General features: G+C 40.2%; 2 protein-coding genes and 1 non-coding gene across 4 annotated transcripts; all 3 read right to left on the bottom strand.

Annotated features, from left to right (window-relative positions):
• Window positions 1-436: 436 nt before the first annotated feature.
• On the bottom strand, window positions 437-31,161 carry Patl1 (PAT1 homolog 1, processing body mRNA decay factor). Of its 2 annotated transcripts, XM_059260362.1 has the most exons (19): window positions 31,113-31,161; window positions 28,733-28,844; window positions 22,067-22,284; window positions 21,563-21,643; window positions 20,790-20,984; window positions 19,793-19,894; window positions 18,964-19,053; window positions 18,403-18,620; window positions 17,004-17,093; window positions 13,769-13,949; window positions 11,579-11,702; window positions 10,815-10,912; window positions 10,059-10,118; window positions 7,253-7,401; window positions 5,849-6,008; window positions 3,828-3,983; window positions 2,595-2,686; window positions 2,340-2,489; window positions 437-2,046 (listed from the first exon to the last, which is right to left on the bottom strand). In XM_059260362.1, the coding sequence occupies exons 1-19, from the start codon at window positions 31,125-31,127 to the stop codon at window positions 2,025-2,027; spliced, it is 2,313 nt and encodes a 770-aa protein (XP_059116345.1). In that variant the 5' UTR covers window positions 31,128-31,161; the 3' UTR covers window positions 437-2,024. The 2 variants fall into 2 exon arrangements, with proteins under 2 accessions (XP_059116345.1, XP_059116354.1); XM_059260371.1 differs by lacking the exons at window positions 22,067-22,284; window positions 31,113-31,161 and having other exon boundaries at window positions 28,733-28,845.
• Window positions 15,591-15,698, bottom strand: LOC131902833 (U6 spliceosomal RNA). The gene has a single exon (XR_009377119.1). It is a non-coding gene; the product is annotated as a U6 spliceosomal RNA (small nuclear RNA).
• A 17,972-nt stretch (window positions 31,162-49,133) lies between the features above and the next one.
• LOC131897341 (olfactory receptor 10V1) lies at window positions 49,134-50,063 on the bottom strand. Its single transcript, XM_059248205.1, has one exon. It carries the CDS (start codon window positions 50,061-50,063, stop codon window positions 49,134-49,136), a length of 930 nt encoding a protein of 309 aa, XP_059104188.1.
• Window positions 50,064-72,089: the final 22,026 nt, after the last annotated feature.

A 72,089-nucleotide genomic window follows, 5' to 3' on the forward strand; every position in this document is an offset into this window, starting at 1 on the left:
ATAACTTCAGTTCTACAGGATCTGATACCCTCTTCTGGTTTCTGTGGACACAAAGGCATGGTGCCAAGGTATGCATACAGGCAAAAACACAAACCATGAGGGCAGCTAAATGCTTAAGGGAGCTACCTAATTCTCTTAAAAGGAGAGAGAGATGGGCATCTTTCTAGAAATACGTGAATTTGTTTAGGGCAAAGTGGTATTTCTCCAACATCAAGAGTTTTGCTGGGGTTGGGGATTTAGCTCAGTTTTAGAGTGCTTGCCTAGCAAGCACAAGGCCCTGGGTTTGGTCCTCAGCTCTGGAAAAACAAAACGAAACAAAACAAAAAAAAACCAACAACAACAACAAAAAAAGAGTTTTGCTAGTGAATCCAAGTATGATGAAAAACCCATTAAAAACAAATTCAGAAACAAAAAAGGTATAAAATACAAGTACACGTTTTCAAGTATACAATTTGTTTTTATTTACAATACCCTATAAAAATGTAAATTTAGAAACCTTTATTTATTAATTAGAACTGAACAAAAAGCACAATAAGGAAGAAAAAATAATCAAGTGTTTACTTGCTCAGGTGTGAAGGGAAGGTAAGAAAGGCTCAGTGGAGACAGTCAGCAGATGGTAGAGTGAAGCTAGAGACTGTCACTGGGGAGCAGCTGGTGGAGCCTGAGGCCACAGAATGAGAAGAAATGGAGATGAGAACAAGGACAGCTGGTTGTAACGGAGGGCTTTACTGTTATACAATACATGGATGTGCAAAACGTTTATTCTCTTTAAATATCATAGCCTGTCCCCTGACTACATTCAAAAAGGTGAGAAGAGCAGAAAGCAGGATCAGGACAGGAATATAAAATAAATCCAATTTAGTTTTTCAGAATTGCAACTACTAGGGAGCAAGGTCCCTCATCCTGGCTGACTGCTGAAGGTAAGAGAGGTGAAAGGACAGTGTCCCTAAGATTCCAACCCAGGCCCCGGCTGCCAGTGGATGGGGGCTCAGGCAAGACTAAGCAGCCAGGACAGCAGTTCTGCTGCAGGGCAGAGGAGACCGAAGAGCTGAGCAGCCCAAGTTTAGCAGCCATGGCTACATTTGGAGGCTTCTACCCAAGACACTAAATGAAAATGGGGAAGAGAAGCAGAAGCATGGCTTACAGAAGTCACATCAGGAAGACAGTGCAGGTGCACAGAAGCCACACTGCAGAAGCAGGCTCTAGGTGAGGCTCATCTTGGGTACTCTTGAATGCACTTGAGGGACAGGCTCAAGCACGCTGTAGTCATCACAGGAAAAGGCTTAACTGTGTGTGTGCTGTTTCCATTATGGTGGTCAGGAACAAAGGAAATACCGGTAGGGAGAAAGAAGACTTCTCAGCCTAGAGCTGGGCATCAGCCATTTAACAAGTTTGATTTAATGTAATGTGCTGTGTACCCTGTATTATATATTAAAAAAGTAGAATCCACCAAATTACAAGATAGAACAGAAACAGACTAAAAATTTATCAGCTGGTTTATTTTTAGAGGTATATGTCAACTAAATATTTTTCAAACTAAAACTCATCCTTTAAGGACCCTCTGGAGACCACATGAATGTGTGTGTAGGGGTGTGTGTACATTTACCTATATTTTGACTTCTACTTAGTTTTGGCTCTCCTATAGTCATATTAATAAAGGTGGAGGGAACCTTTGGCAGACTACAACCTACTTTGAACCATAATAGTGGTGATGAAATAAAGGGGTATTATATTTGTGTCTCTAGGGCAAAGAAAATGCAAAGTTGAGAAGAATTGAGTAAAAGTAGGACATGCAGAGTGTAACACAGAAGGTAAAAGAAACCAGCAGAAGTATCACCCAGCAGAAGTATCAGAGCAGTGGGGAAATACCTGGCATTCAGAGCTAACCTCTGCAAACAGGTTGATCCCACAGACTTTCCTTTGGGTCATAAGCTACCTCCCTCCCCTCATTAAAAACACTCCGTTGGTGATGGCAGCAGTGCAGGCGGCAGCCAGAAAAGGAGGCACAGGGCACACCGGGAGCTTTATCGTATCCCCTGGACCAGCCTGAGGACATGAAGAGAGAGAAAGACAACTTCTTGTATGAATAAGTTAGAATAGGATGAATCTTTTGCATTCAAGTTACATCTTTAAAAGAACTCTCATAATAAAAGACCCTAGATATATCTGTTCTCTCAGCTTTTGTCATTTTCTGAGGTACTGTTGCATACAAATACAGTGATTTGTTTCAGCACACACACGTTTAATGGATGTCTCAATCTCTCACTCCCATTTAGCTTCATCCTCCCCACAGTATGATGTCTAAAGTACCAAGGTAATGAAATGTATTTGGAACTTACTGTAGTTTTGTCTCCAGCAAGTTCAGTTTCTGCCGGTCAACATAGCGAGAAAAAAGGGACACTAGATTTGTGGGTATAGAGATTGGCTTGGCCAGGGCTGCTTGGGGGATCTGTAGAAGTTCTCGGGTTGCCATCAACATCACCTCTGTCCTGATAGAGAAAACCCAAAACAATATGAGAAGCAGAAGGGGAAGAGACAGGAGAGCAAAGGTTACTTACAAGAATTTGAAAGAAAAGATAAACAATTATACTGACCACTGGTTATTTTGTGTTGATTCTATAGCAGGGCCTGAACTCTGTAGGTCTTCCCCACGGCTTAGGAGGATTAGGAGCAGTGACAAGCCAAACTGGAAGAAAAGCCAGATAGAATCAAACTTAACAAGCATCTAGGAGGCTGGAGAGATGTCTCAGTGGTTAAGAGGACTTGTTGCTCTTGTGGAGGACCAGGTTTCTGTTCCCAGAAACTACATGACGGCCCACAACCATTCACTGACATCTACAAGGTACACATGGAGATAAAACATGTGCACATAAAATAAATCTAAAAGCAACAACAGCAAAACCTAAAACAGTGCATCTAAGCCTCTTACATCTCAGTTGATGGGACCCTGGCACTGATGGGAATGGCTGTACATCAAAGTTTTTGTGTAGCCTGGTTGAGAGGGTCTGGCAAGCCTGGAATTAGAGGTGTGTCTTTCCTCTAGATTCTAAACACTAGGATGACTGTGCAAAGCCTGCATCAACACTTGCACATCACAGATCAGGAAACTGGCTGAGCAACACTCAGGATCATAAGGCTGGAAAAGGGCAGGCAAGGACCGACACTGCCTGTTTATAAACTCACAATCCTCTTTTCTTATTAGGTTTCCTCTAAGAGGCTTTGAACTAAAGAAGAAAAAAAGGTTTTGTTTTTGGTGTAGGATTTATGTCTTGGAACTTGATATGTAAACTAGGCTGGCCTCGAACTCACAGAGATCAGAGCCTGAATGCTGGGATTAAACACAAGTGCACCAAGCTTTGCCTTAACCTTTGCATCTTTAACAGGACATAACTGAAAGCTGTACGTAGCTTTCCTGCAGCTAGGTATGCCATGTGACTAAATCCTGGCCACTGCTACTCAGCAGAAGCTTGTTAGAATTTCTGGGGAAAGTCCTAACAAAGAGGACAGGCAGTTAGTCTATACTTTAATCATCCACATCCAGTTCTGTTCCTCATGCCACAACAGCTTTAACTTTCAGAACTGTCTTGAAGCAGGAATCTCATGAGTATGGGAATCTACTGTTAAAGAGGGCAGGAATAATTGTAAAAAAGACTGGATGCTTGATGCCTCAAATTTCATAAAATACTCTTTTCTCCAAAGCACTGTTTGTTTTCTAGCCTTTGCTAGTGTAATGTCATTCCTGAGTGGAAGGAAGCTACAGCAGTCATAATTTTCCTATGTCAACTTTAGATGCCACGTAAGTTAGGGACACTAAAGGACAAGACCACCTTGTTCTGGAGCACAGCAGTGAGGTGAGGGTTGGAGGGTGCTGGTGCAGTTGCACTTTGAGGTAGGTTCATTAGCTGTTGCAGAAGGCTGGTGACAGTCACTGAAGGAAGATGATAGAGGAGAAGAGAGAAGGGACTCAGTAAGCATGGCAGCACCTACAAAACAAACAAGAGCGTTACATTCTGCCAACTGGTCCTTCACTACCTCCCACCAGTGGTTGTGGCCAGCAGGATGCTCACTATATACAAAATCATTATGATATTACTGTGTGCCAGGACATTTGGTTGTAATGGAAAGGCAGGATAAATACTTGACTTTTCCTTTTTCAGTTTTCGAGATGAGTTACTGGCCCAGCACTCACTACAAATGATGTATTTTTGGTATCATTTATGAATGCATTAAGTGAAATCTAATGCAGTCTACTGCTGTAATTTTTCTTTCTGACATTAAGTATATCACTTCTGGCAAACAGGAGTCCCCTCAAGTTGGTTTGTGTATCCCTAGTAATCTATTAGTCCCTTGTCTCTGGTGTAAGACCAGGGTTATCTGTACTCCCATGCTTTACACCTGGAACCAGTTCTTACTGGAAGAAAATGGATTCTTGAGACATGGTTGATTACTTTTTAATTCACATAGGTTAAAAACACAGCACATGCATGTACACATACACATGTATACATACACACAAACAGAGACAAATAGAGAGAGGAGAATGAACTACATTCTACAAACACATATTTTTAGGTTGGCCTCGAATATACAGCAACTCTCCTGCCTTGCCTCCCTAATGTGGGAAAATCAGGCAAGAGTTACCACATGCAATTTTTCTATATAGTTAACTAAGTGTTCTTTACTAGCAAGTAAGCTCTATGAAGGTATTGTTTTATTCCTAGCTTTCTTTCTATAATATAAAATGGTGCCTGGCATGTAGAGGTATTCAGAGAGTATTTGCCAAATGGATAAGATTCTTCCAAACTTGCTTCCATTGATGAGTTTCTGTGAGATCATGATTGACAGAGTGAGTGCCTACTGCTCCATTCTTTTCCTTTGGCATTTATGCTTTAAAATAGGCATACCTTTTTATTCTGGCCTTTTATTCTCTAGGATAAATCTAAAATCTTTAAAATTTCCTCCATCCTATTTTTCATTCTTGGGAGTCTCTTAAAAATGTACTGGTTTTGGGGCTAGAGAGACAGCTGGAGCACTTGTTGCTTTTACGGAGGACTCAGATTCAATTCCTAGCATCCATATGGTGGTTTACAGACTGTAACTACAGTTGTAGGGGATCCAATGCCCTGTTCTGACCTCCATGGATACCAATCATGCACATACACACATGCACATAAATTAGTCATTCATAAGTAAAATTTGCATTTTTCTCATAAGATTTAAACTTTTCATTCCTTTCTGTAAATTCTAAAATCTCAAAAGCTACAGTAGCCATTTCCAGCTTTTTTTTCTTTTGTGTTTCATGGTATATAGGCATGTCTTCTGCAGATAACTCAGGTAGTTACTGCTCAATTTGTAGTCAACTATAATGTTTCCTCACAAGTATCTTGCTACTCTGAATCCCATGCTCAATAGTACTATTTCTTTCTTAATTTCTTGTCTTGCACTTGAAAACGTACAAGAAAATTTGCTAATCTTTGAAAAGCTTCTACAATGATAAGCAGAAATCTTTTTGTTTGTTTGTTTGTTTTTCAAGACAGGGTTTCTCTGTGTAGTTTTGGTGCCTGTCCTGGATCTCGCCCTGTAGACCAGGCTGGCCTCAAACTCACAGAGATCCGCCTGGCTCTGCCTCCCGAGTGCTGGGATTAAAGGCGTGCGTGCGCCACCACTGCCCGGCAGAGATCTTTTAATCAAAAATTTACCTGTGGGACACCACTGAACTAAACCTCCAGACTAACATGAAGCTACTGACAACAGAGCAGGGAGGATGTTTTACATCCATAAAAGTAACCAAAAGTCCATGTTTTCCAACTTGAGAAACATAAGGAAAGTTGCCCTGCGTGGTGAGTACCTCATCTTGTGCGTCCTTCTTGATAAGGAAAGGGAGGTTCCTGGCAGTTGCCATGAGAATGTCAGCTGCTTGCTCTGTGGAGAGGAAAGGGAGAATGCGGGCAACCATTCTCTTCCCTTTTCGGATACACATGATCTGTACAAAGTGGTCATCGCTTGGCCTGCAAGAAGAATGCCATCTAATGTCAACAAGGGCAATACAGAAAACCCGCATTTTTTTTTTTAAATATGCAACCCTATCTTCACAATCATCTGTACTACCCAAACTGAGGATTACTCTCCAATTCCAACCAGATAATAAATAGTAAAATTAAGTTGTACAAATATGAAAAACTATTTCCCATATTATACGTAAAAATGTGATCAAATTTGATTTAAGTAAAAATTAAATGTTAATTTATAAGTGTTAACAGAGCACATAGAATTTATATGGTTTTGTAATTTGACTTTTTTCACTTTTCCTCCCCAGAATGGGAAACTAAGTCCAGAGCCTCCCGTATGCTAGGCAAGTGCTCTACCACTGATCTACAGTTACATCCAACTTCAGTTAACCTTTTAAACACTTTTCTCTATCAATAAATATGCTTCTGTTAAAAGCATTTAATGATTACATAACATGCCTATCTATGGATAAACCACATTTATCAGACCAACAGCACGTAAGTGTGCTGAAAAGAAGTCTATTCTTATGTGCGTGTGAGTTCTGGCTCAGGAGAATCTGAGCGAAGGGAAAGGAGCTGTCAGCAGGTGTAGTCACCTTACATTAAATATTTGGGATTTATAGGACATTATCACAACTAGGTTTGCTTCAGACAATGAGCAGGAGAAAGATGACACAGAAAGAGTGTGGTAACATTCTTCACTGGAAGATGGACTGGCTTCCACATACACACTCTATGGAAATCTCAAGAAAGTACAAATGTTGGTAAGTGCCACGTTAGCAGAAAAGTCAATACATAAAAATTACAAAGTAGAACACACTATTAATCATATTCCAGATATAATCTGTTACCTCAAAACCAAAATCGAGTAGCGTCCCCTCTGTATCTGCACCACTAGCACAATAGTAGAAGATACTGACTATACATTGTTGAATATATGAATCCAAGAAAGAACTCAAAAGGATTATGGAATGTTTTACATGAAGTAGCACCCAAGTCTGGACAAAAAGATAGATACTAGTGTGGTGTGGTGGCCTATACCTTTAATAGAAACATTTGGAAAGCAATTCAAGGTCAGCCAGGGCTACACAGTGTGCCTTTGTCTCAAAACAAAAACAACAAAACCCAAGAATAGATGCTAAGCTTATAGAAATGGTAGGACAAGGAACACCACAATCCCAAGTATGTGGAGTTTAGTGGCAATGGAAGGAATCTCCCATTTCCTTCAAGTGTACAATGCTTACCTCTCTTGTCCAGGCAATTTGCCCCTCAGGTTGTCATACATGCTACAGATTTTGTGCTTTCTTTCATCCACCAGGGCAGGCCGCTCTTCTTCTAGACTTAGGAGATATCGCCTTTCATAATCCTCAACATCAAGGAGTAAACTATAGGTCTAGGGGAGAGACAGAACAAGCCATAACATGCTAGGTCAGGACCAGAGTATTAGATAAACATCTTCACAGTTTAGGGCTAACAAGTAAAAATACAAGAGTACAATTAAAAAAAAAAATGATTTTTTTTTAAGTGCTTGATTAAACGTGGGGAAACATGGTGAAATAATAATCCTTCAAGCATCAGTCTTTCTCTCTCTTGGACTGATAGGTAGTAAAAATAGTGAAGTAATTATGTTTTCCAAATTTCCCAGCAGCAATATTAGGCTGAAACACCCAACTTTCCTAACAATGCCACTAGGGTCACCTTCCAGTAATAAGTGAGTGAGTGAGGAAGAATGTGTGTGCGTAAAGAGGTCAGATCTTGACTGTCAAGTGTTTTCCTTCATCTTTCAGTACTTTCTGTATTGATACATCATCTCCCACCTGAACCCAGAGGTTGCCAATTAGGCTCAATTTATCCAAGGATTCTGTCTCTGCCCCTGAGCACTGGGAGGGTTGCCATACCGGACTGGCATTTATGTGGATGCTGAAGATGCAAACTCTGTTCCTCAAACTTACACAGCAAACATTTTACCATATTCTCCAGCCCTGCTAATCTTTGAGATATGGTCTCACTGTGTAGCTCTTCTGGAATTTACTATGTAGTCCTCACATTCAGAAACTGCCTCTGTGATTAAAATCACCATACTGGATTCCTTTTTTTCTTTCTATTTTTTTTTTTAAATGGTGTTTTGCCTATATTTATGTCTGTGTGAGGGTGTCAGATCCTCTGGAATTGGAGTTACAAACAGTTGTGAGCTGCCATGTGGGTCCTCTGGAAGAGCAGCCAGTGTTCTTAACCTCTGAGCCATCTCTCCAGTCCTCAGCATACTGGATTCCTGATAAAGACTGCTAACCAGGCAATTTTTTTTTTCTTTTCATTTTTTTTTTTTTTTTTTTTTTAGTTTCTTGAGACAGAGTTTCTCTGTGTAGCCTTGGCTGTCCTGGAACTAGCTTTGTAGACCAGGCAGGCCTTGAACTCACAGAGATTCACCTGTCTCTGCCTCCCAAGTGCTGGGATTAAAGGCATGTATAACAAAAGACGAGGCAAGATTTTTTTTTTAAAGACTTAATTTTTATATACATTGGGGTTTTGCTTGCATGTATGTCTATGTGAGGATGCCAGATCCCCTGGAAATAGAGTTACAGATTGTGAACAGCCACATGGATGCTGTGAACTGAACCCAGGGTCCTTTGGAAGAACAGCCAGTGCTCTTTACCACTGAGCCATCTCTCCAGTCTGACCATGCTGTGGGATGTCTTTCTGTATGCTGTGAATATGTGTTGCTCTGATTGGTTGATAAATAAAACTGCACTGGCCTATGGCAGGGCAGGATGGAGCTAGGCAGGAACATCCAAGACAGACAGTGGGAGGAGAAAGAACAGTGAAGCAGACACTGCTAGTCACCACCAGGAGAAGATGTAAAGCACCAATAAGCCACAAGTCATGTGGCAAGGTATAGATTTATAGAAATGGGTTTATTTAAGATACAAGAGCTAGCTAGCAAGAAGCCTGCCATGGCCATAGTTTGAAAATAATATAAGCCTCTGTATGTTTATTTGGGTCTGAGCAGCTTTGGGACCAGGCAGGACATAGAAAAACTTCCAACTACACAACCAGGCACTATTTTAAAGTTAACTTTACTACTGGTGTCAGACAGTGGTCTAGCACTTTGCATGAATTCAATTCATTTGCAAACTCAACCCCAAAACAAAACTACTACAATCATCTCCATGAAGAAACTGAGGACAGCATAAAAGGTTAAATAACTCAGCCTCACGTTAGACTCAGGAAAGGGATGGTTTGAGCTTGTGTTCTAAACTACTGTGCTCTAAGTAGTGTAGTATGGTATTATGTATGTAATATTGCACTGTGGTATGTGTGCTTTACAGACTGTCTATATGTATCATCTTGTTTTCCTTAGTACATAAGGAATGCCTAATAAATGCTGTAAAACTAAATTAGTTCATGTAACAACGAAACTTTTATTCCAATTTTTATTTATTTATTTATTTATTTTTGGTTTTTCGAGACAGGGTTTCTCTGTGTAGCTTTGCGCTTTTCCTGGGACTCACTTGGTAGCCCAGGCTGGCCTCGAACTCACAGAGATCCGCCTGGCTCTGCCTCCCGAGTGCTGGGATAAAAGGCATGCGCCACCACCGCCCGGCTTCCAATTTTTATTAGAGTGAAGATGAGTTGGGCTGATGAGATGGCTATGAACAAAACCCCAGTGCAGTGTTCTTTCCAGGATTCCATAGGCAAGGTATAGCACAATCATTTCTAGAATACTCTGGTAAACAACAAGCACTTAACACAAATCAATTCTTAGGTAATATAAAAGAAACTGGGCCAGTGAGATAACTCAGCAGGTAAAGGTACCTCCCCTCAAGCCTGACAATCTAAGTTAAGAGCCTCAGAAACCACAAGGTGGAAGGTCAAGAACCCACCCCTACCAGTTGTCCTCTGACATGCATGCACAATGCCATCACCAATCATAAAATGTAATTACAAAAAAAATTAATTAACACTGATTTCCTGCTCACTCTTCTACTTCTTGGATACACACATTTTTGATAGTTCTTTAAATTGAAACTAAATACAGAAATAAATCCTTACTTTCTCAATTATGACAAGGGTTTTTCTTCTCTTGTCCCGAACTTGTTTTTCTTTTGTTTCCTTAAAAAAAGAAAAAAAAAAAAAAAAAAAAAAGGTTATTCAGTATGAATTCTTTACCTTTACTGAGACCATTTTACCAAGAATGCACTTTTAGGTTCACTGGTGAAAATACTTGAGAATCCAGACTCCTTAAAAGTTAACAATCCAAAATGACAACAGTATGAAACAAAGGTCATTGACTGAGTCAGCTCATAAATTATTAAACTAAATTAATCAATCTAAAAAACATAGAAATATTGTTTTAAGTAGTAAACTGGAGTAAATAGGCACTACTTGCAGCCAGAGGTATCAGATCCAAAGACTCCTGCTATTGCATGCTCTGGCTGGCCGTTGCATAAATAAAGGCATTAGGGCCAGCAAGATGGCTCAACTGGTAAACAGTGTTTGCTGCATGGACATAACTGACCATTTGAATTTGATTCCTGGAGTCCCTGTTGCAAGGAGAATCTGTTTCTAGAAAGTTGTCCTCTGACTTCCACAAGTGCACCATGGCATGTGACACACACACACACACACACACACACACACACACACACACACACACTTTTTTTTAAATGAAGGTACTATATTTCAGCTTATGTGTGAAAAACTAAAAAATTAGGACATACCAGGTCAGCTTAGATTACAGACAATTCCACCACGCCTCATCTCATTCCAATGACTGCCAAAATGAACACCCTATTAGCTTGCACTTACATCATCCTCACTCCGAGATGTCACGACAGCATCGATCATCTTTCGAGGATTATTCACACTAGAGACAGTAAGCTTACCCAAAGAGCCCTCAAACTGCACTGCAAGTACAAAAAAGACTCTGTTAATAAAGACTTGGAATATAGCAGACAGCGTTCAGTAAGCTTTCCTTTGTGCTGCACCCATAGTTTAATAATTCACCGCAAGAATGTATGTAGTGAGGCAACCCCTTTCCTTTTCTTTTTTGGTTTTGTTTGAACTCATGATCCTTCTGTCTCTGCCTCAATACTGAGATTACAGATGAGAGCCACCACAGCCATCTAAAGCAACTCCTTTGCATAATCGATTCTCCATCCCTTCATTAAAATCATCATCAAAAAAAAAATTATTTCCTCTTCATTTTAGGAGTACTAAAAAAAAAATCATAGTAAGTTCTGAAAGATTATAGACTCTCAAAGAGCAAAGGACCTGTGAGCTCATCTGTCAGGCTACTCATACTCTCCACATATAAATATCTCAAATTTATCAAAACAGTAGTGTCTCAAATTTCTCTTAATAATGAACTAGAAGCCGGGCGGTGGTGGCGCACGCCTTTAATCCCAGCCCTCGGGAGGCAGAGCCAGGAGGATCTCTGTGAATTCAAGGCCAGCCTGATCTACAGAGTGAGTTCCAGGACAGGCTCCAAAGCTACAGAGAAACCCTGTCTCAAAAACAAAAACAAAAACAAAAACAAAAAAAAAGAAAGAAAAAAAGAACTAGAACCTTACCAGGCTTATATGCATGCTCCAGTTTGGCCACCTGGGGGGTGATGAGCTTGGTTCGCTCCTTCTTAGGACCATCACCTTGTATTTCTTCAGCAGCTGACAATTTCTCCAGTTTTTCAAAGTAATTCTATCACAAGAGAAGATAGTTTTCATTGCAAAACAAATACAGACCACCACTGTTCTTCACACTAATTACACCATTGGTAATAATACAACTAGAACTCTAGAAATACACTGAAGCCTAGTTTTTGTTGTATTTTATTTATTTATGTTGTAGGATAGTCCTTTTGTACACTGTGAAGATGTGTCTTTGCCAAGGTGCCTTCTGATTGGTTTAGTAAAAAGCTGACTGGCCAATAGCTAGGCAGGAGAGGATAGATAGGTGGGATTTTCAGGTAGAGAGAGGAAGAGGAGATGAATCTAGGTGCCAGGAGATGCAAAGCAAGTCCGACATACAGAATAGAAGAGAGGCCACATGGCAGAACATAGATTAACAGAAGCAGGTTAATTTGAGCTGTAAGAGCTAGTTGGGAAAAAGCCTAAGCTAAAGGCCAAGCTTTCATAATTAGTAAGTCTCTGTGTCATTATTTGCAGGCTGGTAGTCTAATAAAGTCCAACAAGAAAGCTTACTACATATTTATTTGTTTATTTTTGTTATTTTGAGACTGGGTTTCTCTGTTTAACAGCTGTGGTTGTTCTGGAATTCACTCTGTAGACCATGCTGGCCTCAAATTCAGAGATCTACCTGCCTCTGCCTTCCAAGTGCTGGGATTAAAGGCATGTGCCACCACTGGGAAGCTATTTTATTTATTTATTTTTTAAATTTTTTTCAATGTCCACTGCTAGGCTACTTTATTATTATTATTATTATTATTATTATTATTATTATTATTATTATATTTTTCAATATGCCCTGGCTGTCCTAGAACTATGTAGACCAGGCTAGCCTCGAACTCAAGACATCTTCCTGTCTCTACCTCCAGAGTGCTGGGATTAAAGGCATGCACACACATCCTTGGCTTCATTAAAAACCAATCTATGGATTATGGGTAAACCTCAACAACAGAGTAGGTTTATGGCATGTTCAAGGCCCAACTTTCAATGCGCAGCACCACAAACCAGACACTCACACACCCACAAACCCCTTAAGTCTTCAAAAACATTAACTGGCTTGATAAGATGGCTCAGTGGGCAAAGGCACTTGTCACTAAGCATGGTGACTGCTAAATAGGTACCTCAGCCACTGCTCCTAGGTATGGTGGAGGAGAAGGTTTATTGTAGATAAACGGGAGAGCATAGGCAGAGACAGGGACATCTGGCAGAGTCCAGAGGGGACATGACTGAGCCATGTGAGACGAGGAGGGGAAGGGAGAGAAGAGAGAGGAGAGAGGAAGACCAGGTACAGCAGGCAAGAGGACAAAAATAAAAAAAAGGCAGGTAACCAAAATGGCTGGATTATATAGGGAAGAGCTGCCCAGGCCCTGGGCTAGAGAGTTCTGGGGGGTAGGGGGTGGGGTGGGAGGGATAAAGGGTGGAATATGCCAGTCATACCCTGTAACAAGTAGGTAGGAAAGGATTCTGGGAGAAACTGGTGGCCAGGTCCATTTGGATGTTAAACAGGCACGTTAGTCATTTGTCCTGGAGTTTGAGACTTAATGACCTAAATTCAATCTCTGGGATCCCCCTGGTGAAAGGAAAAAACTAGTTCTCCCTCACATCCACACGGGACCTTGACAGCTGTGCCGCACTGCCCACAAAACAAATGTTTTTAAAAGAGTATTTTACAAGTGTGAATTAATGAAGATGTCTTTAAAGTTAGACTGCCAATATTCTTTTCTGTTCATCTGTCTTTGAATGTTTTTTCTTTTTCTTTTTGGTGTGTAATGAGGAGTACTAGGGATGGAAGCCTGGGACATGCACATGCTAAGCCAAGTGCTCTCCCACTGAGCTACATTCCCCAGCCCCACACCACCAATATTCTTAATTGGAAGAACCAGATTATTAATGCCAAAATGAAAATATCAATCTGAGCACATATAGCTTGACACTGAATATTAAAAAATGGATGGAATCTGCTTAGTCAATTTGCATTCAGGGGACAATATCTCCATAGAAAATTCTAAAAAAAAAAAGAAAATTCTATTACTAACATAATCAGACAAACTGTTCTAAAAACAAGTACTGGCTATTTACCTGGTAATAGAAATCATCCAGGTAGGGATCAGTGCTCTGCAGCTGCATCATCTGGATTTTAGAGACCCAATCCTTTTCCCGCTGCAGCATGAGATTAGCATATGGATCCTTCCGGAGATGATCTTGATGACTGGCCCGGTGACCTCCTCTGTCTCCGGCACCATTGAGATTCCGATGCTGACTGAAAGGCAAATAGATGCTGCATTCAGGCCAAGTCAGCACATAGGCCATGCTTTTCGAAATACAGGTATACAGTACTGCTGGTTCAAAAACACCCCTCTTTGCCTTTGTGAAGAAAAACAGAACTGCACCCTAACAGAATCAAAGGGGAAAAAGCTACGTGATACATAATCACAGAAATCAAACGAAGATCTGAGTACCTTCCCTTTGTTAAGCACATCTGGACTTTTGTGTAAATTATAACCACACACACGAGGTAGATTTCTTTTCTTCACTTAAGACAATACACTGAGGTCAGGAGAAATCAAAGCTGGTTAACAGGTGGTAGAGTAAGATTGAATACTGGCTAATCTGATCCTGAAGTCTGTATACTTTTTCTTTAACTCACTGAAAATCATAAAACATTTTAACGTATCTAGCTCAAGCAAATACTATAATAAATATCTACCTATCGTTCAGATTTAAAAATGTATTTAGGCCAATTTGGTTCACTTTGAAGTCACACAGTCAACCATGGTGATACAACCCTATATTCCCAACACTCAAGGCTTACTAAGAACTGTGGGTTTGAGGCCAGCCTGGGATAGAGTCTGAGGCTAGTCTTGACTTCACAGTAAGAACCTGTCTCAAAAAACCAAGTAATACAGGTGAGAGTTGAAGGCCTTCAAGATTATTTTTAAAAATTTGATGTGTACTTGTGCATGTACAGGACAGAAGAGGGTGTCAGATCTCCTGGAGCTGGAGTGATAGGTGGTTATGCGCTGAATGATGCAGCTGCTAGGAACTGACCTCTGGTCTTCTTTTCAAAGAACCACCAAGCTGTCTTTATATGGATTCTCTTCCGCATGTCCATACCTTTCTGCTGCTTGTTCATCTGTCTTTGAATGTTCTTTCTTTCCTTTTCTTTGATTCAGGATCTCACTATGCAGACCCGGTTAGCCTGATCTTACTATGTACATCAGAGTAGGCTGTCCTGGAACTCAGAGACCCACAATGCCTTTACCTCCTCAGTGGTGGGATTAAATGCATGAGCCACCACACTTGTTTTGTCTTTCGGTCTTTTTTTGGTTTTGTTTTTTGAAACAAGGTTTCTCTATAGCTTAGGAGCCTCTCCTGGAACTCACTTTGTAGACTAGGCTGGCTTCCAACTCACAAAGATCTGCCTCCCTCTGCCTTCCAAGTGCTGGGATTAAAGGTGTGTGCCACCACTGCCGGGCTTTGAGTCTTACCCAACATTATTCTGTATGCTTTTGATTACATAAATGGTAACGGGCATAATTTTACTCCTTGTTTCTTTACATCAAAAAAGTATCCTGGGAATACTATAAAGTGAAATTGTGAGGTGTGGTCTAGTCATGTTTTTAACTTTATTTTCTACTGCCTAAATCCTCTCCTGAGGAGCTACATACTCAATTCTCACCCCAAATGAAGTAGTGAGACACTTCAAGTTTTGCATGTCTGATGATGGTAACTATTTAATTTTTATCGTTACTCTGAAATAAGTGTGCTTGAACATCTCTTCAGTTTTAGGAACCACTCAATAAATTTTCTTCTATTGAGAACTGAATATTTGGGCAAGTGTTTTGTTAGTGTTTTCATTTCTTCCTCAAAATACTGTTTTTTTAAATTTTTTAAGTTTTTTTAAAATATGGAATGCATCACGAATTTGTGTGTCATCCTTGCGCATGAGGCCATGCTAATCTTCTCTGTATCGTTCCAATTTTAGTATATGTGCTGCCGAAGCGAGCACCAAAATACTGTTTTTAGTGGTCTTTGTTTATTACTGTTTGGCTTCTTCCTTTTTTTAGGTCTTTGCCTTCAAGTGATAAAATTACAAGCATGTGTCACCAACCAAGGATTAATAGTTTAATACAGTTAAATGTATTAATCTTGCTCTATATATCTAATACTTGGAGTTTTGTTTCTAAGTCCACAGTGGTTCCCTTATTCTCCCCTGGAAAAATATATTCTACAATATTTTTGAAAGTGAAAAGAAATTATACAAAGAGAACAAAAACGATGTTGAGGACCCCTTACAGCTCTATCTAGTTTCCTTAATTTATCTAGGCAAATAATTATAGAATGACTTGATACAGACACAGAAGGCAGAGGCTTTATGTATCCTGCTGTTTTTAGTTTTCAAAGCCTACCATAGTTTGGCCACACAGCCAGGGGTACATTATATAAAAATACATTTACATCTGAATGAAGATGAAATAATGTGAGGAAAAGATGGCCATTGTGCTCACATAACACCTACATTTAGAGGTGGCTATTGTATTTTAAGATTCTTTCTGAACTAGAAGACAAAGAAAAAGGCAGTTAAGATGGAGATTATAAATTTGATAAGGACTATAAATGTCAGAGCTCAACTTTAACTATGACTTAAGGTCAACATGACTTTAACTATGAATTCACTGATAAAAATAGGGTCATTTGGACAAGCCAGGTGACTCAAGTCTTTAAAGTGCCTGACAACAAGACTGACAACCTGAGTTCAGCTCCTGGGACATATGTGCTGGAAGAAAACTGACTGTCACACACAGTAAGTAAATAAATGTAAGAGAAACCTCATCATTTAGAGCTAGCATATAGAGTGAGTGAGTGAATGTGTGTGTGTATATATACACACATATACATATATGTATATGAATATGTGTGTGTGTGTATATATATATATGTATGTATGTATGTATGTATGTATGTATTTTTTTTTTTTCCCCTCTCCTACCTTCCCCTCAAAAAAGAACAAAGAGAAGGGCCAGCAATACGGCTCAGTCAGGGGGTTAGGGCACTTGACAGATGAGTTCAGTCCCCAGAACCAACTTGATGGAAGGTAAACTCCTGCAAAGTTGTCTTCTGACCTCCAGATATACATATGCACACACAGCATAAATTAAATGTAATAAAACAAAACATAAAAAGACAGCATTCACGCCAACAAAACATACTCCACCTTCAGTAAACGTAGTAACAAAACCAAAACCAACCAAACAAAAAAGTAGGCCAAGCCTGCAACTTCCACTGACACGTCAGGAGAGTGAGGAGTACTCACTTTCTACTCTGCTGTTGCCGCTGATGCAAGAGGCGCCGGTGCTGTGGATGAAGGTGGGTTGTGTCTGGTCTAAACATTGGGGCCTGAGGTCTAGGAAAAAAGAAAATGGTTCTGGATTATCTTATATTGATGACTTCATTTTAAAAAAGGTTGTCAATACAGGATACAGGTTCACTCAAGGGATGGCCAGAGTGTATTCTAAACAAACTTTCAGAAGTGAAAGTTTTTATTTCTTCCACAATGACCAATTCTTAAACCTAAGAGGATGACTATGAAACACCTTTAGTGTTCCTTCACTGAACTACTCCAGTGCATCAGTAGTAAAACAATACAATTCTTCTTGTTCCTAACAGGCTTAATGTATTCAGCTTTAATTTTTTGTGGGAATGACACAGAAATTGTATATGTGGCAGTTAATTTTACATGTTAACTGACTAGCTATGATACCCAAGTTTAACCAAACCCCAGTGTACACTGCTATGAAAGCATTTTAGAGACAAAATTTACATTTACAATCAGTTGACTTTATGAAACTGCCCTCCATAATCTCGGAGGCCTAACAGCCAAAACCAGAAGTCACTCAGAGAAGAAACACAGCCAAAACCAGAAGTCACTCGGAGAAGAAACACAGCCAAAACCAGAAGTCACTCAGAGAAGAAACACAGCCAAAACCAGAAGTCACTCAGAGAAGAAACACAGCCAAAACCAGAAGTCACTCAGAGAAGAAACCTGTATCAAGACCGGAAACCATGTTCTGCTGGGTCTCTAGCCTACTGGCTGACATACTTCAAGGTCAAGACTGCAATGTGACTCTTAGTTTCTAGCCTACTAAATGGATTTCCAATTTGCCAGTCAGTTCCCTGGAATAAAATTAACTTTTCCCATATATATGTATCTTCTACTGATGTTTCTCTTGAGAACATGAACTGACATGATTTAATAGTAAGACACAATTTTACCAAAGCAGAAACCAAGTCCGTCTCCTTATAAAACCAGCAACTCAGCTGGCACTGAGATCAGCTAGCTTCTTGGCCTCTGTTTCTATCTGTTACTTTTTTATAGTAAATCTTTAGTCATCAGCACTGTACATCTTACTGCATGAATGTTCAAAAAATGGGTATGAAGTGAAACTTTAGTAAAAATAAAAGAAGCAGCTATTATCATGTACAAAGGAAGCATGATACTCTGAAGACAGTAGAGAAGACAGTGGAGAGCCTGAAGACTCAAGCAGTTCTCTGAGAACTTGAGGACCCAGGAACTTCTCAAACACTATACTGAGCAAGTACCATATGAATACATACCATACATCACAAAACTAAATGAGAAACATAATTTTTACACTTATAAAACTAAAAGGGACTTGGCTGACAACTGATCAACAGAGGCACATTTTGTATACCTTAGGTTTTGCAGGTGAGGTCCTGGGCCAGGAGGATGCTGCTGGGGAGGTGGTGTACCAGGGGGTGGAACACTAAAGAAGGCACGGAAGCCTGGTGCTGGGGGAAGCATCTGCCCAACTCGCCCTTGTAGCAACTTAGGATTCATGGCAGCCAGGGGGCTACCAACAAATCCAGGGACCCGTGCAAACTGGCTGGGAGACATCCGTCCAGGCTGTAGCTGCAAAGAGGAACAAGATCTTTAACATAATAGACTTAGTAATTCCCACTGGCCCCACCCCACTTTGTGAGAGGGTCTCATTATGTACTTCAGGCTGTTTGGGAACTCCCTGTATAGCCCAGGCTGGTCTCAAACACACGATCCTAACTCAGCCTCCCAAGTGTTGGGATTATAGGCATGCACTACCAAGAAGGTAAACACTGTTTCCATTAATATCTTCACTTGGGATAACAAAGTATGTATATTGGGGGAGACACAGCTAACAGTGAAAGACAAAGGTGTCAAGCAATGAATCTTAGGACAGCAGGATTATCTTTATGGGCATGGCTAAGCGTAGGCTTACCTGTGCTCCTCCAAGAAGCTGTGCTCTCTGCAGGGGACTGAGGACAGGAGGAACACTAGGAGGAAAAGGGTGGCCCAGAAGGGAGGAGTTCTAAGGACACAAAAAAGGGAAATTATGTTCATATTATGGATCAAGCAAATCAGTGTATTAAGCAAACTCAGTATACATCTGGTATGAAGTTAGGTGTAAAAACTCTCAAACTGGAGAGTCTTATGCCAGAAAAGATTGTTAGAAATTATGAAATGCTATGTCCATTTAACAGGAAAAAGATAGCAGTACAATGAAAGGCTTAAACAGCAGAAATAAAAATGAACTTAGAATCTTTCTGTACTTTTCCTTTTGTTTTTGGAGACAGGGTTTCTCTGTGTAGCTTTGTGCCTTTCCTAGAACTCACTTGGTAGCCCAGGCTGGCCTCGAACTCACAGAGATCCACCTGCCTCTGCCTCCCGAGTGCTGGGATTAAAGGCGTGCGCCACCACCGCCCGGCGGCTTTTCCTTTTCTTGAGACAGTCTTGCTTAAGTAGCTCAAACTGGTAGCCTGAAACTCACTCGCTATGTAGACCAGGCTAGCCTGGAATTAAGGATTCTTCTGCTTCAGCCTACTGAGTGCCTGATTACAGGCATATACAACAATTCCCAGCTAAGCTTAGAATCTTAAAGTGGCATGAAACAAAGTAAACTTTTGTCCTTTGACCTTGGAACCACAAACCCCAGAAAATAAGGAGAGATTGCAAGGAATACAGATAATCTAGGAAATATGAGCTACTACATACTAATGGTGATTATGAAGTTCACATTAAACATTCCGACATGTTGTAAAGTGACATACCGGAACACTGCAGAGCTGGTTTGGAGACATCCTCTCACCATAGGGAGCAGGATAACGTGGTGGCATTGGGGGCCGTACATGAACAGGCTTCGGACACAGAATCTATTAAGACAAACATACACAACTACATTCAATGAAATCAGTCTTTTGCCTTCCTACACTCCCTCCCCTCGAGTACTGGTAGAGACACAGAACTCAATGCAAAGCCCTACTTCTAAGCAAATTGCTCTGGCTATGGGTTCAAACATAGAACTTTGGTTACTTCCTCTCACAAATCAGTTTCATCTTAACTGAGGAAGATTTAGCTAATTCTCCAGTATCCCCACCCTTCCATGCTATCTGAGGGAAGTACCAGCAGACATTCTGACTTGAAAATTTTCTCCAAGAGGATATATTTTGGTTCTAGTGAGGGGCAAGGAATGATAAGAAAGCTGGAGGATTAACTAAGTCCTATTCTGAAGCCTCAGTGATATGGCCGCCATGCTCAGCAATGCTGTGATACATTGTGACTCCACCATTTCTTAGGATATTGAGCCTAACTAGGCCATACCAACACCACCCTCCCCCCATACCTTCCAAATTGGCCTTCCTTTTCAGCTGCTGGTTTCAGGTGGAGGAAAGTCTATGGAACAGGACTGCACAGGCTCTAGGGAAAGCAGGGATATCTTAAAGGTAAAAAGGGATGTGGACAATGCTGAGTGTTCCCACTCCCCCCAGCTTTCTGTTATCTCTCTGCTAATGTACCCGGCAGCCAGCAAAACACTTAAAAAAGGATATATGCACTAATGTGGCTAACTACTCTTTTCTCCCCCAGTTAAAAGATATGAGAAGCAGCAGCAGCAAATGGTACTAGGGAATGTGTCTCATTTGTACTAACTTCTTCTCTAATTGGCTATTCTTTTAATGCCTACCCACAACGCCCACCCTCCTCCCAGTATCCCAAATAATTTTGCCCAGATTCCCAATATTCTGGGCTGTGTACGTTAATGAAAGGTACCTGCTGGTTGAAGCTGGGAACGGCCATCTGCTTAGGTGGGGTGCCTATAGGAACAGCTCTAACAGGAGGACTTCCAATGACAGGTGATGTTGACCGCCTTGGTAAAGCTCGCTCAGAAAGGTCCCGATCATCTTCTGGGCCCTGTGGGGGCCTCTGAGGCAAGGCATATTCTAATACAGACACTGTAGGCATTTCCTAATTGAGGAAGTGGTTAAAAAGCATACAGAGAAATTAGCTAAGTTGGTTGTAATATTTTAATAATCTCTACAGATGCCAAAGATACTTTGAGAAATTATCTTAATTTTTATTTAATTTTAACTCATATATAGTAAAAGTTATCCTTTATTTAGTATACAATTCTCTGACTCTTGATAAATATGCAGACCAATTTTATCATTCCCATAAAATTCCTTTATGTTTATAATCATCCCTCTGGCCTTGTGCCCGACCACTGTCCAACAGATTGTCCCTGATCTGCAGTTGTGCCTAGATTTTTAACTAGCTCAAATCACACACTGACATTGATGAGCTCTAACAACTCCCTTTCAGCCTTTAAACTGAGGGCTAAGGAAGGGAGCATGAGCAGGCACAACCGTCAAGTGCTGGATGTAGCAGTCAAGGTGAGCACTGGTGAATGAGACATACTGCTATATTATTACAGTGTATTATTACAGATAATATACTATATAATTACCGTAAGAAAAGGATGGCAAGAGGAGCCAACTTATCTGTGGATACAAGTCATTCTACATGAAGAGGAAAGTATTTAATACCTGAGCAAGTAGTGGTCCACGGATTCGCCTCAGAACTTCAGATCCATCCCAGATGCTGGAATTTAGACTTCTGGGTTGAGGCTGCCAAAAAAGGAACATACACACAGAGTCTAGATGGCTCTCAGACTTTAACCTCAACTACTTGGGAATAAGAAGTCACAGTGTCCCAGAATACACGATTCCTCAATTTTATCTACAAAATTGCCAACATCAGGAGTTATCAACCTTTTGGTCTGTTTTCTGAGATAGGATCTTATCTGTAGCCCAGGCTGTCCTTGAACTTGCTAGGTAGCTAGGCTAACTCCAACCCACAGTAATCTGTATGCCTCAGCCTCCCCGGTGCTGAGATTTTATGTTTGAGTCACCCCATCTGACCAATTAATAATTTTCTATGGCACATGTAATTCTGTTATTAAACAGAAAACAAATGACAAAGCTCAGTACTTTAATTATTAATCTGTTGTTATCTGAGCTATTGTTAGTTCCCAAATCAGAGTAACTTACTTGTAAAACCGGCCTGGTCTGCACTGCCCTCATGATAGCTGGATCTTCTAGCTCATTTTCAATCACCATCTTACTGAGCCTTTCTGCTAGATTCTCCTCATGGTCACCCAACAAGTCCATCTCATCCCTCTCTCTATTGCCTGTTTGCTCATCAGCTGCCGCAGGTAGCTTCTCTTCCAACTCAGCCAGGCGCTCATGTGCTTCCTGCCAATCATCATCTGTAAGACAGGTCAGTTCATATAAGAAATGTAGCTCAGCTGGACAGGGTGGTGCATGTCTTTAATCCCAGCACCTGGGAGGCAGAGGCAGGCAGATGTCTGTGAGCTCTGAGTCAGCCTGGCCTACATAGTAAGCTCCAGAGCAGCCAGGGTAAAACAATGAGACCCTGTCTCAAAAAAAAAAAAAAAAAAAAAAAAAAAAAAATCCATATCTATGTATCTATCTATCTGTCTGTCATAACAAAAGGGTTTTATGACATTTAAGTTTCTGTAAGCAGACATGATATACATAGTGAACTTTTCACTAATAAAAAGAAAAAACATTATATTAGGAATAAAATACAAGTTCTAGGGGGCTAGAGAAATGGCTTAGTGGATAACAGTGCTTGCTGTACAATCATGAAAACTGGAGTTTGGATCTTAGAACCTGCATAACAAGCCAGGGGTCCGGCAGAATCCTGGCAGCTTCTGACACCTGCTTTGGCCTCCACACAAAAAGGCATGCACCTGGACACACATGTGGGAATACACACACACACACAATCTCAATCTCTCTCTCTCTCTCTCTCTCTCTCTCTCTCTCTCTCTCTCTCTCTCTCCAAAATCAATCAAGCTTTTGGATCAACAGTTTAAAGTATTAACTAAGAGTGTCTGAATCCCAGTCTGAAACTGACTTTGGGATTTCAAATGTTTCAGGAAAAAACTGCAGGAAAAAGTAAAATCCTATAACACTAACACAAGAACTTCTCTCATATTTTAACTGCCAACTTCTTCTAAGTCAGCAGTTCTCAACCTGTGGACCATGAACCTTTCGGCAAACCTATCTCCAAAAATATTTACATTATAATTCATAACAATAGCAAAATCACAGTTATGAAGTAGCAATGAGAATAATTTTATGGTTGGGGAGTCACCACAACATGAGGAACTGTGTTACAGGATCAAAGCATTAGGAAGGTTGAGAACCACTTAGAATCTAAGTCTTTGAATCTATTAATTTCATTCACTATTTTTTAAGCCTTTATTATATGACAAGCACTGTTTTAGGAACACAGGATCCAATGTACACAACAGGGATGCTACCCTCACATAGCCTTAATTCGAACAGGAAGACAGATAAAGAAAATAAACACAATGAATAAGCAAATGACATACTGCATTAGAAGAAAATTTTATGGGAATATGGAAGAAAGGTAGACTGAAATTGTAAATAAATAGATGGTCAAAGACATGCCACACTGTGAAGATGACAATTGAGGCAAAATTTTAATTCTCCCTCTGTACAATGTACCTTGGATATCTTCTCATGTATAAATACTAGGTATAGATACTTATTTTTTTTCTCATTCTTTTTAACCACTATATATGATCCCATTCTATCAACAAACTAATTTAGCTTATTCCCTAGTGAAAAACATTCCGAGGATTTAAAACTATACTGTAGGAAACACGATGCATATCTTAGAATCTTAAGTATTTATGTAGGCTAACTCGTTTTTTTAGGGTCAGGCTATGTATTTAAAATGTACTATTTATCAAGCAGAAATGCATCAATATACAATACTAATAATTCAAAAAGCAAAGCAGGCAGGACTTCCAAATTCAAGATTTTGATGTTAAAGGACTCAAGGTCTGCTCTTTCAGAACTCTGTGAAAGATCCAAACTTATTAGTCTTCTTACTGTGTCCTTAAAATGATGTGATCATGGGGGCTGGAGAGATCAGTGGTTAAGAGCACTGGCTGCTCTTCCAGAGGTCCTGGATTCAATTCCCAGCACCTACACGGTAGCTCATGACCATCAATAGTGGGATCTGATGCCCTCTTCTGGCATAAAGTCAACAGAACACTCATATACATAAAATAAATAAAAAAACTGTGGATCATTCAGGGCAGTGGTAGTGGCGTGTGCCTTTAATCACAGCACTTGGGAGGCAGAGGCAGGTGAATCTCTGTGAGTTCGAGGCCAGCCTAATCTACAAAGTGAGTTCCAGGACATGCTCCAAAAGCTATACAGAGAAACTCTGTCTCAAAAAACAAACAAACAAACAAACAAAAATATTACAGAACTTAGGTGGGCGGTGGTGGTGCATAAAAATTTTAATCTCAGTACTTGGGAGGCAGAGGCCAGCAGATCTCTGAGTTCAAGGCCAGCCTGATCTACAGGGTCAGTTCTAGGATAGTCAGGGCTACATAGAGAAACCCTGTCTTGGGGGATATATATATAAAAATTTATATTTTACTTTAAAATTTATAATACATTTTATTTATAAGTGTATATATATATATATAAAATTATAGAATTCAAGTGGCTAATCATGAAACATTAAGAAAAGGGTAACTGGGGTTGGAGACAATTCAGTGGTTAAGAGCACTGGCTGCTCTTCCAGAGGACCTGGGTTCGATTCCTAACACCCACATGGCTGCTCACATTTGTCTGTAACTCCAGTTCCAGGGCTTCTGATAACCTTCACACAGACATACATGTAGACCAAACACCAATGATAATAAAATAAAAATTTAAAAAAAAAAAAAAAAAAAAAAAAGGGTAGCTGAACTGGAGAGTTGGCTCAGCTCAGTGGATGGCTCAGCACTCGCCACACAAGCATGAGGTTAAGAGTTCAAATCCCTAGCATCCATAAAAAAAAAAACCTGTGTGTGTCCCATCTGTAATCCCAGTGGTACAGAGATTTAGGAGGTGGGGATGGGGAGGAATCCTAGGGCCAAGTTAGCTAGAAAGACTAGCAAGCTCTGGATTCAGCAAGAGAACCTACCTCAGTAATAAAGTCAGACGGTGATTGAGGAAGTCAATCTGACATTAACCTCTGGCTTCCACATGCACCTTTACACATGCAAATATGAACACACATGTACACCACACAAAATACACATGATAAAAAGTGAAATTAAAAACACACACATATGCACCTCCACAAACAACAGGCACATACAAATGAACTAAAACATGAACATAAGGTAAAAATATAGTTGCTTAGCTATATGCCAATGTTTGACCCAAGTATACTATTGGTCAAACAGATAAGACATAAAGAATAATAAAAGGAAGGAGAGATTCCTTTACTTAATTAACCTGCATACCCAGAATGAACTTTTTCCATAAACTTTAACCACACTTGAAGCCCATATTCAGGCTATTTCTAAATAAAAACAAAAAGTGAGGTCATCTAAGTCATTAAGTTTACGCTAATGAGAAGAGGGGAGAAGAAACAGGGAGCTCTTTAACCTAAATGGAGATTTCCAGACTTCCCCAAAGACACCTGTACTACAGCCAGTAGTTCACACTAATTGTGTTTATAGTTTCTGAACCCTTGGTCACTGTGCTTATCTGTTAAAATTAGGACAATATTGGGGCTGGGGATATAGCTCAGTGGTACAGCACTCACCTTGTGAGGCATTTGTTCAACCCCTAGTACAGGGAAAACAAACACTGCTGTAAAGATTAATAATATATTAACTATTGAGAATGGAGTCTGTGACCACCAGGTAAGTTTAAGCTTTTATTTTTAGAGAATGGATAGAGATTACTTAACACAATTTGCTGCTCTGAGATATTGCAAACTTTTATGCAGAAGATAAAGGTTAAGTTTCTTACAGAAAGGTCACATCAGAACTTTTGGTGCCAGTGACCTAAGGTATCCACTATACTAACAGGTCTTATTCTAGGTGCCAACTCCACGAATTACAAATCATCAAATTAACATTTCACCCACTGGTTTAAACTCTGTATATCTACAATGGTTTTTCCAAAGAAGTTACAGATCAACTTAGAAAGCAATATTTTTTTTCCATAACAAAGATGCTGTAAAGGAATTAAAAATTTCAGTTTACAATTCCAGCATATCAAACTCTGAATGGAAAGAAAAGACCTTTGGAAAACTTTTCTCTATTATAATCTTTGTTGGCAAAGAAGTCCTTAATCACCCTTCTGTTCTCAGGTACAAAGTAAGCTAGCCATGTTACCCTGTTCCTCTACAGTCTACCAACTGTTCTTCTACTATGCACCCCAAGAACATTCACCCGATCACATAAAATAGATTACATATTCTAGTATCCTTTTCAAGTCAGTGATCTTTTCAAGTCATCTTGTGATGACAAACAAAAACATAAGGGGGAAGTGGGAATCCTGTCAAAACTCTGAATGTGAGAGGCAAAAATCATTCTGTCAAGGTTCAAAATTGAGAACACATTATTATGCTGTCTCATTTTAGTAAATCTAGAAATCTAGTAAATAATAGAAAAATCTAGAGAGAAGTATATATACACTGTTTGCAGCTTCTATTGTATTTTAGGGGTTACTGCTAACTACCTCCTAAATACAATTTGCAATTCATATCACTTCTCAGTGCTTGTAATTCTATTCTACATAGCTTCCTTTGCTATCTCCATGGAGACAGACAACAGCATCTTGGATCATGTCATTCTCCTGGACAATCTCATCTCCTGAACTCTGGCTATCCTCCAAAAGTTCTTTAATTCCCTTTTCTACCAAGCATTGCTTCTACTTTCAGCATATTTCTTGTTGCTCTCCCTTGTGACAATTTTGGATTTCTACTGAATTTTGTAAATGATAGACAGAAGCAAACCTTTCCATTTTTGCCACTTGATTCAACTTTGTGAGCTTTGAAGAATTTAAGCTGTTTACATTATTGCAAAACCAGTAACCACTATAACATTTTTAAAGTTTTCTGATACTGAACGCCTTAGGATCATCTACTACTGCTTTATTTTTCCTGGCTCTCTTATTATTTAACTTGGAACACTTGTTGCACAGTCTGAACTTCAGCAATTCCGAAGAAATCAGAAATATTTACACACATCCCCAATCTAAACACTGTTACTGCTGCGTCCCGACAGCCAAAGCAGCAATATCTACATTTCATGTTCTCATCTGTATACTCTACTTGTTCTTTCTTAAAGCATAAACTTTAGCTTGTTAGTTTACTTACTCCGAACTTGTTCTAAGTACTTTTATTAACTCATGAAGGCATTCTAGCACCAAAATTCTTTGTATAAGAAGTGTTTTCATTGTACTGAAGAAACCTTGAGACAGCAGAAATTATTATACAATAAACTAGTGATGGTCTAGAATGTTTTCCCCCTTTTAGAGACAGGGTTCTTTTTCATGTAGCCCAGGCTAACCTTGAACTTAAGATCTTCCCTTCTTCCTCCACTTGATTGTAGTAGACTGAATTTTAAAACATGTCTTACATAGAAACTGAATTTTCTACAAGTCCATTTGCTGTGGGATATTCTGTATGGCAAATGTGTTGCTCTGATTGGTTAGTAAATAAAACACTGATTGGCCAGTAGTCAGGCAGGAGGAAGTATAGGCGGGACAAGGAGGAGAAGAATTCTGGGAAGTGGAAGGCTGAGTCAGAGACACTGCCAGCCACTGCCATGATGCCGGTAAGCCACGAGCCACGTGGCAAGGTATAGATTTATAGAAATGGATTAATTTAAGATATAAGAACAGTTAGCAAGAAGCCTGCCACGGCCATACAGTTTGTAAGCAATATAAGTCTCTGTGTTTACTTGGTTGGGTCTGAGCGGCTGTGGGACTGGCGAGTGAGAGAGATTTGTCCTGACTGTGGGCCAGGCAGGAAAACTCTAGCTACATCCATTAGTTTTCTTTGCATGCTCTACAAACACTCCCTTCATCTACAATTATTTTCAACATCATTTAAATGTCTACTTTTCCAATTATTTAAATTCCTTATACTGGCAACCTAGAGTTACAATGCATAGAGATTACCTGTTATTATAGGTAAGGCAAAGAGGCCCAGGTGAACAGAACAGAAGATAAACTACTATGACTGAGTAAAGGTTGTAGTAGTATATAAAGAACAGAGTAGGACAGGAAGAAGGCCCTTCTCAGTAGATAAAACCACTTCATTAACCAGGCAGCGGTGGTGCATGCCTTTAATCCCAGCACTGGGAGGCAGAGGCAGGCGGATCTCTGTGAATTCAAGGCCAGCCTGGTCTACAGAGAGAGTTCCAGGACAGGCTACAAAGTTATATAGAGAAACCCTGTCTTGAAAAACCAAAACTACTTCATGCACAAGTCTGACAACCTAAGTCTGAACCCCAGAGCATAGCTGGAAGCACTGGGTCCATGTCTGTAATCCCAACATTTGTACTTTGGGACAGGAGGTGGAGACACAAGAATAACTTCAGTCTCTGGGTCACCTAGCCTGTAATATGTAGCTCTGAGGCAGAAACAAGAGAGATCATTTCTCAACAAGGTGTAATGTGAGAACCAACTCCTGAAATCTGTCCTCTGACCTCCACAAGACAGCCCCAGCACATGCTTACCCATATTCATATGCATATACACACAGAACAACAAAAATTCAAATTAGAGGTTGACTTTACTAAGACCAAAGCCCTTGATAAGACGAACAGACACCATAAAAAGAAAGATGTCACTTACCAACTGCACCTGACCCAAATGTATCATCATTAAATTGATCAATTTCTTCATCTTCTTCTCCCAGGCCTTGAAATGCATCTTCATCTTCATCTAGAGGACAATCCTCTAAAGACTACAAAAAAAGAGAAAGACAGTTAACTTCTCATGACATTTATGTGATCATTTCAAGTAAGTCCTAATATTGTTTCTTTTTAATGACTATAACATCTCAAGACTTTTTGTAAATAAGCACACAATTCCTTTACACCACCAGCCGAGATAGTGGTGAGTTTAATATAGCTTTTTCAACAAAATTACATTTTCCTCATTACATCCATGTCGTTTTCCCAACCCTTTCTAACCCTAACCTAACCCTTTCCATCTTTCTTCCTCTTTCCTGTAGAACTAAATCTAGCCAGAATGCAGAACTCAAAACATTTTCACCCACAATTAAGTTGAACATCAGAAAAAGTCAAAGGTTCTTGCTCTACTCTTACGCAACAGTCTAATCACAGGCAATTTTTTAAAAAAATTCCTTTTAATAATTTATTTTTATTTTATATACATTGGTGTTTTGCCTGCATGTATGTCTGTGTGAGGGTGTCAGGTGCCTGGAACTCGAGTTACAGTTGTCAGCTGCCATGTGGGTGATGGGAATTGAACCCGGGTCCTGTGGAAAGCAGCCAGTGCTCTTAACAACTGAGCCATCTCTCCAGCCCCAGCAACTCACTTTTTAAATTAATTTAAATAGTAGGCCCGTTTGAGGGCCTCTACGTCTCAGGCTCTGTGCTAGGTACTAAACCTCAGGGCCTTAAACTGTAATTTTGAGCCAAATACAACTTGATTCAAAGAAATCTGTGTGAAGACCAAACAAGGCAAAGACTGTAGAATGCTGAATAAAAGCCAGAATCACCATTATACCTTGGGTATGTTCTACTATTTCTCTAGGTACAGGCTGGCTTAGGTCCTCCTGCCTCCCCTTCCAGCGAGTAAATAAAGCTGTCACCAGATTAGCTTGGTGTATTCTAATTTCAGTCATTCCTCCTCCCACTTCAGTTTATATTCAGTTGACCAAGTTTCCTTTGCTTCTGGCAACTTTGTTTTGTTTCAAGACAGGGTTTCTCTGTGTAACAGCTCCGGGTGTCCTGGAACTCGCTTTGTAGACCAGGCTGGCCTCGAACTCACAGAGATGCACCTGCCTCTGCCTCCTCAGTTCTGGGATTAAAGGTATGCACCACTGCTGCTTCTGGCAATTTCTTTCTTCTTTTTTTTTGGGGGAGGGGGTTCGAGACAGGGTTTCTCTGTGTAGTTTTGGTGCCTTTCCTGGAACTCGCTTTGAAGACCAGGCTGACCTCGAACTCACAGAAATGCACCTGCCTCTGCCTCCCGAGTGCTGGGATTAAAGGCGTACGCCATCACTACCCGGCCTGCTTCTGGCAATTTCTAGTCACTGTATCTCATCATCTTTCTTCATGTTTATACAAAGTGAGTTGTGTCAAAAGTTGTAAAATCAAGTATCCTACCTACTGTTTTCAATGTTCAAAGATTCCAAATTGGAATTCCACACTCTAGTGGGACGGCTTGTGATATACCTCACCTGGGAACTTTTCTACCCATGCTACAGTCCTCTCAAACTTCCACAGAGCCAGCCCTGCAACTGCCTCCACACCAGAAGCAACTTCTAGCAGTTCGCTACGAAATCACAACGATCTACTTGACCAAATCAGGACGGCTCTGTAAGGATTTCCCTAGCTCAGTCCTTAAACTACAAATCCGGAATCTGTTTCGTCCCAAGATTAGGAGTTGCTCAAGGTCACACAGCAGTGGGCGACGGTCAGCAAACAGCGACATTCTCTGGACAACGTCACCAAACCCACTTTCCTCCACGCGCCCAGAAGAAACTTCTGCTGGACACGCCCCCCTCCCCACTCCGAGCCTTCTTTACAAGTGGACTAAAGTCTCAGCCAAAAGGCTAGTCCCGGCCCTTCCACCTGACGGCGGCCCGCGTGCACAGGGGTGTGTGTAACAGGGGTGAAGGGGTTCCGAGTGCAGGGCGGGAAAAGCTTCTTCCGTGGGCATTCCTCGGGGATCTTGCCTCAGGAAAAGCAACCGGGTAGGAGCAATGCTCATCACCTCGGCAGATCCGGGAGCGGAGGCGCAAGTGTAGGGTCAGGTTACCGCACTTAACGGGCCCTCCCCGCCGCAACCCAGCGGCCGGCTCTCGGCAGTCCCGCCCCCTGAGGTCCGCTCCGGGCCCCGCCCGAGCCCCACGGCCGATGCGGGGTCCCCAGCCGCCCGTGCCCTGCCCCCTCCTCAGCGCAACAGGACCCACGCGGCGGGCGGCAGAAGAAAAAGGGGCGCGCGGGCGAGGGAGGGGTCACTTCCGGTCGCAGCCACTCACCTCGTAGCGGAACATTCTTGGGGAGGGGGGAAGGGAGCGGGGAGGGGAATGGGGGGGAGGGAGGGAAAGAAGCGCCGACTCCCCGGGCTGCTCCGCGCGCGCGGGTCTTCCACCGGCTCGCGACCCCTGGCCGCCGCCGTACGCCGGAGCGTGCGTGGGGACGTGCGCAGGCGCGCCGCGGGCTGGGCGGGCGTCCCGGCAGCGGCGGCTACGCGGGGACAGATTTGGCGTTTGGCTTCCTAGTGTGAGCGGCGGGAAGGAAATCCCGAGGCGAGACACTGCGCACGCGCGGGCTGTCGGGGACGACCTAGGGAGCCTGGGCCTGCGGCTCCGCCTCCGAGCTTCCAAAGGCAACCTTGCGCGGTGCTCGGGGTCACGAGGTTCCCGTCAGTGATTGGGCGGAGAAAAGCCTTGTGATTGTCACAGGATTCGTCCCTGAAGCGTCTCGGCTGAGAAAATCGGGGATTTATTCTTGGGTGGTTTTCTTTAACGTCCATATCGGGGTGCCGTGACTTTGCCTGTGCGGGGGTGGATAATATGGAAAGTCAGTGTTCTTGGAAAGGGAAAGGTCGCTGGCTTAATCTGCCGAGGCTGTGATTGATAAGGAGTCAAAGTGTTGACGGCGCCTCTTTTCTTAGGAAAAAAGCCCGAGGCACATTTTAGGAGGGTTACTTTAAGGTGTTTTTAGGCGTCACACACTTCAGGCTGGTGGGAAGCGGCAGAGCCCTAAAAAGGGCGGCGCAGCCTGGGGGCTGGGGTTACCGCTGCAAGGTTTGCAAGCCTAGGTGCACAGCGAGGCCACTTCCGTTGGGGAACAAGCTTGCAAGCCTCAATACCTGGTTCTAGAAGTCTAGTGCTTTGGTGTTCTATTGCCGATAGCGTTTCTGGTGTTGCCCTGGCGCACTTCTTCCCCACCTCAAGGACTGGGTGGGTTTTTGTTTGTTCGTTCGTTTGTTTGTTTTTAGATAGGGTTTCTCTATGTACCTCTCACTGTTCAGGCTGGTCTCCTACTCAGGGATCTGCCTATTTCTGCCTCCCGAGTGCTGGGATTAAAGGTCTGCACCACCGCCTGACTGTAAATTCTTTAACATGTTACTGTGACTGGATTAATCAACTAGGTTACTATAACCATTGGGTTTGTAGATAGACGTTCTGGGTGGGAAATGTCTATTTTCACTGCTGTGAGATACTGGTTATGTTTTTTTAAACACCTGACCTTTGGGATTTTTCTATTGTAAAATGGATATAATTATGTCTACCTCAAGGGGGGGGGCACCTGCCTTAATCCCAGCACTTGGGAGACAGAGGCAAGTGTATCTCTGTAGGTTCAAGGCCAGCCTGGTCTACATATTGAATTCCAGGACAACCAGGGATACATAGACCTTGTCTCAAGAAGAGCTGAGAAGAGACCAGGTATGGAGGTTGCACATCCATAATTCCAGAACTCAGTCTAAGATAGAGGCATGAGCATCAGGAGTTAAAGAATACTTTAGTGAAGTATTGGAAGTCATCTGGGCTACATGAGATAGACCTTGCCTTAAAAAAAAAAAAATCAAGCTGAGAAAGAGTTATCAGACATCACCATACTATTACAGGCCCCCAGAGCTTACCACAACTAATGACATAATGGAAACACCATTCAAGCCTTGAAACTCAGCATGTATGTAGGCAGCAACACCTGCTGAAAAGAAAAAAAAAGAGACAGAACAAAGATCTAATCCATCAAAGTCCCATAGACTGGAAAGTTCCTAAATGTACTGACCTTGCTTTTTGGTTTCTGCAGTTTGGCTTCTGGCTAACTGTCCTTGTTAACTAAGGTGTGCCAACTCAGGGTATGGTTTTTGTTTTTAAATCTCACCTTGAGAAAGGCTCAGCACTGCACTGGGGTCCTGAACACCCACTGTAGTCAGAAGCCAGCTAATAAAGACCTTCTATTGGTTTAAACCCATGTCTAAGTAGTCTTCTCTGGTGGATACCTCACAGCAATACCAGCTTTCTTTGGTTTCACATTTTCTCCAATTTGTAAAGGTAATTTTATTTACTTTATACATATATCATGCATTTAAAAAACTTGTAAAACAGTTGAATGTGGTGGCACACACCTTTAATCTCAGAACTCAGGTGGCTGAGGTAGGTGGATCTCTGTTTGAGGCCAGCTCTACATAATGAGACCTAGGCCGACCAAAGCTAATAATAAAAGAGCCTGTCTTAAAAACAATATTGGGTGTCTGGAGAGATGGTCACCATTTAAGAGCACTGGCTACTCTTTCAGGGACTTGGGTTCAAATCTCAGTACCTACAAGGTGGGTCACAACTGTAGCTTCAGTTCCAGGGGATTAGATGCCCTCTTCTGACCTCTAGGGAACGAGGCATGTACGTGGTATACAGACATATGTGAGGATGTGAAAGCCAGCCCTAACCTGATGGCACTGTGTTTTTGCTTGCCCGGAAATGAATTACTTTATCCCAGTCATTAGAGTGCTCAGACCTGAGTAATAGTTTACACAGGCCCCCTGTGATGACTCAAGCAACTTAATAAGGAGCCAGGCATCTCTTAAGGACCATTGACTTTGCTCTGGAATGCCTTGGAGATGCTAGTGCCCTGCAGATGAGATAAGAATAGCATAATGGGCCATGAAGCATTAATAGCTGCCTTCTGTAAAACCTGCTTATCACATTGGAAAAGGGATGAAATGCTCTTTTTATTGCTATATAGTGGGGAAGTGAGAAACATCTGAGAGAAGTGTTAATTACATTGGGAAAGAATAAGATCATCATCACAATTTTGAGCCAAATTTGAAGCAAGCTTGATTTTACTGGGATACACCCAAGAGCTGGCCAGTGAGTGCCTCCTAAGTTGGGTTAAGGAGAGCAGCCCCAAATCCATTTCTCGGGCCCTCGTAAGGAGTAAAATCATAAGTAGTTGCAAAGCAGGTTTACAGAATAGAGACAATGGAGTGTAGTAAGCAGGTCCTTTTGGACCACCAGCTCCCAAATAATGACACACAGACTTCTTATTAATTATGAAAGTTTGGCCTTACCTTAGGATTGCTCCCAACTAGCTCTTAAAACTTAAATTAACCAGGCTGGGTGGTGGTGGTGGTGCATCCCTTTAATCCCAGCACTCAGGAGGCAGAGACAGGAGGGTCTCTGTGAGTTCGAGGCCAGCCTGGGCTACAGAGTGAGTTCCAGGAAAGGTGCAAAGCTACACAGAGAAACCCTGTCTTGAAAAACAAAAACAACAACAAAAAATTAACCAATTTATATTGTTCACATTCTGCCACATAGCTCACTACTTCTCAGTACAGTACTTCTAAATTCCTCCGCATCTTGCTGTGGAATCCCATGCGCCAGATTCTTTCCCTGAGTTCCTTTCTCTTCCTGGAAGTTCTGCCTACCCTCTCCTGCCTAGCTGTTCGAAGTTTAGCTCTTTTCTAAACCAAACAGAAGGTGCCTTAGGCAAATGAGGTAAAACAGACACATCATAGTATACAAAAAGTTTATCCTACAACAAGGCAATAAAGAAATACAGAAAAATCTCAAGACAAAAAACAAACAAAAACCCCCACCACTCGGTCACCATGTGTTTAGGGAGGGTGATTAGAGAGGGACAGGGATGGTAAGAGTATTCTCAAAAACAAGTCAAGGGCAGGTCAGGCTCCAGGAAACAGACAAAAACAGCAACTCAGCTTTTACAGTAAATAGAAACTTACTTAATACAGCATAATGGCTCCTGCCTTCAAAATGGAGTCAGGCAGGTTCCTCATCACCATTGCCGCCACCCCCCCCCATTTACATTTCCCTGTCAAATCTTTGATAGGGGATGTCTTAATAATGTCCAGTGGCAATGATTCTAGCATTGTCTACCTGATGGGTAGTCTAGTTAGTGACACAATGGAGGTCATAGGGCCTGATTATGATAACTAGTAGAAATAATATTAGAGGGCCAATGAAGGGGGAGACCCATCTTAGCCATATTGGCCTGTGAAAACTTGTTTGCGAGATTTTATGTTTTACATAGGTCATCAGTTTGGTTGTCAATAACATGAGAGAAGTCAGAGATATTAAAACAGCACATTCCAGTAAATATGCTCTGGTGGTAATGAGCTGAGCAAACTGTAGGGATTTGGAACAGTCAGGTAAATGGATTCTACCCTTTTGTTCACTTTCCTCACTGGTCTGTAGTCTCAAGTTCCAGGATTTTGGACAGGCAACAAAGGGGTATTCTGGGCTGACTGGCAAGAAATAAGTATGCCCGCTTCAAAGAAGCACTTGTTGTGAGTCTTAGTCCCCACCGGCTTCTGACTGATGGGGCATTCCTTGACTCAAATGGGCATTGCCCCAGATGTTAGTTACACTATGATGTTGGCATATGTTTTTGCTAAGCCAGGAGGGTTGTCCTCTGACCAAACTGTAGGAATTTCCTGGATCAATAACTTTTTCCATTCCCCTTCGAGGGAATAGGTACACTTATTGGGCAGCATATAAATATATAGTTAAGCCTTAGCAGTGCCTCCCAATTGCAACCTAGGAGTATTTCCTGAAAACTATATTGTTGCCTGGAGTTTGTTCAAGAGTTCCTGTCCCGGGCTGGAGAGAGCTCAGAGGTTAAGAGCACTGGCTGCTCTTCCAAAGGTCCTGAGTTCAATTCCTAGCAACTACATGGTGGCTCACAACCATCTGTAATGAGATCTGGTGCCCTCTTCTGGCCTGCAGGGATACGTCCAGGCAGAACACTGTATACAAAATAAATAAATTTTTTTTTTTTAAATGAGTTCCTGTCCCAATAAAGGGTAGGGATATTCAGGAATAACAATAAAAGAATGAGTCACAGGACCTTGTCCTAGGTTAACAGTCTGTTCAATGGGCCATTTATATTCTTTGACATCCCCTGTTGCCCTCTGTACTTCCACTGTTTGGTTGGTAAGGGGTCCTAGGGACTCCTGTAATACCTAATGAGCAGCAGCACCATGTCCAGCAGAAAATTTACAGGTTGGCCCCCTATGGTGAAGTGTTGCAGGATATTTGATTGCACTGTGAAACTCCAAGACTATGTTAATAAAATTAACCTTGGCCAGGTGGTGGTGGCGCATGCCTTTAATCCCAGCACTCGGGAGGCAGAGCCAGGCGGATCTCTGAGTTCGAGGCCAGCCTGGTCTACAGAGCAAGATCTAGTACAGGCCCAAAGCTACACAGAGAAACCCTGTCTCGAAACCTCCCCCCCCAAAAAAAAAAAATTAAAATTAACCTTGGATCAGAGGGCGAAGCCAGTGACTAGTTGGCAGGAATTAGCCATAGAGAAGACAGATGTAATTACATTTACAATGTCCAGTCCATTTTTATTCTGCATATTTGGAGAAAATACTCTATTTTTTATATATCTTGGTGAGTCCAAAGTTCTGTACCTAATCTACCTTTTATCATAACTAAGGAAAGCTATAACTGCTAGTCTTCAATTCCATCAAAGACCCCAGAAGGATATAATATTACCTGAATAAACAGGAAGTGCAGAGCAAGCAACTTCCAAAACTAAAAGAAATGACAAAAACAGCTGGCTGCTTAAACAGTCACCAACAGTTCCTGTGCAACATTGGGGCATCCATCTTTGGCCTACAGGTCTAGAATATCTGACACACAGATATTTCTGACACACAGACTTTTCTGTGAAGCAGGAATTTTTGAAGGACCATCCTACCCTGTGCTGTGGGATGTATGGCAAATGTGTTGCTAATTCATCAATAAAACACTGATTGGCCGTTGGCTAGGCAGGAAGTATAGGCGGGGCAAGGAGGAGAATAAAGCTGGGAAGTGGAAGGCTGAGTCAGAGAGACACTGCCAGCCACCACGATGAGGAACAGCATGTGAAGATGCTGGTAAGCCACGAGCCATGTGGCAAGGTATTGATTAATGGAAATAGGATTAATTTAAACAGTTAGCAAGAAGCCTGCCACAGCCATACAGTTTGAAAGCAACATAAGTCTCTGTGTTTACTTGGTCGGGTCTGAGAGGCTGTGGGACTGGCAGGTGAAAGAGATTTACCCTGACTGTGGGCCAGGCAGGAAAACTTAAGCTACAACCCTGTCTTGGCAATGTCCGACAGTTGCTTTTCTTTGTGTCTGGCTGGCCCAGTTTGGACAGCATACTGTCAGCAGTCGAGGCAAGGTCAGTTTCTTGACTAAATGGCTAGCTTTTGCTGTAAAGAAAGTAAGTTCCAGCTGGAGGTTCTTTGATGACCATCATCCTTTTTTGATGTAGATTGGTGCTGCCAGGAGCAGACATATCTCTTTGTCAAGAAAAGCCTTATGTTATTAAAACATTTTAAATACCATATTCTGTAGGTCTTTGAAGTGTTTGAAGATCAGCTATCTATCTAAAATATATCTCTATATGACCTTGAAAACATATCCAACATGACTGTAAGTTTGATAATTATAGATGACTAAGTACCAACCTGTATTTAGTTATTATCCTGAATAGTGTTTTTTTTCCTGTTTTTTTCAAGACCAGGTTTCTCTATGTAGTTTTGGTGCCTGTCCTGGATCTCACTCTGTAGACCAGGATGGCCTTGAACTCAGAGATCCACCTGGCTCTGCCTCCCGAGTGCTGGGATTAAAGGAGTGTACTACCACTGCCTGACCCTAAATAGCTTTTAAAGACTAAAACTTTACATAACCTTTTTTTCATAATTTATTTCACTTTTATTTTATGTGCATTGGTGTGAAGGTGTCAGATCCCCCAGAACTGGAGTTACAGACAGTTGTAAGCTGCCATGTGGGTGCTGGGTATTGAATCCAGGTCCTCTGGACCAACAGTCAGTGCTCTTAACTACTGAGCCATCTCTCCAGCCCTACATAACCTTTTAAAATGAGCTGCATAGGTACAATTCCTTAAACAAGAATAGAAATATGTATACAGTATAATGTAGCACGAATCTTGAAAGGTCTTATTAATGAAAATAAACCTGGAGCAAGGTATTGGGGTGAATGCCGGAAGATCAGAGAAGCAGAACAAGCCACAGCCATCTCACCTTGCCAGTTCCTCAGCTGATCCTGTTTCCTCAGACTGGAAGCCTCTTGAGTCCTCATCTAGACTGAATCTCAACTGAAATGTTGCTCAAGACCTAAAAGCTTAACCAGCTCTAGTTCCTGGTCCTCACCCCTTATATACCTTTCTGCTTTCTGATATCACTTCCTGGGATTAAAGGCTCACTTCCTGGGATTAAAGGCATGAGTCACCATGCCTGGCTGTTTCCAGTGTGGCTTTAAACTCACAGAGATCCAGATGGATATCTGCCTCCCAAGTGATAGGATTAAAGGTGTGTGTGCCACCATTTTCTGGCCTCTATATCTAGTGTTTGTTCTGTTCTCTAACCCCAGATAAGTTTATTAGAGTGCACAATATTTTGGGGAACACAATATCACCACAGTATAACAATAATCTTAAATTTGTATCAATATACAAAAATCCATATCAATGTAAAATATTTGAGACTAGTGGCTCTTCAAAAGTAGACTCAACAATCTACCCTTTTATCTCATTATTTTTATACTGTACCCCCCTTTGTTTCTTCAGAAAGAGATCCTTGAGTCTAACTCCCTTGTTTAGCTTTTTTCCTGGTCATGACCAATAACAACTTGTAACTAATCCCCCTAAATGATTACAAACATCTATGACCCATCAAAGGACTGAAAGTCATCCACCCCACCTCTTGGGAATGTGGACATTGTGTTCTCTAGACTGCTTCCTCTTGTCTAGGGTACTGGCATCTTTAGGAGACCCTGGGAAAATTGGGATAATCGTCAAGTCCTGGGAGAGTTAGCTGTATAATTTGTTGTCTAGTCTCTGTGCAATGGGAAAATGTAAGGCTTATCTTCTAAACTCTCATTCTCTACTCATATTGTGACATTTTTTATTTTCCACCCTTCTGCCTCCCTTTATTTTACTCTGTGATAATATTGGGTATACCTGAAAAACTTAGAATAAAATTCCCATCCCAGGAGTTTAATCTTCACAATCTCTTTTTCTTCATCTTCATCTTCTTCCTCCTCCCCCCCTCTTCTCTTTCTCCTTTTTCCTCATTTTATTTTTATTTCATGTGTATAAGTGCTCTGCCTGTATGTATGTCTGTGCATCATGTATATGTCTGGCACCCACAGAGCACAGAGTCCAGAGAGGGCGTGAGACCGTTGTGAACTGCCATGTGGGTGCTTGGAGTTGAACCCAGGTCCTCTAGAAGAAAAGCAGTGCTCTTAACTACTGAGCCATCTCTTCACCCCCCAGAATTTCTTCTACAATGTCAAGTAACATACTGGGTAGAGGGCATGAAGTGGAAGGGATTTATACTTGCTTTCCATCCAGAAGGCTGGAGTGGATGTTGTTTACAGCCTAGTGATGTTTGCTATTCTGTAGAGTAAGGCTTCACCAATCCCCCAGACTCCTGAGCATTGTTTCTCAGTCAATAGAATCCATCTTTATGAGAGAGGTCCCATGTACTTTGCAAACAAGTTTACTACTATGCTTACTACAAACCCTTCCTCCCTAGACCCTTATCCTGAGCATTGTTTCTCAGTCAAAAGAACACATTCCTAGAAAGAGGTCACAAGTGCTTTGCAAAAGACATACTCTACCAAGGAGTTTTGATGTAGTCATGCCCTAAGTTTTATTGTAGTAATTATCATGAGAAAACTTATTCCCAAAGTTGTACTGTGTTTAAATATGAAAAAAATAAACAGACTCTAGAAGTTTGAACCAGATTGGCTAGCTAAGTTGTGCTGAACCAAGTTTCCTTCTTGCTCTCATGGTTCATTTCTCTGCCAGCAGTAGAGCTTGCAGGGACCCCACCCCACCCCCACGCCCTTGTAACAATGCATACACAAGTTCTGGGAATTAGGATCTGGATAGCTTTGGAAAGCTATTTTTCAGCCTATAGCATATGGTATTTATAAGTCATTGGCGTATTCAAAATGAGTTTTGGTATTTATCTAGCATTGTGTTTCTTCCCTATTGAGTTAGGTTGCCTATTGTGACGATTTGAAAGAAAATGGCCACCATAGGCCTATAGGCAGTGGCACTCTTAGGAGGTGTGGCCTTGTTGGAGTAGGTGTGGCCTTGTTGGAAGAAGTGTGTTACCATGGGGGCGGGCTTTGAGATCTCACATGCTCAAGCCATGACCATGTGGCACAGTCTCCTGCTGCTGCTTGCAGATCAAGATGTAGACTTCTCAGTTATCTCTCCAGCACCATGTCTGCCTGCATGATGCCATGTTTCCTGCCATGATGATAATGGACTAAACCTGTGAACTGTAAGCCAGCCCTAGTTAAATGTTTTCCTTTATAAGAGTTGCTGTGGTCATGATGTCTCTGCACAGAAACAGAAACCCTAAGACACTCATTATATAAAACATATAATTATATAACTCAATATATAACTTTATATAACAATATATAAACATTGTTTAGCTTTTGGAACTGTTGTAAGTTATCTAATGTGTACAACACACCATCCTGGATTCAGAGGATGAAAATAATTATTTTATTAATGAATCTAAAACTTGACCATGACACCATGGGAACTGCTCATCTCCATAACATGGACCATTAGCTGGTACTGCCTGGAAGCTGAGTCAGTCAGTTGTTGAGAGTGTGAATCGCCTGAAGTTAGAAGGTGGTGCAGTCTGTCATTTGGGAGATCTGAAGTTCTCAGCTGAGGCACTCAGCTGTGAGTATTTCTTATGGTCCCCAAATTTATTTGCAGAGTGATTGCTGGATTCCAAGAACAAGTCCCCCGCAAAGCCAGTGAGAAAATGTACAACATTTATCACCTAGGTCTGAGATGGAAAGACAGTATTCTTCTCATGGTCAGAAGGTTGACCAAAGCCTGAGGGACACTGGTGGGAGACTGAAAGAGTTTGAGAACTGCCATATTGACCAGAAAGGAAAACATAAGAATGTGGAACAGCCACTCAGCCAGACCCTGAGAGACTACGATTTCAAGTCATATTGTCAGTATACATTAGCAGGAAACCCATAAAAACAAACATCTGTATTTTCAGGATGGTGGAAATAGATCTGGTCTCTCTAGTTTGTTTTTCGAGCCACCTCCCCCGCGCCACGGCGCGCCCCCCCCCCCATGAATATGATACATCAGGTTTTCTAAACAGAAGAAAAATTTTTAAGAAGCAGAGTGTTGGCGCTGTCAGCTGGGAGCTCCAGCTGATAAAAGGTAAGATACTTTTTTTTTTTTTTTTTAAATCATGTGTAGTGTTAGCTATTCTGAAGATGGGGCTTGCAGAGATGGCTCAGTGTTTAAGAGCACTGACTGCTCTTCCAGAGGACCCAGGTTCCAGTTCCACATTCACAAAGTTGCTCATAATCAGTCCCAGGGGGGATCTGATGCTATCTTCTGGCCTCCATGGGTACTGCTTGTATGTTGTACACAGATATACATGCAGGCAAAAACCCATACAATAAAAATTAATTAAATTACAAAAAGATACAATTCTGAAGATGAACTTATATTGTTCAGGTCACACTTCTGACTGAGTCTAACTACCAAGCTCATCACCATTGATAAGTCAAATTATTTGCCCCATGTGGGCAATTGAAATCAAGACACTGACCTCATTTTTTTTTGTTGTTGTTTAAGAATTAACTTGTAAAGTTTGTAAACATCTTCTATACTTCTAACCACAAGTCAATGAAAGTGCAGAAATTGGGCAAAAAGCAATATAATCACTGGGCTTTGAGGAGTTTATAGATATTCCATCACAATTAGATGGGTGGTCACATTTCTTTTAAGGTAAAGAAAACATATACTGTATATCTCTTTAAAAGTATATTTAGGAGTCGGGCATAGTGGTGTATGCCTTTAATCCCATCACTTGAATTAAAATGATCTCTGTGAGTTCAGGGCCAACCTGGTCTACATAGTGAGTTAGTTCCAGGACAGCCAGAGCTACATAGTGAGACCCTGTCTCAAACAAACAAACAAACAAACAAACAAACAAACAAACAAACCATATTTAGGGAAGGAAGAGATGGCTCAGCAGTTAAGAGCATTTCATTTACTGTTCTTCCAGAGGACCCACGTTTGATTCCCAGTACCCTCATCAGATGGTTTACAACGGCCTGTAATTCCAGTCCAATGCCTCTGGCTTTCAGGCACCTATTCTCACATGCACATACTTACAGCTACACACAATTAAAAATAAATATTAAAATTATATTTACTTACTCTATGTGTGTATGTATGCATATATGTATGTGTGTGGGCATGCAGGTGTCATGTCATCCGTGTGGACATCAGGACAACTCGCAGAAGTTTGTTCTCTCCTTCTATCATGCGAGCTCCAGGGATGAAACATAGGTTTTCAGGATAGGTGGTATGTGTCTTTACCTGCTGAGATGTCTTACCAGCCCCTTGCATATCTTTTAAAATATAAACTTTAGCCTTATGATAATTCATTCTGTGTGTATCTTTATTCCTCATAGATATATACTCTTTCTCAGTGGAAAAACTGTATCTTACTCTCTTTTTCAGGCCTGCCATGATGATGAAGAAATGTCTTTCAAATAAATAAATAAGCCTTTTTAATAACCAGGTGAAGATTAAACTTAGGAAATGGTACTTAAGCATTCATGTAAAGAAATATTTATTTTATAGGTGTGGTGCAGCTTAACTCCTCTGTGTTTAGAACACATAACCATTTGATGTTTATTCACTCATTAGTACTTACAAATTTAACTTTGGACTGTGGAAATAGCTTAGCAGTTAAGTTGCTTGCCCAATGTGCACAAGATTCTGGGGGCAATCCTTAGCACGACTCAAATGTAAATGAATGTGAATTTAACATACAATAACTTGAGATTTTACTTGTTTTCATTCCATGTGTATGGGTGTTTTGATTGCATGTGTGTCAGTGCACTACATGTCTGCAGTGCCCAAAGAAGCCAGGATTTGCAGGTAGATTCTCTCGGAACTGGAGCTGCTGTGTGGGTGCTGGGAACCAAACTGAGTCTTCTGCAAGGGCAGCAAGCGCTCTTAACTGCTGAGACATCTCTCCGGCCCCTGGATGAGTTTTTGGCATTTAATTCTTTTCTCAGTCCTTCATGTAGTCTATATATTAACACACTGTATGAAGTATACCTTGAACTCAGAGAGATCCCTCTGCCTCTGCCTCCTGAGTGCTGGGATTAAAGACATGCGCCACTACATTGTTATCGTCCTCCAACGTTGTTCTTTCTGATTATTATTGCATTAGTTATTCAGAGTCCTTTGTGTTTCCATATGAATAATAGTTAATAGCGAATAAACTTTCAGAGGAAAACAGTTTTAAAACGTGGACGGACACCAAACCAGAAAGGAACCAGTAATTTTGAATGTTTACATCAGGCGAAGAGATTTGTCACAAGACCAATGTGAAAACGCAATAATTATCTACTCACCTGATTTGTTACCCCGAGTCTCATTATATGCAGCAATGATTTTTAGGGACATATATACAAGCATAATATGTTAATCCTCGCATTACAGTTTGTAGCATTTAGGCATAATTGTGAAACTTAAGAATAGAGTTGATGTTGTAGCCCACTAGGTCTCCTAGTGATTGTACCCAGCAGGACTACATAAGAGGTTGATTGGACCAAGGGCCTGGGGCCAGATGTTTGTAAAGGTCTACACTTGACTGTAACTAGCAAGGGGGAGGTCTTTTGCTCCACCCCTTGGCATTGTTATAAATAGACTTTGGAATAAAGTTCTGGGCTGGTGGATAAAGATCCAGGCCCACTCAAGTCTAAAAAAAAAAAAAAAAAAAAAAGAATAGAGTTGAATTTGTTTTAAATTAACAAGAAGAACTTAGATAATAACTGGAGACAAGAAATGCATTCATGTAAATAAAGGATACCAGTTTTCAAATATTGGACATTATTTTGAATATAGGCAATATAGGCAAAATGCTCTTTGTCTTTTCTTTGTACAAATTTTCTGTCCAACTATTTCTAATATAAAACATTTATTATATTTGGCAAGAATGATTAACTCAAGATTTATCCTCTCAACAGATTTGTAGGTGTACACTACGACTATAGGGAGAATTTTGCTGAAATCTCTTGAACCTACTTGCACAACTGAAACCTTATGCCTGTTGTATTGATTGCTTTTCATCTGCTGTGATAAAATACCATGACTAAGAGGATTTATTTTGGTTGATGGTTCCAGAGAGATAAGAGTCCATCGTGGTAGGGAGGTGTGGCAGCAAGCAGCAGGAAGCTGAGAGATGATATTTTCAACTGAAACAGGAAACAGAGAAAGTGAACTGGAAGTCAGGTGAGGCTATGAACTCTCAAAACTTTTGCCTCAAAAGTTATTCCTCCATGAAGGCCTTACCACCTCCCCAACTTCCACCACCAACTGGGGCCAGATGTTCAAATACATAAGCCTATCGGGGACATTTCTCATGTAAACCACCATACATGTTAATTAGCAATTCCTCAACTTTTCCACAATGTCTTGGCATCCGTGCTTCTAACTTTCATGAGTTTGACTGTTTTGAATCTCATATAAACAGAACCATGAAGCACTTGTCATTCTGTGACTGGCTCATTTTGTATAGTATATTACCCTCAAAATTCATATTGTTGCACAGTGAAGGGTTTTTCCTTTATTTATTTTATCATCATCATCATCATCATCATCATCATTATTATTATTATTTGGTTTTTTGAGACAGGGTTTCTCTGCGTAGCTTTGGAGCCTTTCCTGGAACTCAATCTATAACCCAGGCTGGCCTCGAATTCACAGAGATCTGCCTGCCTCTGCCTCCTAAGTGCTGGGATTAAAGGTATATGCTACCACACCTGGCTGATTCCAACTATTTCTAATAAATACTAATAATACTATGTCATATGGTAATGTAGGGAACAAGCAAAAGCACCTTGTCCTAAGTGCTGCCATTTTAACTTCAGATTCCATTTTACCTGTAGGGTGAAACAAAGTTCAGGTTCCCAAGCCCTAGGGGAACCAGTAGCTGACCCACTTCCTCCTTAAACCATAGAAATAGTCGTTATGCATCTTTAGTTTTCTAGAAACATTATGGCTGTTCCTAACAACAGAAGGAACAAATGAATCTGATTGGTTGGACTGAAAAGCTTGTGTTGTATGTCTGTTGACAATGATGGAACACTTAAGGAAAGGCCCTAAGTTTTGAATTCTGATTGGTGAAAATCGTAACTGTAACTTGGCAACAAATGTTTGTGACTTTCGTGCTTCCATACTTGTGTCAACTGACATTTGGGATCACAGCTCAGCTCCTGAGTCTATCCAGCCCCTTCCCTTCCCCCTTTCTTTTGTGCTGCCCTGTATTATTCTTGCTTGTGGTCACCTCTTGTGTCTGCTTGGGTTGATTTGGAGCCTCGGACCACAACAGTAGTTTTATTTTTAGTTTCTTTTGTAAAATTTATACTGTTTTTGTTTTTTTTTTTTTGTTTTTTTTTTTTTGCTTTTTTGAGACAGGGTTTCTCTGGGTAACAGCTCTGGCTGTCCTAGAACTCACTTTGTAGATCACTTTGGTCTCAAACTCACAGATTTCCATCTGTCTCTGCCTCCTAAGTGCTGGGATTAAAGGTGTGCACCACCATCACCCTGGCATTTACTGTATTCAATAGTGGCTGCATCATTTTGCTTTCCCAACATTGTGTTAAGTGTTTCTACTTCTTTTCATCTTTGACAAGAGTATTGTCTATAGTTTTTTAAATATAAATGTATTTATTTATTTTATATACTTGATATTTTGTCTCCATGTGTGTATATATGTGTGCCATGTGTGCTGTGCCTGAGGCAGTCGGAAGAGAGTGTTGGATACTCTGGAACTGGAGTTAGCAGAAGGTTGTGAACCACCATGTGGGTGCTGGGAACTTAACCAGGGTCCTCTGGAAGAGCAGCCAATATTTTTTAACTGCCAAGCCATCTCTCCAGCCCTATCTTTTGTTTTGTTTGTTCTTTTATTTATTTATTTATTATTATACTTTTAGTATCTTTTGTTTTTGATAGTAGCTATCTTAACATGGTTGAGGATCTGAATTGTGGTTTTGATTTACAAAATCCTTGGTGATTTATGACACTGAGCATCTCCTTATATACCTGTTGGCTATTTGTATATCTTCTGAGAGAAATGTTTATTCATGTTCTTAGGTAATTTTTAGATCAAATTGCTAGTTTTTAAGATGTTCAGTATTGAGTTATGTGAGTTCCATACATGTTTTGGAGATAAACCCTGTTTCTGATGTATAATTTTCAAATATAATATCTTATTTTGTGTCCTTTTTTTCACTCTGTTGTTTCCTTTGTTATGCATAAGCTTTTTAGCTTGATGCTGCCTGACTTACCTATTTTCACTTTGTGGCTAATGTATTTGGTGTCATCCTTGAATCTATTGCCCAGATTAAGATCAGGAATATTTTATGTTTCTTGTAGGTATTTTGTAATTTGGATCTTATGTTTAAGTCTTAAATCCATTTTAAAGATTTTTTTAATTATTTTACTTATGTGCATGTGTGTATGGATGTGTGTGTACACATATGTGTGGGGTACCCAAAGATACCAGAAGAAAATATCAGATCCCCTTTAGCTGGAGCTAAAGGCTGTTGTAAGCCACTGAACCGGGTGCTGGGAACTGAACTGTGGTCCTCTTGAACAACAGCAAGTGCTCTTAACCTTTGAGGCATCTTTCTAGCCCTTAGTCTTTAATCCATTTTGAGTTAAATCCCCTCACCAAGCGTGTGTGTGTGTGTGTGTGTGTGTGTGTGTGTGTGTGTGCTCGCGTGCTCGCACACGTGTGTACAGGCGTATGTGCATGTGTATGCATGGAGAGGTCAGAAGTCAACTGTCATTCCTCAGGAGTCTTCCATCTTAATTTTTGAGATAAAGTCTCTTATTGGGATCTGAGACTAACCAACTAACTAGGCTGGTATGCCAGAGAGGCCTAGGGATCCTCCTGTCTTTGTTGTCCAAGTGCTGGGATCACAAAGGCACACCACTTTGCCAGGTTTTTTACATTGGTGCTGGTCCTAAAGCATTTACTAGCTGAGATGTCTCCCCAGCTCCAAGTTGCTCTTTTAAAAATTAGTATTCACGGGTGGTGGTGGCACATGCCTTTAATCCCAGCACTCGGGAGGCAGAGCCAGGCGGATCTCTTTGAGTTCAAGGCTAGCCTGGTCTACAAAGTGAGTTCCAGGAAAGGCGCAAAACTACACAGAGAAACCCTGTCTCGAAAAACCAAAAAAAAAAATTAGTATTCACTGTAGATAGTATTAGGTGTCATAAAGATATTTTCATATAAGTATATTATATACTTCGACCATGATCCTCTCTTATACTCCCTGCCCTCCTCTTCTTGAGTTAATTTTCTTTTTTATTCTTTTCTGGGGAGTGTTGAGACAGAGTCTGACCCAGGTTGGTTTTGATCTCTCTGTGTAATAGAGGATGAGCTTGTTCTCCTGATTCTCATAGCTCCATCTCTCAAGAACTAGGATTACAGGCATTAACCATACAGTTTTATGTAGTGCTGGGAATCAAGCTTCATGCATGCCAGGTGGAGATTCTTCCAACGAGTTACACTCCCAAGCCTTGAGCTGATTTTTGTGTATAGTGTAAAATAAAATACAAAATCTGCCACGTATCTTTGAAGAACTGTCAGATAGAAGTAACCTCTAGAGAGGAGGAACGAAGGGACCAGTAGGAGGATGTGAGTTGTAGATAGCTTTAGCCTGAGATGAAGTTTAACGACTTGAGCTATCTTTTAAGGAATGGTCCATCTTACAAGGTAGTGATCTCTCCTACCAGGAGCCAGAGCAGATCCCGATCAACATCCAGAAGGAAAAATCCTTTTTGACTCATTTTGTGTGTATGAGTGTTTTGCCTGCATGAATGTATGTGTACCATATGTGTTCAGTGCCTGAAGAGGTCAGAAGAGGGCATAATATTTCCTAGAACTGGAGTTAGGGATGGTTATGAACAACCGTGTGAGTGCTGGGAACTGAACCCAGGTCCTCTCAAGAGAAACAGATGTTCTTATCCACTGAGCCATCTCTTCAGCTCCAAGAAGAGGAAGATATTCTCAAAAATTATAAGATTCAGTGATGCCCACTTTCATCATTTCCATTATTTTCACTTATTAAATTAAACAACTTTCCCCTTTATTGACACTCTTTTTCATTACTGAAAGTCTCTCTGAAAGTTCTGAACACTGTTGTGAGTTTTCATTGTGATTAACAGCAACAAAATACAAAAGAAAAATTATCCTACATATTGCTAACTGTAAAGCTTTAAACATTTTTATTATTATTTTTCCATTCATAGCCTTGTTGTACAATAAGTAAACTAGAGCCCACAGAGATGGGGAGACTTGTCTGCAGTTACATATTGTCCTATTGGCAAAGCAAGCCCAGAATTATAAGAACATCTTCTAGACAGAGTTTAGCCTTTAGATTTGTAGATACTGTGTTCTCATCTTGGATATATAATTTTTTAGCCACTTAAATTTTTTTTTCTCTGAAAAGTTGCAATGATGATGCTTAGTATGGGGTATATGAGTTAATTCATACAAAGTGCCTGGTATATAGTAGCTGCCCAATGAATGTTGCTTTGCCTCTCTCCATCCCAGGGCATAATATTGCCTTATGTGATATAGCCTTATTTTCAGAAAGACAGAAGCATAAATTTTCTCTGGAAGTCAAATTAGACTTAGCGTATAAGACCACATGTCTCCAAGTGCTGAGGACATTCCTGATTTATGCATGTCATCCCACCATTATTTTATTATTATAATTAGTTGGTTTATTTGTCTTGAGACAGGATTATCCTATGTAGCTTAGGCTGGCTTCCAACTTGCAATCCTTTTGCTTCTGCATCCCCAGTACCAGAATTACAGGATTGCATCTGTTTGCCTGGAACCTTCATAATTAGTAATAGCATCCCATTTCACTTTCAGAAGTGCCTTTATTTAAATAAATCACAAGATCATCCTACCTAGAACTTTCTCAATGCCTTCCTTAGAGCATCCTTCAGTTCCTTGTTCCTCATACTATAGATCAAAGGGTTTAAAATGGGTGTGATAAAAGTGTAGACCACAGACACCATTCGGCCCATCTCAGGAGAGTAGCTGGAACTGGGGGACAAATAAATAAAACTGGTGCAGCCATACTGCAGGAGGACCACTATGATGTGAGAAGAGCAGGTAGAGAAGGCTCTATGACGCCCTTCAGCAGACTGGATCCGTAAAATGGCTGTGATGATGAAGACATAGGAGATGGAGATCAGAGATAGGGGGATGCTTAGGACGATGAAGCTGATGATATACAGGGCAGTCCTGTGAACATGTGTGTCTGCACAAGCCAGGCGCATGATTGCAGGCATGTCACAGTAGAAGTGGTAGATCTCATTGTTATGGCAGAATGGGAGATGGAAGATTAAAATAGTTAGTGGCAGTGACAGCAGGAATCCCAGCACCAGGGACCCCACCATCATCTCCACACACAAGGACCAGCTCATGATGAGTGTGTATCTCAGAGGGTAGCAGATTGCGACAAACCGGTCGTAAGCCATGACTGCAAGCAGGACACAGTCAGCTCCACCCAAGAAGACAAAGAAAAACATCTGGGTGCCACAACCAGGGATGGAAACAGGAGTTTTGCCCATAGAGAGAAGGTTTGCCAAGGCTAGTGGTGCAATGGATGATGTATAGAAGATTTCCAGAACTGCCAAGTTAGCTAGGAAAAAGTACATGGGGGTGTGGAGTGAGTGGTTAATATGGACAATCACAGCGATTGTGGCATTTCCACTGAGGCTAGTCAGGTACATCATTAAAAAGGCCACAAAAATCACCATCTGCACCCCAGGGTCAGGTGAGAATGGACGAAAGAAGAATTGGATCCTGGCAGTTTTATTTGTTGTTTCCATGGAGGAGTGTGCAAGACCCACCTCAAAGTAAAATGACAGGAGTCTCAAGGTATCTCTTACTGAATATGATGCCTTCCTAACACCTCCATTCTCTGCTAGACTACCTTCCAAGGTACCTCAGCAGCAACATGCATAGTTCATTTCACAGAAGGCCATGGAACGTATGACCTGTTCATTTGCTATCTCCTTGTCTCTCTTTTCTTTCTCTCCAAGTGCCAAAGACTGAAAAATCCTCAATGGTGGGAGCTTTGATGACATCCGAATGAAGTGTGTACCGAAGTTCCTGATGTAGAGGAGTTCTCCAAAGTATGTGCTGAACAAAAATCAATGAATAAGACCAATTAAAAATTCAAAGCTGCAAAATAGAGAAGCAGGTATTGATATGAAACTTGAAATAAAAAATGTTAGAACTGAATAGGCAAATGTGTTTCATAATTTAGAGAGAATTGTGCTGTTGGTATTTTATGATATTATATCATAAACTTTTTTTTTTTTGTTTTTTGAGACAGGGTTTCTCTGTGTAGCTTTGTGCCTTTCCTGGAACTCACTTGGTAGTCCAGGCTGGCCTTGAACTCACAGAGATCCTCCTGGCTCTGCCTCCCGAGTGCTGGGATTAAAGGCGTGTGCCACCACCGCCCGGCTGTTTTTTTTTTTTTTTTTTTTTTTTTTTTGAGACAGGGTTTCTCTGTGTAGCTTTGAAACCTGTCCTGGATCTCACTTTGTAGACCTTCTGAGTGCTGGGATAAAGGCGTGCACCACCACCGCCCAGCAAAATGTGTATCCTGGGCTGGCCTCAAACTCCAGATCCACCTGCCTCTGCCTCCTTCAGCAAAACCTACTGGCCTGCGCCACCAGAACCAGCTCTTGTGTTTTTCAAAACCTAGAGTCTTTAATTGTTTCATTTTGCTTTTGCTACTGTTGTTGAAAAAGGGCCTCTGGTAGTCCAGGCTGGCCTCAAACTCACTGTAGAGCTGAACCTGATCTTGAACTTCTGTCCTTCTGCCTCTACTTCCTGAATGCTGGGATTACTGGTGTGGACCACCATGCCCAGTTTTATGGGGTGCTGGTGTTTTGTACCTGCTAGGCAAGAACTCTACCAACAAAGTTGAATCCCCAGCCCTGAATCTACCTTGCTTTTCTTAACATGATGATCTGTAGTTCCATTAATTTTTCTGCAAATGTGACTGCCTCTTTAAATGCTTAAATGCCTACTTTCACATACATCTGCCTTTTTTGGACCTCACTGTTCACGTTGACACTGAAATACTCATGTTTGTACCATGTGGTTTACGCTAATCTCAGTCTTGCTTCCAACTTCATCCACTTCTGCTCTCAGTCTTCTCTCTTCTGATTAGTCTAAAGCCATCCACTTTTCGAATTCTAGGATCTGTTCTTCTTCCACGAAATCACCATAGGGTACTGTAGTTCAAAATTCCCCTTCTGAAATTATTCATGACATTATGATTTAAATGATATCACACTGCCTTTTCTTGTATCATTATGTCCTGTATCTTGTATATGTATATAATTGGATACAGGACATATAATACATATATCAGAATAATAATTATTTTATTATCAATAAATATATTCATTTTTCAAGACAGGGTTTCTCTGGGTAGCCCTGGCAGTCCTGGAACTCACTCTGTACACCAGGCTGGCCTTGAACTCACAGAGATCCACCTGCCTCTGCTTCCTGAGTTCTGGGATTAAAGGCATGAACCACCACCACCCAGCTCCTAATTATTATTATTATTTTTTTTAGTTTTCCCAAATCAGGCCTGGGGTTCTGAGGTCAGGAACTCTTTCTTATGGCAAATAGGCATAATGAAACATGCTTTATTATGAATTTGCTCACTTAATCCATACCACTACTTCAGTAGGCATGTATAATCAACACCAAGCCAATCTAACAGGTGAAGACACACATAGGAGATTAAGGAAGTCAGTGACTCAGAAAAGCATAACTTTCTCTTTCTTCTTTCTGTTTTTTTCCTATGCATGCTTTCCTTCACACTCTGGGTTTCCTTACTCCTTCTCTTGACCACATAGTCCCCCTTTGTCCTGCTGGTGCTTATCTGCCATGTGGCTGACCTTCATTGTTGAACTTAAATCTAAATTAAGAAAGAAAGCCAGTCTGAGCAGTGGTGGAGTACACCTTTAAACCCAGCACTCAGGAGGCAGAGCCAGGTGGATCTCTGTGAGTTCGAGGCCAGCCTGGTCTATAGAGCAAGAGCCAGGACAGGCAACAAAACTACACAGAGAAACCCTGTCTTGAAATAAACAAAAACAAAAACCCAAAACAAACAAACAAACAAACAAACAACCCAGTGACATACAAAGGTGGAAGAGACAGCCACTATGCAAATGACATGTAAATCAAAGGAGATGTCATCCAGCACTTGAGCACCGCTTTCCCCTCATTTCACTAGCCCACTCCCATTCTCAAGAATACATTCCTTTTGTCAATAAACTGCCTTTATGTTTATTTCCAAAGAAAGAAATAGGAAGAAAGAAAGAAAAAGAAGGTGTCAGAAATTCCAAAACCATAACACAGGAAAGCCATGGTTTGATCAATTTGGTTATGCAGCATTTCTACTTAACCTTAGGTTATGTTGTACTGCCTCACTCTTTGTCTGTTAAGTTGCTTTGTTGAGTGGTTGACGATTACAGTCTTAGGAAGAACTCTAGGTGGTCATTGAGGGGAAAATACAGCTAAGATAGAGTTAAAGACAAATTGATAGGTTATAGTGTTTTTAGACTCAAAATGCCGCCATAACCTAGACTGTGACTTATCCAGTAAGGGCTGCCGCCAGTGCAGCAGAAAGAACCTCTCTTCTTTGTCTCCTAATCATGGGGAAAAATATTTGTCTAAAGGCAATGCTGTTTCCGGATACAGGGAAAGGGAGAGAGGTTTGATTGATCCTTCATTAGGGACAGAATGGGGATGAAGCAAAGAGTCCTCTGTGAGCTAGGACCTGATGCCTTGTGCAATGCTCCAAGAGTTTTCATTAGGTGCCTAAGGTTTGAAACACCTGCCTCCTGGTTGCCAAGATTCTAGTTCAAAGATCAGAACAGTGTCTTGAAATTAATGTAAACCCATACACAATGAACTACTCAGTTCACTGGGACTCCAGAGGTCATGTTCTCTTTAGCCTTCCTAGGCTCAGGAAGTCACCATTTAGGCATAAATGTACCTAATTTTAAGCAGTTGTATTTCAATGATGACAAAGCTTTCATTTCATAATAATGTTTAGAGAAAAGGAGAGGGCAATTATTGAAAAAAATATTACATAGTCCAGGGTACTTCACTAAACAAAATGGAACCCCAAGCATCATAGCATTATGGCATACCACCCATCTTAGTTTCTTTATGAAAATGCTTCACATTCATCATTTCCCCTCCTACCTGGTGATGAGGCAAAGCTGTAAGTTAGGTCATACATGGGCAAAATATTGAGCCAAACATTAGGCATTGTGAAAACACACAGCCCTAAACAGTGCTGATTTCATTCTTCATATAAATCTTGGGGTGATGCTGAATCCATGCATCCTTCCTGGGTTGGAATGTGTTATGCTCTAGGATCTAAAGGGTACAAAGCTATGTTCCTGGAAAACTGAAGCCACAGGACCTTTTAAGGATCATTTTTAATTTGAAAAATTGGGGGCAATAATTTTTATATCAAAACAAACATTGGTTTGTTTGTGTGACTTTGGGAGAATCAAAACCATAAGATTTCAAGTAAAGGTTTTTGTTTTTGTTTTTTTTCCTTCCCCTTGTGGCTAAATTATTAGGAGTGTAAACTGTCTTGTTGCTGATTTTAGGTGTGTTGATTTAGAGCATGGATTGACTATCGCCTAGTGCAAGACACAATTCCCCAAAGTTTTCAAGTCAGGAATCTTCACTTGGAACAGCTCCTCTCTTAATATTTTTAAACAAAACTATTTTTAAAGTACCAGGCAATTTCTTCTGAGACAGATACAACTCGGAAAACTCCCAAGAGGCCTCTCCTTTTTAAAAAGATAGTTTATTATTATCTCTTGAGATTATTCACCAGCATGAACCAAGAGCAACAGCTTACAAGTTCTTTGCCCATTGCTTTACCCCTGTACCAGTTGGCTAGTGGCCTTTGAAACTCACTGATGCCTGTAGAGTGAGAATTCTGTAGTTTACCTAGTCTATCTCTTTGAGGAAGAGAGTGTTTGATTTGCCAAGATTGATAATGGATCAGTTTAAAAATTAGTCATTTAAATACACAAGATGCTAAAGGGGTCTCAAAGATGATAGAGATGCCATCTCCTCTATGGGATTGATGGGACAACACCATTTACCAAAATTTTTGTACAATCCCACCTTGTCAGTTTCTGTCAGTTTTGATTTGTAGACAACATTTAATTGCAGGGAGAAAAGGGTATATTGAAAGAAACTTTATTTACTAAAAACCTCAAAAGAAAATCTCAGTGGCTGTAGGTCAATAAAACTGCCTTCTTGATAATGTAATTCCAGTTGTATGTGTGTGTGTGATACATATGTGTGCCCTAAATATTATATAAACTTGGGAGTGACGTTTCCAGGGAAGATGGCAGAAAGTAGGCTATGACAGAATTACATGGGGTGTGTTAGAATTCCATCTTTCTCACTTAACTAGTTTTGTAATTTTGTAAATCAGTTTACCTTATCTCCTCAGACTAGCATCTCACTACTTCACTATAAGGTTATTGTTAGGTGCAAATGAAACAGCATCTATGAGGAAAATAATCTAAAATGCCTGGCATCTATGAAATATTCAGTAAAGTGGGCAGATTCATTGATTCATTCCTTCGTTGTCTGTCCTGGCGATGAAAATAATTTCTGAGTGGATAGAATATGTGGCAACCTACCTCATATTTTCTGGAAGAGATTCTGTGGCTCACTTGGTTCCATTTCTAGTTTCCTACATCACCTTTTACTGTTAAAAAGATAGTAGCTTATGTAAAAGTGTGTGTGTGTGTGTGTGTGTGTGTGTGTGTGTGTGTGTGTGTGTGTGTGGTGGTGTGCTGTGTGGGCATGTGTGTGCACTCTGCCTTATTCCCACAAGACAGAGTCTCTCACTGAACCCGGAGCCCACTATTTGAACTATGCTGAAAGCCGTTAAGTCCCAGTGATCTTGTCTCTGCCCCACCACAGTGTGGTCATGCCCAGCTTTTCACGTGGATGCTAAAGATTCTAACTCAGATCCTCATGCCATTTCCCTGGCCCCATCTTAAAATATTTTGACTTTAAGTCCATCTGCATGGCAGGACTGACCTAAGTTTAGATATTGGCATCAATCTGGACTTCCCCAAGGAGGGGAATAAAATATTAGTTTGGGGATTCTGATTGTGAGATAAGCAGAGCTGGAGGAACAGCATCATAACCATCATAGCCAGGGCAAAAGCTCTGCCTGCAATACAGCATGTGGTAGCTTCTGGAGACACACTGGCTGCAGCGGTTGGAAGAGCTGCTGATGTCTAGTTAATAGCAAGAGAGGACAGGAGGTTGGCAAAGTGAAGATAAAAACAAAATTGGACCCCTCTGCTATTCACTAGCCCGTTTGATTATTCTTTTGTTTTATAATGATCTTGTTGGAAAAGGATCAAGACAATTTTGTATCAGTGAAAATCCCTTTATCTCTCTGGCCTCAGTTTTTGTTAAACAAAAGCACTGGATCTTCCCAAACAACGACAGCAGCAGCAGCAGCAGCAGCAGCAGCAGCAGCAGCAGCAGCACTGCAGGTTTCAATGTTAGATGCAGCCAAACAAAAACTATTGTATCCTTATGAGAAATTATCTTTTGAGACAAAGTCTACCTATGATGCCTTGATTTGCCAGAAACTATAGAGCAGGCTGAAGTGCTAGGGTTAAAGTCGTGTGCCACCACTGCCAGGTTTCAGCTGTGACATTCTTGAATAAAAGTTATGTATGATTTGCTGTTTTTTTTAAAAAAAAAATTTTTTTTTGTCAGTAGCATCTAGAAAGGAAGGAGAGCCAAAGCTGGACCCTTTTATTGATAGCATACTCCTGAAGTTCAACAGTGGCAGTATCCAGGCAGGCAATTTAATGTGGTTGACACGATATGTCTGCAAGTGAACAATGAAGGTATCACATAAAACTTGTGATTTTATTGTTCATGTATGTTTAATTTTAAAAATTATTATTATTACTTTATGTGTATAGGTGTTTTGCCTACATGTATGAATGTGGACCATGTGAATGCCTACGTGATGGCAAAAAAGGAAGTCAGATCCCCTGGAACTGGAGTTATAGATGTGAGCCACCATGTTGGTGCTGGGAACTGAACCGGGTTCCTCTGGAAAAGTACCCAATGCTCTTAATTGCTGAGTGATCTCTTCAGCCCCTCATATTTTCTGAATGAAGAAAATGAGGTTTAAAAGTTTAACTAGCTTGCCCAATTGGTAAGTGACAGGTCAGGAGTTAATGCTGAGATCAACCTGGAATTAAGTCTGTCATAAATGATAGCTCATTAAACAATGCACTAGATGCAGAGTAAGTGACAGCTGTCCTGGAGAGGAGAAGTCCTTTAATTCTATATTTTGATTTTTTTAACTAATAAACTATACCATTGTAAAGTGGTACACCCAGCATCCCATCACAAAATTATGTTGATTTTCAGGCTCAATGGTTGAGTATGTGTGGCACCCATATGACAGCTCATAATCATTACTAACTTCAGTGTCCTAGAGAACTGAATGCCCTTTACTGGTCTCCATGGGCACCAGACATGCACACGATGTATATAAATATATGCAGATAAAACACCTACACACATAAAACAATAAAAATAAATAAATTTTAAAAAATCATGCTGATTTTGAACTTCTATTTCCTTTTCAATCTTCTTACTCTTTCATTACCTACTTACTTAATGTTTATTTTCTTGAATAATTTTGACAAATGTGTGTGTGTGTGTGTGTGTGTGTGTGTGTATGTACATATATTATATACATTTTGGGGAGAGAGTGATGTTTCCAGGGAAATTTGCACATCCCCCTCCATACACACAGAGGGGAGGTGAGAGGAGGAGATGGAAGGAGAGAGGGAAGGGGGGTTGCGGGACAGGGTCTGACTGTGTATTTCTATCTGGCCTGGAAGTTGCTACATAGACCAGGCTGGCCACAAACTCACAGAGTTCAGTCTGCCTCTGCCTCCTGAGTGCTAGAATTAAAAGTGAACATCACAACACTTAGCTTTATTTTAACAAATATTATTGAGACTTTATCTTTTCTTTCCTTTTTTTGGGGAGACTTTATCTTATACAAGGTCTAGCTCTAGTTTCTGGAGAAAGAAGAGTTGAAAATGAGAGCGCTCAACACTGAATGCAAAAGACAGTGAAAAGCACACAGGCAAATCCAGCTGAGGCCTGCTCTAGGACAATGTGCTACGGTTGCCAGGCATTTTCCTCTCTTTGCAGCAATGCCTTTGAACAAGATGTGTTCCATCACAGTTTTTATTTTTAATGCAAAAGGAGGATCCAAAGACATTTGATTATTTCTTTTTTAATACCGGTATTTTCTATTTTCTACTGCTGTGAAATTAAAACTGTGGATATTTTCAAAAAGCAGAGAATTCCTTGAACATGTTCATATCTCTGTTTTAGGGCTGATTTAGTGTTGAGTATATATTATCCGACTTAGGGTGTGTGACCTCTTACTCTTTGGAACAGATGTTTCTCCCTGCCTGGCATCAGTTTGACAAGCATGGCTTCACAATGCTTGAGTTCCTGAAAAGCTTCAAAGTATCAAATGCTGCTTCTGAGGAGGGACTACACAGTGGCGTTCTTTGCAAAGCTCCACACTCAGCCTCTCCCTGGCCAATGGCTACCCAAGCCTTGGCCTGATGACGGGTACAGGAGTTTTCTAATATAAAATCTGAGGTAAAGGATGAAATTCTTACCTTTTGATGGACTCCTATACATTATGAATTTACAAGAATCCTCGGCAAAATTCTGAGACCTCAAGGGCTGTGCCTCAAGGCTTTTTTGTTCCTGTAAAATCTCCAGGCTGCAATGGTGACCACTTCTAGATCATATGTTGCTAATTGACAGCATGATGGTAAAGCTTTTAAAAAACAGACAAAATTCCTATCCCATTAGTTCTAAGTGTACATTCCATCCTACCCTTTTCTTTATTCAAAGTGACAAGTGGCTTTTTACTAATGACATCTTTGTAGCTTGGAACTTAGCCTTGAAGTTGCACTAGTATTCAGACTTGAAATATTGTTAAACAACAATCATAACTAACTTAGCTAACAAGCCATTGTTGGTCCCCTGAGATGACTGAGGTCAGCTTGGGAAGCATAAATTAGCAAGAAGAAAAAACACTGTACCCAAGAGTTAAAATGTATCAGGGCTATTCCACCGGTACAGTTTCCCTAAGGACTGTATTTTAGTTAACTTGTTCATGTTTTCAGTGATGAGGTCAGTTGGGGGCTTGACAAATTAATGTTTCCACTTAGTTTACCTGAAAAATCATTTGTTTGTTTGATTATTGTTTTTAAAGGCTTAAATTGGGTAGACTAATTTTTGAAATAGGGTTTGAGGCAATGTACAAAAATGGTTAAAAGATAATGCAGGTCTGATGCTGGGGAGATGGCTCAGCTGGCAAAGTCTTTGGGAGTTTTGATCCCAAGCTTGCATTTAAAAAGTTGAGATAAAACACTTGTAATCTCAGCACTGAAGGCAGAGGCAGGAAGATCTCTGTTGCTGGCCAGCCAGTCTAGCTAAATTAGAAACTTTCAGGTTTAGAGAGAGACGTTGTCTCAGAAAATAAGGCAGTGACAAGGGAAGCCACCTGATGTCAACCTCTGGGCAACACACACACACACACACGCACGCACGCACGCACGCACGCACGCACGCACGCACACACACGCACACACACACACACACACCCAAAAGGTCTGAATTCAGACATTTTTTAATTGAAATTTTGGCACAGCTACCCATCAGTTGTATGCTTTTGAATAAGTTACTTATCTTTTTAAATCCTCAGTTTTTTAATTTGCAAATTAGAAGCAATACTACTCCTCTCCCCTCATGGGCTAGTAGTTCTGGAGAAAGACTAAGATAAAACATGGGCAATGATAATCACAAGACTTAGCACACTATTAGCTCTATTACAATTACTATGCTGTTCAGAGAGAACACTGTACAATTCCCATGGTGCAGAGAACGTTGAGAATTGCTTATGTAGTCTAACCCCATTTCCAATATGGCTATTCATCTACACTATTTTGGGCAGAAATTAAGTAACCCAGATCATACACAATGGGAAATTAAATTAGGACAGAGGGGATGAAGACTTCAAAGGAAATAATAGTTCTACAGAATTATTGTCAGATATAGATCAAAACCTTGAGGAAAAACTTGATGATGACCATGAGATCTGACATACAACTTCACTTTCTCAGAGTATCACACAAAGACATGAGGTGTAAGTGGTCTATAACAAAGATTGACCACACTGTGACCCACTTCTTCCAACAGGTCCACATCATTCCAAGGGCATCATTGTAAAAGTTAAAAATGAAATTATGTTCACATTTTCTCTGAAATAGCTAATTAGCTGTGCTCTATAAGGGGGAAAAGTCTGGAGATGATGCCAGACTAGTAAATCAAGGTGACTGTCTTTCATCCATGAAGCCACAATGTGTAAAAATACTAGTTATTTACTCAGAGTGCTTATGAGTGTAGTGAGTTCATACTGATACTGGAAGAAAATGCCTGGGAAGGAAGAGGGTGCACAGGGACAGAAAGTTAGATAAGCACAAGATCAAAAGAAAACAAATGGAATCCACATGGAAATCTCTAGTTACATATATTAGAATATATTCTGTTTGTGTGTTCAAGTGGCTGAATCCATGATAGAAACACGTCACTCTGCTGCCCAGCACTAAGTTTACTGCCTGACAATTTTAAAACATCAGCTTTGAAGACTTTAAGAAAATGCAAGAAACAATTTGTAACTCTGTTAGAGAAGTATTTCAATGGATTCGTTTACCCAGAAAAAATGAGGGCTCAATGTTTGATTTGTCTCTTTGATAGTAACTCCAGACCATGACAAAATTTTGAAGTCAGATATATGTACACATACACATGCTAAGATGGTTCCCGATTTACAATGGTTCAAATTATGATTTTTCAACTTATGCTAGTGCAATGGAGGCTAAATACAAATTGAACTGAAATTTGAAATATTAGGGTTTATCTCTTCCCAAGCAAGCAGTTTATAGCATGATACTCTTATGCTGCAAAACAGCAGCAGGAAGGCATAGATTCCAGCCAACTACTTGATTGCAAAGGAAAGTGGATTCTGAGTCTGTAAGATACTGAATTCAATACATTGTATGGACAGTCAGTGCTTCACAATAAAACAGCTTTTATGATAGGTGGCTTTTGTCAAATTGTGGGCTGAAGTAAGTACTAAGGGGGCTAAGTCTTGATGTGCAGTAGGCTAGATGTATTGAATGCATTATGACAGGATTTTCAATTTGTGTTAGGTTTATTAGGATAATAACACTGTAAGTTGGGGGCAATCTGTGTATGCCATTAAGATATCAATGCCTCTTAATCTTTTCCTTCTTCTACATTTTAACTCTTTACTGTTCCTTGACATTCTACTTCTGCAACCATCAAATACTTATTACAAGCTGTCTGACTTCAGAATGCCTCATTTTAATTTCATTATCATTGTGATGCCATCTGGAAGCAACAACTCCTAGTAGCTAAGATGTTAGGTATGTTTAATCAAACCTCTTAAACTTCAGGGCATGGACATCTTTTAGGTTATGGAATTGCTACTTGATAATTGCACACAGAGGATGTGTAGCATGAATCTTAAAGGTACTTATTAATAAAATCAAGCCTGAGGCCAGTTATTGGGGTGAATGCTGGAAGATCAGAGAAGCAGAACAAGCCACAGCTACCTCACCTCTCCAGTTCCTCAGCTGATCCTGTTTCCTCAGACTGGAAGCTTCTGAGTCCTCATATTTGAATGGATCTCAGCTGAACTGTTTCTCAAAAGCCTGAATGCTTAACCAGCCTAGTTCCTGGTTTTCACGCCTTATATACCTTTCTGCTTTCTGCCCTCACTTTCTGGGATTAAAGGCTCACTTTCTGGGATTAAAGGCATGTGTCACTATGCCTGGCTGTTTCCAATGTGGCCTTGAACACACAGAGATCCAGATGGATTTCTGCCTCTGGAATGCTAGCATTAAAGGCGTGAGTGCCACCATTTTCTAGCCTCTGTATCTAGTGGTTGTTCTGTTCTTTGACCCCAGATGAGTTTATTAGAGTGCACAATATTTTGGGAAACACAATACCACCTTTGGAGAACACAATACCACCACAAGGATGTAATCAATTTTCCCACTTACTAAACATTTCAGCTCTCCCAAAGCATCTGACCCACTCACATTTTCCTGTTTGTGAAATCCTTATATAAATATATAAATTTATAAATGAGAAAGAGGGAGAGAGAGAGAAAGAAAGAAAAAGAGAGGATAGATTGATTAGGAAGATACCAGTTGTTCACCAGATTTACTTTTTCTCATGGAAATCTAACTACTATTAATAACACAGAGGCAAGAAAACTGCTCAGAAAATCCCAAAAGTTGTGACTAAGGCTGACCATTGCCTCCCTGGACTGTAGGATTGAAAAAAAGTCATGACTGAATGATAGCTATAAATGTCAAAGATAATGAATAACCAGAGAAATCCACCAAAATGTGCTAACCTGAGAATAAAGTCGTATTTATCTTGGAATATGCTGGAAAATATCATGTATTTCAGTGGAGAGTCTTTTTCAACGTTTTAAAATTTCTTTATTCTGGGTTACATAAGGCCATTTTTGTGTAAGTATATAATATACCTTGAGCATAGTCCTCTATGCTCTGTTATCTTCCACTCTTCCTGCTTCCTAATGTCCCTTTTGTTGCTCCAGACAGTTAACTTCCTACTTTTCATGAGAAGAACCGAATAAGGTACTAGCGACCAACTTCAAGGTAATGGAGATGAATGAACAGCTCAACAAAGAATTCAAAATGTTTGCTTGAAGGTGGCTCAGGAAACTTTAGGAAAATACAAGAAGTGATTCAAGAATTTATTAGAGAAACTTAACAGATATTGAAATAATTAAAGAAATAAAATAGAAATCCTACAGTTGAAAAATGTGATGAACAAAATGAAAAGTGCAGATAAAGAACATCAATAACAACTGATCAAGTAGAAGATAGAATCTGTGAACTAGAAAATACATTATTTGAAAATATTCATCAAAAGAGAAATATGAAAAAAGGAATGAAGAGTAAGGGTAAAGATTCCAGATTTACTGGATATAATTAAAAGATAAAACATTGAAGTTATTGATGTTAGAGAGGGACAAAGATAAAGGTAAACTGTTTAGAGATGTAGTAGCTGAAAAACTCAAGTTCTGGAAGATATATAAATATTGAGTGCTGGAATGTCTTCAGTAAGATTCAATCAAGCTTTCAAAATCAAATGTAAAGATCTGAAAAACACCGTGAGGAAAGAATCAAATGATGCATGTGTGATGGTAGACTTCTTTTAAAAAAATTATTAATTAAATTTATTCATTTATTTTACATCCCGAACACAGTTTCCCCTCCCTCTTCTCTTCCCATTCCTCCCCCTATATCCTCTTCCCCCCAATTCACTCCTCCTGTTTCTTTTCAGAAAAGGGCAAGTCACCCATGGGTATCAACAAAGCATGGCATATCAAGTTGAGATAGGACTAAGCTCCTCCCCTTGTATTAAGGCTGAGCAAAGCAACCTAGTATGAGGAATAGGCTCCCAAAAGCTAGTCAAAGTGTTTGGAACAGCACCTGCTCCCATTGCTAGGATTCCCACCAGTAGACCAAGCTACACAACTGTCACACATATGTAGAGGGCTTAGGTTGGTCCCATGCAGACTCCCTGACTGTCAGTTTAGACTCTGTGGGTTTAGACTCATAGAGTTTAGACTCTATGAGCCCAGGTTAGTAGTTTCTGTGGGTTCCCTCATAATGTCCTTGACTGCTCTGGCTTATACAATCTTTCCTTCCCCTTTTCAGCAGGATTCCCTGAGCTCAGCTCAATGCTTGGCTGTGGGTCTCTGCATCTGTTTCTATCAGTTACAGGATGAAGGCTCTCTGATGACAATTGGGGTAGTTACCAATCTATGAGTATAGCAGAATATTGTTAGGCATCATTATGCTGACTTTTTTTTCTCCTAGTCATGTCTGGTTTTATCCTAGGTCTCTTGGCTACCCAGCCTCTGGGTCCTAGCACTCTGGGTCTGACACTCCTAGCAGTGTGGACTCACTCTCATGGTATGGGTCTGAGGCTGGAACAGCCATTGGTTGGCCACTCCCACAATCTCTGTGCCACCCTTACACCCCCCAACCCTCACTGCATTTCCCATAGGCAGGACAAACTGTAGGTACAAGGTTGTGTGGCAGGGCTGGTTTCCCAGTCCCTCCACTGGAAGTCCCACCTGGTCACAAGAGACAGGGCTAGTTTAGGCTATGCAACCACCGTTGCTAGGAGTCTTAGCTGGGGTCATCCTTGTAGATTCCTGGGAGTTTCTCTTGCACCAGGTTTCTACCTGACACCGAAATGCCTCCTTCCTTCCAGTCATCTCTTTCAGTATTCTCTCCCTCCATTTATCCCACAACATGATACTTCATGTTCCCATCTACACCTGTACCCAGTCCATCTACAAGCTCTCTTCTATTTTCCATTCCCCAGGAGATCCATGCTTCTCCCTTTGGGCCCTCCTTGTTACCTAGTCTCTCTGGGTCTGTGGATTGTAGTTTGGTTATCATTTACTTTACACTAATATCCACTCATAAGTGAATACATTCCATATTTGTCTTTCTGTGTCTGGGTTACCTCACTAAGTATGATTTTTTTCTAATTCCATTCATTTGTCTTCAAATTTCATGACATCATTGCTTTTAACAGCTGAGTAATACTCCATTGTATAAATGCCCCACATTTTCTTTACCCATTCTTCAGTTGAGAGGCATCTAAGTTGTTTCCAGATTCTGGCTATTATAAATAAAGCTGCTTATTATGAACATAGTTGAGCAAGTGTCCTTGTACTATGATTGAGCACCCTTTGGCTATATGCCCAAAAGTGGTATAGCTGGGTCTTGTGGTAGGTTGATTCCTAGTTTTCTGAGAAACCTCTATATTGATTTCCAAAGTGGCTGTAAAAGTTTGTACTCCACCAGCAGTGGAGGAGTGTTCCCCTTGCTCTATATCCTCTCCAGCATAAGCTGTCATCAGTGTTTTTGATCTTAGCCATTCTGACAGGTATAAGATGGTATCTCAGAGTCATTTCGATTTGCATTTCCCTGATGGCTGAAGATGTTGAACACTTCTTCAAGTGTATATCTGCCATTTGAGATATTCTGTTGAGAATTCTCTGTTTAGATCTGTACCCCATTTTTTAATTGGATTATTTGGTTTTTTTTTTTTTTTTTGATGTCTAGCTTGTTGAGTTCTTTGTATATTTAGGATATTAGCCCTCTGTTAGATATGGGATAGTGATGATCTTTTACCATTCTTTGGGCTACCTTTTTGTCCTGTTGACAGTGTCCTTTGCCTTACAGAAGATTTTTAGTTTCATGAGGTCCCATTTATTAATTGTCAATTGTAGTGTCTGTGCTACTGATATTCTGTAAGGAAGTTACCTTTTGTGCCAATGTGTTCAAGGCTATTTCCTACTTTCTCTTCTGTCAGGTTCAGTGTTTAACTGGATTTATGTTGAGGTCTATGATCCACTTGGACTTGAATTTTGTTCAGGGTGATAGCTATGGATCTATTTGCATTCTTCTACATGCTGACATCCAGTTAGACATGCTGACATCAAGTTAGACCAACACCATTTGTTGGAGATTCTTTCTTTGTCCCATTGTATAATTTTGGCTTCTTTGTCAAAGATCAGGTATTCATAAATGTGTGGATTCATGTCTGGGGCTTCAATTTGATTCCATTGACCCACTTGTCAGTTCTTATGCCAGTTCCATGCTGTTTTTATTACTATAGCTCTGTAATAGCACTTGAAATTAGGAATGGTGATATTTCTGGAAGGTCTTTTATTGTACAGTGTATTGTTTTTAAGCTCTCTTGTTTTTTTCCATATGAAGTTGAGTATTGTTCTTTCAAGGTCTATAAGAATTGTGTTGGAACTTTGATGGGGATTGCATTGGATCTGTAGATTGCTTTTGGTAAAATGGCCTTTTTTACTATGTTAATCCTACTGATTCATGAGCATGGGAGATCTTTCCATCTTCTGAGATCTCCAATTTTTTTCTTCAAAGACTTGAAGTTCTTCTCATGCAGGTCTCTCACTTACTTTGTTAGAATTACCTGTTGTGGAATAATCTTTTTGTACACTGTGAAGAAGTGTCATCCTGATTGGTTTAATAAAAAGTTGAGCCGGGCGGTGGTGGCACACACCTTTAATCCCAGCACTTGGGGGGCAGAGCCAGGTGGATCTCTGTGAGTTCGAGGCCAGCCTGGGCTACCAAGTGAGTTCCAGGAGAGGCACAAAGCTACACAGAGAAACCCTGTATCGAAAAACCAAAAAAAAAAAAAAAAAAAGTTGAATGGCCAATAGCTAGGCAGGATTTTCAGGCACACAGGATGCTGGGAAGAAGATGGCAGAGTCACCAGCCGGACAGAGAGGAAGCAGCATGGGTAGTACAGAGTAAATGGTAATAAAGCCACAAGATAAAAAGTAGATTGATAAAAATGGGTTAATTTAAATTGTAAGAGCTAGTTAGTATCAAGCCTGAGCTATCAGCCAAGCTTTTATAATTAATACTAAGTATCCATGTCATTCATGGAGAGCCAGCTGTAGCTAGAGTTTTCCTGCCTGGCCCACAGTCAGGACAAATCTCTATCACCCGCCAGTCCCACAGCCGCTCAGACCCAACCAAGTGAACACAGAGACTTATATTGCTTACAAATTGTATGGCCGTGCCAGGCTTCTTGCTAACTGTTCTTATATCTTAAACTAATCCATTTCTATAAATCTATACCTTGCCACGTGGCTCGTGGCTCACTGGCATCTTCACATGCTGCTTGTCATGGTGGCGGCTGGCAGTGTCTCTCAGTCAGCCTTCCACTTCCCAGAATTCTTCTCCTCCTTGTCCCACCTATACTTCCTCCTGCCTGATTACTGGCCAATCAATGTTTTATTTACTAACCAATCAGAGCAACACATTTGCCATACAGAACATCCCACAGCAGCCAGCAGTCCCAACAAAAAGGTCTGGCTATAGTTACCCCAAGATATATTATATTATTTGTGGCTATTGTGAAGGGTGTTGTTTCCCTGATTTCTTTCTTGGCCCAATAAATTTCTTATTGTTTGTATATGAGGGCTACTGATATTTTTGAGTTAATATTGTATACAGTCACATTGTTGAAGGTAAACACCAGCTATAGGAGTTCTCTGGTATAATTTTTGATGTCAATTATGTATACTATCATATCATCTGGAAATAGTGATACTTTGACATCTTCCTTTCCAATTTGTATCCCCTTGATCTCCTTTTGTTGTCTTATTGCCCTAGCTAGAACTTCAAGTACTATGTTGAGTAGATATAGAGAGAGTGGACAGACTTATTTTGTTCCTGATTTTAGTGGAATTGCTTTGAGTTCCTTTCCATTTAATTTGATGTTGACTGTCAGCTTGCTGTATATTGCTGCTATTATGTTTAGATATGTTCTTATATCCCTACTCTCTCCAAGAAGGGTATTGGATTTTGTCAACGGATTTTTCAGCATCTAAGGAGATGATCATGTGTTTTTCTTTCAATATGTTTATATGGTGGACTACACCATATAAACAGATTTTCATATGTTGAACTATCCCTGCTTCTCTGGGATGAAGACTACTTGATCATGGTTGTTGAGTTATTGAATTTGGCTTGCAAGTATTTTGCATCAATATTCATGAGGGAAACTTGTCTGTAATTCTCTTTCTCTGCTGAATCTGGGTAGTTTGGGTAGTTAGGGTGACTATGGCCTCATAAAAAGAATTTGGCAATGTTCTTTCTGTTTCTATTTTGTGGAATAACTTGAAGAGTATTGGTATTAGCTCTTCTTTGAAAATCTGGTAGAATTTTGCACTGAAACCATCTGGCCCTGGACTTTTTTTTTGGTTGGGAGACTTGTAATGAATGCTTTTATTTCTGTAGGGGTTATAGATCTATTTAAATTGTTTATCTGGTCTTGATTTAGTTTTGGTATCTGGCATCTATCAAGAAATTTGTCTATTTCTTTTAGATTTTTCAATTTTATGGAGTCAGGTTTTTGAAGTATGACCTAGTGATTCTCTGGATTTCCTCAGTGTTGGTTGTCCCTTTTCATTTCTGATTTTGTTAATTTGGATATTATCTCTCTGCCTTTAGTTAGTTTGAATATGAGTTTGTCTATCTTCTTGATTTTCTCAAAGAACCAGGTTGTGGTATAATCTTTTTGTACACTGTGAAGATGTGTGTGTGTCACTCAGTTTGGTTTAATAAAAAGCTGAATGGCTAGTAGCTAGGCAGGATTTTTGGGTTGGAGATGCTGGGAAGAAGGGAGTTGTAGAGAGAACAAGCCATGCAAGAGGAGAGGTAAAAGCCACGTGTCACGCGGCGACATGTAGATGAATAGAAATGGGTTAATTTAAGTTATAAGAGTTAGTGGGACAAGCCTAAGCTATAGGTCAAGCTTTCATAATTAATAATAAGTCTCTGTGTTAGTTTTTGTGAGCTGGTAGCTCAAAGAAAAAAAATCTGTCTACAAATGGCATCCAACATGGGGTATGTATTTCTAAGTAAGACCTGAGAAAGCTTAAAAAAAGCTTCCAAACACACAAAAATGGAGCCAAACATGGCTTCCTAGTCTTGCAATCTCTCATGAAGGCTGCTGTACAGAGACACATCTCCTGGCCTTTGCCTGCAGAGTTGAGCCGCCAGTGTGCAATGAACTAAGCTGTGCAGAGGTTTTCCTCATGCAGACAGAAAAGGTTACAGATATGCAGTAAAGCAGTTTCAGATGAAAAAGAAAAACAAACCTCTAAACATGTTACAGTGTGTTTAACAATGTGTGCAGGCTTTAAAAAAAAAGAAAGAAAATGGGTATAGACAACCATAGAAATATAGTTTATAAATAATAAATAAAGTCTTTAAAGAAAAAAATAAAATAATGTAAAAAGGATAAGCCACATAGAGATAGAAAATACACAGGGAGTCTGGGCCCTATATGGTGTTTTATTGACTTTAAATTTTTTGATTGCTGATGAGCAAACAATAGCTGCTGAGAAACACTGAATTATAAAAACTACTAAATTAAATTAACTTATATATTTTAAAAACGTCTTAACTTCAAAATGGAAGTAAAAAAATATATCATGTTGGGGAAGAGGTTATATTTTTGTTTCCACAGAAATCAAAAGGCTGTAGATTCCTTCAAGGTTGATAAAGGTCAGGTTTGATCTGGGGAGGAGCGCCTGAAAATCCTGACCACAGACATAAAGAAATACACCTAGAAAAACTACAAGACAGGTGACATATATTTTACCTGCTCAAACATAAAACAAAAAAAAAATCGTCTTTGCCTGGCTTGTGTACAATGCACAGTCCATACTTGTGTTAATGTAGATATGTATATTACCTTTGAAAGTTTATGTGTTTTCAGAGCTAGGGAACCAGACACCAATGAAAATGGGTGGCCCAGGTGATTCAGCCTCTCAGAGTGCCTCTTTTGCAGTTTCCTCAAAGTTCTTCATCCAGAACAGCTTCAAGGCTGCTGGCTGAGATGGGTCAGCCTCACAGACTATTATAGCAAGGACTTGACCATTATCCTAATTTTCTCAGGATCCCCCAAAGATGCCAGTGCCCCCTGACAACAGGAAGCAGTTTAGAGAACACAATGCTCACATTCCCAAGGGGCAGGGTGGGTGGTTTTTGGTTGCTCAATGGATGTTTGTCATCATTTAGGGGGGTTGGTTGCAAGTTGTTATTGGTCATGGTCAAGGAAGAAACTAAGCAATGGAAATTAGATTCAGAGATCTCATTCTGAAAAGAAAAAGGGGGATATGTAAATTATAGGATAAAAGGACAGCTCGTTGATTCAATTTTAAACTAAAAGCAACTATTAATCTTTAATATTTTTACATTGGCATGGATTTTTGTATATTGACACAAATTTTTATTTTTGTTACATTGTATATACATTTCTTGTTTAAGATATTTTTGTATATTTGATACAAACTTAATGTTATTTTTGTTATACTTTATATATGTTTCTATTCTTATTTAAGATATTGTACCTATGCAATTCATTTAAAAATGAAATGTAAAGTTTTAGTCATTAAAAGCTATTTAGGATAATAAAGAGATATAGGTTAATAGTTATCTATAACTATCAAACTAATAGTCATGTTAGATATATTTTCAAGATCATACAGAGATATATTTTAGATATATAGGTGATTTGCAAACACCTCTAAGACCTACAGAATATGACATTTAAAATGTTTTAATAATATAAGACTTTTCTTGACTATGAGACATGTCTGCTCCTGGCAGCATCAATTTAATTCAAAAAAGTATGATGGGAATCAAAGAACCCCCAATTGGAGTTTACTTCTTTGTGGCAAAAGCTAGCCATTTGAGCAAGAATGTCTTGCCCTTGTCTTGGCTGTGTACAGTATGCTGTCCAAACTGGACAAGCAGGACACAAAATAACGACTGCTGAACTTTATCAAGACAGGGTAGGACAGTCCTTCAAAAATTTCTACTTCACAGAAACATCTGTCAGATATTCTAGTTCTGTAGGCTGAAGATGGATGCCCCAATGTTGCAGAGGAACCATGGGTGACTGTCCAGGCAGCCAGCTATTTCTGTTATTTATTTTTGTTTTAGAAGTTGCTTGCTCTGCACTTCCTGTTTACTCAGGTAACATTATATCCTCCTGGGATCTTTAATGGAATTGAAGACTAGATAGTCATAGTTATAGTTTTCCTTAGTCGTGATAGAAAGTAAATTAGGTACAAAACTCTGAACTCATCAAGAGTGGATAGTTAATGGAGTATTTTCTCTGAATTTGCCAAATACAAATGGACTGGACATTGTGAGTGTAATTCTTGCCTGATAATTGTTCTTATTGTATATAGTTTTACTGTGTTAGAGTTAAAACCTTTCTTTATTTTTTAGACAAAAAGGGGGAAATGTTGTGGAATAATCTTTTTGTATACAGTGAACATGTGTCACTCTGCTTGGTTTAATAAAAAACTGAAAGGCCAATAATTAGGCAGGATTTTCATAGCAGAGAGATGCTGGGAAGAAGGGAGATGCCAGGAGACTCAGAGCGAGCAAGATGGGCAATACAGAGATGAAGTTATAAAGCCATGAGTTAGAAAGTAAATCAATTATACATTGGTTAATTTATGTTATAAGAGCTAGTTAGAAACAAGCCTAAGCTATTGGCTAAGCTTTTATAATTAATAATAAATCTCCATGTAATTTTTTGTGAGCTGGCAGCCCAAAGAAAAATCCATCTACAGAACCAAATCTTCGTTTCATTGATTCTTTGTATTGTTATCTTTTCTTCTATTTTATTGATTTCAGCCCTTAGTTTGATTATTTCCTTCCATCTACTCCTTTTGGGTGTGTTTGTTTCTTTTTGTTCTAGAGCCTTCAGGTGTGCTGTTAAGTCACTAGTATAAGATTTCTACCAATTCTTTATGGAGGCACTTAGTGATATGACCTTTCCTCTTATCATTGCTTTCATTGTGTACCATAAATTTGGGTATATTGTGTACACATTTTTATTGAATTCTGGTAAGCCTTTAATTTCTGTCTTTATTTCTTCCTTGACCCATTGGTAATTCAGTTGAGAGTTGTTCAGTTTCCATGAATTTGTAGGCTTTCTGTAGTTTGTGTTTTTGTTGAACTCCAACTTTAATCCATGGTAATTTGATAAGATACAGGTGGTTATTTCAAATTTTTATATCTGTTGAGACTTGCTTTGTGACTGAGTATGTGGTCAATTTTGGAGGTTCCACGAGGTGCTGAGAATAAGGTATATTCTTTTGAGTTTGGGTGAAATGTTCTATAGATGTCTGTTAGGTCCATTTGAGTCATAACATGTTAGTTTCATTATTTCTCTGTTTAGTTTCTGTCTGGAAGACTTGTCTGTTGGTGAGAGTGGGGTGTTGAAGTCTCTCATTATTAATGTGTGGGGTTTGGTGTGTGGTTTAAGCTTTAGTAATGTTTCTTTTACAAATGTGGGTGCCCTTGTATTTGGGGCATAGATGTTCAGAGTTCATTCATCATCTTGATGGACTTTTCCTTTGATGACTATGAGATGTCCTTTTCCATCTTTTTTGATTAATTTTGGTTTGAGATAGTACACTTCTTAGCACAAACCTTCTAGGTCATTAAAAAAAAATGAGGTGAGATTTTCAAAATGCTAATGGTTAAAAGAAGCTGTGCCGTGTAAGAACACTTTATTCAGAAAAGATATTCTTCAGAAATGAAGGAGAAATAAAGTGTTTTCTAGACCAACAATAGCACAGGAAGGCATCAGCACTCAGCCTGTGTCATGAGAAATGCCACAGGTACATCATCAAGCTGAAAGAAAAGGACACTTGTGACAACACAAAAACACATAAAACTGAGCAGAAGGTAAACAGTCAAATTTAGAACAGTCTTGTGCTATGCAGGTCATGTTTAAGTTATAGCATTAATATAAAGGTGATGAGACAAAATTATTAAAAATAGCAGCATGATAAGTTGTTAAATTATATGTAATATAAAGCTGTAAGTTGTGACAGTAAAACTCAGAATGCTGAAGTAGGAGTAGAAGAAAAGTGTAATCTCTTTGGGATCAGAGTTTTTTTTTTGTTTTCTTTTTTTTTGTTTTTGTTTTTTTTGGTATTTCAAGACAGGGGTTCTCTGTGTAGCTTTGCGCCTTTCCTGGAA

Source organism: Peromyscus eremicus, chromosome 1, assembly GCF_949786415.1.
Source record: "Peromyscus eremicus chromosome 1, PerEre_H2_v1, whole genome shotgun sequence".
NCBI lineage: Eukaryota > Metazoa > Chordata > Mammalia > Rodentia > Cricetidae > Peromyscus > Peromyscus eremicus.

What these genes read in the sequence shown, in the direction of transcription:
- Patl1 (XM_059260362.1), bottom strand. An exon ending in ACCAGCTCTGCAGTGTTCCG is followed by an intron (nt 19,054 to 19,792) that starts GTATGTCACTTT and finishes TTGTGTCCTTAG; the next exon opens with AACTCCTCCCTTCTGGGCCA. An exon ending in TCAACACAAAATAACCAGTG is followed by an intron (nt 2,490 to 2,594) that starts GTCAGTATAATT and finishes TTTCTCTATCAG; the next exon opens with GACAGAGGTGATGTTGATGG.
- LOC131897341 (XM_059248205.1), bottom strand. Translation starts at nt 50,063, where the DNA reads ATGGAAACAACAAATAAAACTGCCAGGATCCAATTCTTCTTTCGTCCA.